The following is a 72,089-nucleotide window of genomic DNA, read 5'->3' on the forward strand; positions in this document are numbered from 1 at the left end:
AAAGATCCAATACTAATAGTCCATCATCATCATTATCATCTCCACCATCATCAGGAGAGGAGCTAAGGAGGAAAACACCAGGTGAGTCTGACATCATCAGAGGCTAGTGCTAAGTGCCCGAGATAGAAACAAGCTCCAGTTCAAAGGATTGAATAGGCATATGCGTCCTTGTCTCCTGTTTAGTTTTTTGTCCACTTGACACAAACTAGAGTCATCTTTCCTCCCCCCAGACCCCGCCATGTACCACACACCCACTTTCCTCTACTTAAAAATTTGTGCCCTCTTTTTTCAGTTTTACACAAATATACACTACACACACAGAGAGAGAGATGCAACCTGCCCAGTTCCTATAATGTTGCCTATTTAAGTGTGCATGTAGTACGTGCATCTATGAGCAGGTGTGTGTGTGTGTGTGTGTGTGTGTGTGTGTGTGTGTGTGTGTGTGTGTGTGAATACGGAGGGGGACAAAAGTCAATAATTTCTTAGGCTCCATCCACCTTATTTTGGGGGACAAGGTTTCTCATTGGCCTAGATCTCACCAAATAGGCTAGGCTTTCTGGTCATTGAACCCAAATCAAATCAAATCTCTATTTCTTTTTTCCTATCTGTCTCTCTGTCTCTCTCTCTCTCTGTCTCTCTCTCGCTGTCTTTCTCTCTGTGTGTCTGTGCTTTCTCTGTCTCTCTCTGTGTGTGCATGTCTATGTCTATGTGTATGTGTCATTGTGCGTGTTTCTCTCATTCTCAGAATCTCAAGATCCCAAGAATGTGAATCAGAGCAGTAGCATTGAGCTTTATCCTCAGCCCTACAACCAGTTAGCTGTTAGATCTAGGGCAGCACCAGGATTAAGTGAAAGTCTTCATAAGTAGCTGTTGAATGATTGAATGGATAATTATCTTCCCACTTTGTGTAACAAAATCTCTTAACCAGGCAGGAATTGTGACAATAGAAAAGTCTAATAAAATTGTATCACTAAAAATATCTCAGATAAATGTCCAGTTAACTGCTTAAATATTCAGGAAGCAATTACTAGCTCAGGGAACAGCCTATCAATAGATATTTTAGGAATTGAGAGCTAAATTCCAGTGTTAGCTAACATAAAGAAGGTGAATAAAGAGTACAGAAGTCAGGAGACCAAGTCAGTTTCATATTCTCTGTATAGCAGGATGGTATAGCGGGCGACAAGTAGGCATTGGAGGTTAAAAGAATCAATACACCTTTTTATGCTGCCACAATACAAGTTTATAAACTGTCAGAAACGGAATAGTCTTGAGACCACATATGCCTCCCTGCTGCTCAAAGCATTAGAATTAATGTAAGACGCCTGCTCATGTCTGCAGGCCGCTGTCTATAGCTTAACTAACCTCATCCTTGTGGACTCCAGTTTAAGGAATGAGGAGACAAAATGGATAGGACCCTGGCCTTGGCAGCAGGTTGCCTAGATCAGTACCTACTCTGTCCTGCCAAGAGATGCGCCCAGCAAATGTCTACTGGGGAATTCCAGGAAAGGCCAATTAGACTCATTTATCTCCTTGGAGCTCTGTTAGAAGCTGTTTACCATTTTTTCAGTTTTTACCAAGTCCTTTAAAATCCTTTTGTGACATGCTTTGTTATATTTTAACTTCACTGAGAACTGAGGTTAGGGTTTTATTTGCTTGCTTGCTCGCTTGCTTGCTTTGTAAAATCATATCTGTTTTTTACTGCATTTTTCTTGTAAACCTTTCTTTGTGTCTTTTCCATCACAGTTAAACAGCACTGTAGCTCACATGAATGGTTACGATAAGAATCTAGGAGTCAAAGTTTACCTCACCTCGTTAATTCAGTCTGAATGTCATCAGTATAAACTCTGTCTTCTTGGAGTATATATTAAAGCATGTATATGTATGTGTATGTATGTGCACAAACATATATAAATACAACTGGCTGAGTCTGGTTTTGCTGCTTATGTGTTTATGGTTTCAGGGATGACCAGTCTGCATTGCACAACCAATAAGGAGCCTCATTCTTGGGAAGGTCAATTCTCCTTTTCCCAGCAGCCATGGGTTGCTTGTAGTACTTTGTCTCCAGTTATCAAATTTAACTATTGTTTAGCTTGCAAAGTCCCTAAATTCTAGCTTTGATAGGTGCTGTGTGAACATGGGCAAGTTGCTTCAAGCCTGAGTCTCAGATCCCTTATCTGTAAAATGCAGATATGAACAACACTTATGACACAGAGTGCTTTACATATTAAAGAAAGTACTAAAGTCACTCCTCCTAACTGAGCCTTCAAATGTCTCTAAGTCTCAGATCTCTAATCTGTAAAATGCAGATACCGACAGTTCTTAAGACACAGTATTACTTATTTATATATTGAACAAAACACTACACATAAATCTATTAGATTATAAGCTTTTGAAATGTTAAACTCAGTAAACTTTATCATTATTGGTGTTGGTTTTCAGTTCACAGCAGTTATTTTCAAAAAGTAAAAATTAGATTGTATTTCTCTTTCACAAATCATGTATTTTTATTCTCATTTATTCGATGAAGATTCTGGTTACAGACCATAAAACTCCACAGGCAGCCAGGTGGTGGTGGCGTAACTCCTTTAATCCCAGTACTTGGGAGGCAGAGACAGGTGGGTCTCTGTGAGTTCAAGGCCAGCCTGGTCTACAAAGTGAGTTCCAGGACAGGTACAAAAAAAAAGGAAGAGAAAAGAAAGAAAGGAAGAAATGGAGAAAGGAAGGAATAAAGGAAGGAAGGAAGGAAAGAAGGAAAGGAGGAAGGAAGGGAGGAAGGAAAGGAGGAAGGGAGGGAGAGAGGGAGGGAGAGAGGGAGGGAGGGAGGGAGAGAGAAAGGGAGGAAAAGAAATTCCACAGGGGCACACAGTTACACAAAACCACACTTGTCTTTAAAGTGCATAAAATATCCCATGCAAATAAATTGTTCACTTACTAATCATCACATAGGGACCGTGGATAGCTATGCCCATACTCTATGGGAACTAAATGGAAAGACAATGAAGAGTGAGGGGTGTACATTCCCCACAAAGACAAATCAATGGGACAAGTACTGATCATTCAGAAGGTGAATGGTGAGGAAGGAAAGGGAAGCAGGAAGGAGATTTCAGAGTGTGATGCAGGAAATGCTTTGGTTTCATGAGAAGCAACAGTGCAATCAGTAGTAAGAAAATTGTGAAAGTTCCTGCCTACCAAGCCAAACTCTCTAGTCTTATGTCGAAAGACCTTGGGAGTGATGAAAAGAATTGAGTCAGCAGAAACATCAATAACCGCACATTTAAGAGTCTATATTTGTAAAAAAGTGAGCCTGGTATGGAAGAGATTGACTGAGAAGCAGAAATAAGAAAGACATTAGCCTGGCCATAGTGGCTCACACCTTTAATCCCAGCACTCAGGAGGCAGAGGTCGGGAGAGGTAGGCAGATCTCTGTGAGTTAGGGGCCAACCTGGTCTATAGAGAGAGTTCCAGAACAGTCAGAAAAGGGCAGTTACACAGAGAAACCATATCTTGATAAAAAGAAAAAAGAAGACATGAACTGAAGCAGTTGTTAAAGGATAAAAAGTAGGAAAGATATGAAACATGGATTCCAAAATTACTTCAGGAAGTCCAGTAACTAAGGCCAGTGAGAAAGAACCAACAAACTCAACTGCAGAAGTGAGGACATTTAGAATGAACGCAAAGCCTTGAAACTGGGGATATCAACATGTCTGATAGTCTTATGTCTATCATTTTTAATCATCCTGAATCTGAAAACATGCTCAGCTATTTATGAATCAACACTATATATCAATATGTAATATCTTAGATTGTGAGAAATGTCCTAAAACCTGCTCCTAAAACTGATTTTTTTATGTAATGTCATTTATAAAGCATCTTTTATTCCTCAGGAGGAAGTCTTTATAGAAAAGAAAATTTAAGAAACATATATAAAACTTTAAAAATATTCCTTCAAATATTTTAATAGAAAATTATCTGATGCTGTATATTAATATTAATATTAAAATGTTCCTAAATCATCTACAATGAAGTCTATTGTGAACTTGGTTCTAATTTTTGCACAAATCTACACATAAATACATATATCACTTTAATATTACCTTATGGTTAAAGTAGTATTTCCTACCCAATACATCTCACATGTCTGACATTCTCAGCACTTCAGAGCAATTTGTCAGTAATTACCCTTGTTATTCCTACTCCGTCTCTTTCCTACCCAAGGAAGAACTTTTTAAAGTATTTTTTTAATATTATACATAAAATACTTATAGAAATAGATGTCTAAAATCAATTGCATTTATAAAGGGCACATATAAATGCACTAATGAGCGCTACAGAAACTCAGTGAGAGGCAAATGGGAGAATTTTGAAGAAGGAAAAGCAAACAGAAAATTATAAAATTATAATCATAGAAAGAAGTATTTTTTATAAAGGGCAAGTGGAAACATGTATTTGCCTACAACTGAATTAAAAGAACATAGAATTTTTAGGTTGAAATGAAAGAAGAAAGAAATACAGTTTTTAAAGTAAATACCAATAGTCAACGTGATGTTACAAAGCACTTTCCCACACAGTCACAATAGGGAGAAAATGCCCTTCCATTTAGCTTAGATTCTGATTTCTCTTCACTGATTCTATAGGCATCTATTTTTTCTACACCAATATCTTTATAAATATAGAACAATATGAAAAGATGCTGTACTTGATTCATAACAAGAGATAATAATTGTTGTGAAGACTAGGTAGCATGAGAAAGAAGCGTCCCTTCTGGAAATAAAGTAACATTAAATAAAAAGCTTTATACAGAACATTTAAATTGATTAGTCAGAAATCACTAGCTAGGGGCAAGAGAAGACTGGAGAGGTTCAGCAGTTAACGACACTTGCTCATAAGGACGAGAGTTCAGGTCCAAGCTCCTTCATTACAAGCTGGGAGTCCCACATCACCTGTAATAACTCCAGCTGCCAGGTATCCGATGCACCATCTGACCTCTACTCACTCCCAGGTACCTGTGCCTTCACACCACATATGTGTGCACATTCACACAGTCACATGAGCAAATAAATTTAAAATGACAAACTACTAAATGTAAAGATAAACCAAGGGAGTGGAAGGGGATAAGAGAGATTAATAAGAAACAAACATAATCAAAATATATGTGCATTCAAAATTATCATAATGACTTTATTATGATTAATATGTGCTAATTTTTAAAATCACTAATGATTCTTGTTTATCCAATTTCCAGTCAGCCCTGGAGACCTCAGATTGTCAAGAGAATATAAATCCCTTAGGCCCCAAGTATAAACTCTCTGATGAGGAAGAAACACAGAGGCTTTGGTCGGCAATCACCTCAACCAAGTGCAGAGAGAAAATCTGCAAGCTACTCAGTGTAAGTAAATGTCATTTTTCAGCATCAGCTGTAATCACTGCAGTGTGGACAGGAAGCAGCAGAACAAAAGGGTCAGAGATAGAGTCCCAGAATGTCACCTAGAGCCAAGAGGCTGCACTCCACCATGGGTGAGATAACAGTGTGATGAGGGTGTTTTCATATGTCTGAGGCTTCCTGGGAAAGATGGTAAAGAACAAATAATTGAAAGGGTCATCTAATTATTGGTTGGCATGCGTTATCACAGCTGTTTGGATGAGCTCAACTCAATGTCGGTTGCTCTGCTGAGAAGTATGCATAAATTTGCTTGTTTGATACTTGCATTACTGCACCGCAGACTATGCTTCTCTATGAACTCTGTTTTCAGGTTTTAAAGACTTACAAATTCACAGGAAATTTTAAAGATAATGCAGCAAATCCCACCCACACCTTTGGATGATTCTCTCTTTATGGTTTCATCTTGTATAATAACCCTAGGCATTAAGACCACAGCTTTGTTATTGGTAGTGTCTGTGTGACTAGATGACATTTTCTCCCTTTTTTAGATAGATTCCTGTAGCTGCCATATTAGTTAAAATGTCAAATACCCATCAGAGATCTGATTCCGTGTAAACTTCTCTCACCTTTGCCCCGCTGAACACACCACCCCAGCCACCTACTAGTTATAATTCAAGTCAATCACTAGTCCCTTCTTTATCTTAAAAATCTTGCCATCTTGGTAAGATTATATCCCAAATCATACACAACCCTTTGCAGATTAGGTGTTGTCATGGAGAGCCACCATTTGCCCAGGATTCAATCTCACAGATTGCAAGTGCTATTTCACGGTTTGGTAACGTTATGTGTTTAACCAACAGTTTGCTAAAGAACATTTTAGCTGTTGACGCTTAAATTATTGCCAGTGAAGCTTTTTTGAAATATTTTCCCATTTTGACATGAGCATAAGTTTTGTGTAAGCAAATCTGGCTAGCAGTGCAGGGGCTGGACTGTGTGTTTGGATTCCTTAAATACAACCAAATTGTTTTTGCAGAGTGATTTTGCCACTTTCTGTGCCCACAACAATCTATAAAAGATCCAGAGTTCTGAGTCTCTGCCAGCTTTAGTATTGTCACTGATTTTATGTCAGCAGTGATGATGGCCATGCAGCAATAGCTCATCGAGCTTCATGCGACAATATCCTATCATGTTGATAATTCCCATCTTCCTCATGGCTGATAAACCTGTCAGGTTTTCATATATTTGTACATATATCCCTCTGGTAAAATAGTCTTTTTATGTATTTTACCAATTTTCTATTTTCACTTTTTTTCAATAATTTTTTATCTTCATCAAAAACTAGTGCATACATCTGTGTGCAGTTTACTCTTCAGAACCCAACTGTGCTTCCCCTGTGTGTCTGTCCCTAATATTAGAGTGTTCATTAGCATAGAGGCACAAAAGCCCTGAAAACAAGTGGAATGCTGTATGTATCTTTTTCATTTTATATTCATTCTTTGAAAATTTTATGCAATATGTTTTTAACATATTCACCCCCAACTCCTCCACAATCCACACCCTCTTTCTTTGTAAACTCAACCTTGCTCCACACCCCTTACACACGTTTGTAAGCCCATTGACTCCAATTTGCACTACCCGAATACTTTTATATGTGAGATCACCCACTGAAGCATCGTCAACTGGCCAGGAGCCACACCTTAAAGGAAACTGACTGCCTCTTGCTCCACAGTTAGCAGTTACCAAGAGCTCTTCAACTAAGAGCTGGCTTCATGCCACTTCCTCTCTCCACCCTGGGATTTCGTCTGACTTGAGCTCACACAGGTCTCGTGCTTGTTGTCATAACTGCTGTGAGATAACCTGCACAACTGTCCTGCTGCACCCTGAAAACAGTGTCCTTATTGTCACCCACTGCCTCTGCCTCTCACACGCATTGTGCCCTCTTTTCCTTGATGATCCCTAAGCCATAGGAAAAGAGGATGTGGCATGAATGTGCTATTTAAGGCTGAGAACTCTGCAGACTCATTCTCCGACCTTGACAAGTTCATAGCCATCTACTGCATAAAGAAGCTTCTTTGGTAAGAACTTAGAGATGCATTAATCTAAGGGCACAATGGTAAGTCACTGGGAATTGCTTTAACACTATTTCAATTTTATAAAATAATAGTAGTAGAGTCGACTTTAATGCCTATTACCTACATAGCCACAAATTGGCAGTCTTTGCAAAGCAGCCACTGGGATTGGGCAACCCAAATGGTGGAGGTCTTGGACATGGAGAGGGGCCTGATTTGTGCACTTAATTTTTTCATCAATTTTTTTAGATATTCTAACCTTTCTTTTCAACATCAATTTTTAAAGAATGTCTGAAAATTAATAGGCACTGTCACATTTGTTTATCAGTTTGAGAAGACTCATATTTCAATATTTTGAGTGTTACAACTCATGAAAACAGTATTCCTTTTCTAATATTTTTCATTTCTCTTGTCAATATTTTCTAATATTCTGCTTACTAATTTTATGTGTATTTTATTACATTTATACTTAAACATTTCATTTTTCAGACACCAATAAAAATATATTTATTCCTCAATTCCCACTAGTCTATTGCTATATTGAAATACCATTGATGTCCATATGGCTATCTTTTATTCTGAAAGCTTCAGCTTCTCAGCATATAGACCATTGTGTCTTTTGCAAGAAGTGATGTTCCATGGTTCCTGAAATGTGCTGCTTTTATATATCTAGGCTCCGGGTAGAACTTTCAGAAGTATGATGAATATCATAACAGGGGTGAGGATATATTCATCTTGTTCTTGATCTTAGGAGGTAATTATTTCATCTCTAATCATCAATGGTGATTTCTGTAATTTTCTCCATCAAGTTCAGAACTAATATTAAGAAGTTTTCCTTGCAATAGTGAAGAAGTGTTGAATTTTTTCCAAACATCTTTGTCCATAAATATACTTAACTATTTTTCTTCTTTCTGATATGAATATATGTGATGATACCAACTGACTTCCCTATCTGAGACCAGAATAATCATGGGCTGAATCCCACTTGATCGTATATGCAATTCTACATGTGTGTCAAAATTAAACTGCTGATATTTTGTTTTCAAAGAATCTTGCTTCTGCACTGATGTGATATGCTGGGGAGTAGTTTTCTCTTTTCATACTCTCTATATCTGGCACTGTGAGTAATAGAGAGAAGTCACCCAAAAAAGTCACATATCTTTCCACATAGTATTTAATTCCCCCTTAATTTTGGTGAATTCTCCACAACATTTTTCAATTACACTCATTTATTTTGTGTGTTTGCCCCCATGTGTGTGTACTTGGAGTATTACTTGTTCATGAGGAATTTCTTTAATTATATACTGTTTTGCAGGTGCAAAGGTGTGTTTATAAGAATTATAATTATACAAACAATAATTCACCTCTGTTGAGCATACATCAGAATGGAAACAAAACCTAGTGTTTAGTACTAGCATTTGCCCTTCAGTAATTAAATTTCCACTTATTCTCTATGAAGGGTGTGTTATGGTTAATGAGTTCTCCGAGTCCCAAAGATGACGCTTTTTCATTTCAGTTTGTGCTTCCTCCAATTGGTGTCTGTTTCTATCTCTAGGCTTCAGGTACCAGGTAACCTGTGTTGGATATTTACATTGTAAGTCATAGAAACTCTGTTGTCTGTGGTGTACTGATAATGTTATAACTAGGGAATTGCTTTCCAGAGGACTCTGACCAGTGCTCATTGTTTTAATATTCCTTTCAGTCATCTCCCAGTAGACAAGTCAATACCAATCCCTGAACCAGCCAGGGATTTTGCAGGTAAATGTAGTTAATTATATGTTTTCCTTATATGCTTTTTATAAGCATATATACAATTACATGCTTTTTCCTTAGGATTGGTTCTTCCTGACTCTAATAAATCAGTAATTAGCAAACATGAATCCACCTTTTGAGGTACAAATGTGTAGTTATTAAAAATTCATAGATTTATGCCCTTTAATTAAAAAATCTTTATAATCTTTATTATCTTTTTAAAATGTGACAATCAGGAACTGGAGAGATGGCTCCACAGTTAAGAGCACCTGCTGCTCTTCCAGAGGGTACAAGAGTGGTTCCAGCACTCACACCATGTAACTCACAAGTGACTCACAAGTGCGTTGTAACCCAAACTCCAGAGGGTCTGTGTGAAGAACTACTTTAAACTCAATGGGTCCTCAGAGTTCACCTCTGGAAACATTACACAAGGCAACCATGTTGGGTCGTCTCCTAAGAGAAGGTGGTTAGATTGTAAAGGTTCTATTCCGGTTATTGAGTTAACGACATCGCTGTAGGACAGAGTTAGCTATATCAGGTAAAATATTTTTGCCATGCCCAAGATTTAGTCCCCCCATATTATCACCATCCACTTTCTGTCATGGAACAATGCAAATGAGACTCTAACTTGATAGAGCCTCTCCTCTTGAACACATCTGCCACCAGAACTGTGATCCAAATACACCTATTTTTTTTACACATAAATTACCAAGTTTCTTTATAAATTACCAAATGCTAGAGTAACACAAAGAATAGTAAGAGAAGATCCCTGCTCTGTAAATTCATTCCATGGCAGATAATGCTGGAATGACCCTCTTCATCCATACAGATTCCAGACTTCCAACTCCTATATATCCTAAAGCTTTTGTTGATATCTGTAACATATCTGAAGTAGGCTTTAATAAGCAACAGAAGTGGGGTATCAGAATTCATAAATAAAAATAAATGATACTGAATAAAATTTAATTGCCATATAAAAAGTAAATAATAAAGTCAGGCAGCAGTGGTGGGTCATGCCTTTAATCACAGCACTCAGGAGGCAGAGGCAGGTGGATCTCTGTGAGTTTGAGGCCACCCTGACAAGAGCTAGTTCTGGGACAGGCTCCAAAGCTACAGAGAAACCTTGTCTTGAAAAACCAAAAAATAAAAAAATAAAAAATCTAAAGGTTCATTATGATGAAAATTATGTTATTTGATAAAATTGAATTTTAACCTGATTTCCTTTCTGGTATCCAGTCACCTAACATATTGCTTACAAAACTTTATTAAATATTGATCCATGTAACAGATGAGAAATAAAAACAGTAGAGATTTGTGTAATTTCAGTTTCCATAGGAACAGGATTGAGAGCCTAGATGAGCCTGAGATGCCGCATGCTTTATCCTTGTCCGTATCCCATTGGACAGAGTCTAGTAGTGTGACCATGGGCTTTGAAATCATCTCAGTGCACAAGTGGGATTGGGACTGAAACTCATCCCTGTTCCCCGAGGAAAAGGCAGGTGCATCCGTGTGTCAGGAACCGGTTCCTACCATACTGAGGGTGATGATAGACACTTCCACCTGAGCAATGCTTTACAATCTGGAAGGAAATAACGGTAAAGACACAGAGTCATGGAGCTGAAAGCTCTCCACTGTGGGAAAGTGATGTGGGAGTGTCATTTATCAATCTTTTGATTTCATTGGTTAAGTAATAAACAAACTGCTTGGGCTCATAGCTTAGAACATAGGTGGGTGGAGTAAACAGAACAGAATGCTGGGAGGAAGAGGAAGTGAGGTAAGATGCCTCAGACAGAGACGCCAGCTCCGACCCAGGATGGACGTAGGCTAGAATCTTATTGGTAAGCGCACCTTGGGGTGCAACACAGATGATTAGAAATGGGCTAAATTAATATGTGAGAATTAGCCTAGAAGAGGCTAGAAAGAAATGGGCCAACCAGTGTTTAAAAGAATACAGTTTTCCGTGTAATTATTTTGGGTAAAGCTAGCTGTGCGGGCGACGGGTGCCGGGAGGAAGCCCCGCTGCTCCTATTACTACAGGAAAGACCACAAATGGATGCACCTTGACTCTACACCCAGTCAGGCGCAGAGATTCTATAACTCAGGAAAAAAAGATACGTGCGATTTTAAAATAAACTACCAGTGTATATAGATCGAAGTGTTTGCACATGGCTTCACCTTAACTTTGGTAATAGCTAAAAAGAAAACCATTCAACTCCATGGGATGCAAATCAGCCTCTTACATATATAAAATGAGAGGATTCTTTTAGAACAAATAGGGACAAAAACATCATGAAGCCAGCAAAATTGTGTAGACCTTACAAATGTCTCCATTAATTTCATTACTAGTTTCAAGAGTTTGAAGCACAGTTAAGAGGCTAAAATGATAAATGTGTAAAAATTATATAGCCTTTTGAGAAGGACAAAATTATGCTTGTATATTGCCATATGCAAATATAGATACATGTATAATACAATGGAAAAGTATGAGATTTTTGCATTTCTTAGAATTGTATGTTCAAAGTTGATTTTTCCATAAAGTATTCATTACCTATAAATTAATACATTGCTAAAATACACATGCAAAGCAACAAACCCATTTTTGAGTTTTTATTATGGATATCAAAGTATAGAATGGAGTGAAAAATAAAGACCTTTCTTAATCTAATAAAAGATTTTCTTTATTATTCAACTCCTTTTTTATCACCTACAGACTCTTGATAGCCATGACCCAAGGAAATGACACCAAAGTCACTGACTTCTATCTTCTAGGATTTGGGGTCCAACATGATATTCAGTGTGTTCTCTTCATTGTGTTTCTTGTCATCTATGGGACATCCATGTTGGGTAACACTGGGATGATCCTCCTCATCAACACAGACTCCAGACTTCAAACCCCCATGTATTTCTTCTTACAACATCTGGCTTTTGTTGATATCTGCTACACATCTGCCATCACGCCAAAGATGCTACAGATTTTCATAGCAGAAGATAAATCAATAACTTTTGAGGGATGTTTAATACAATTATTTATTTATGCAATATTTGCAACCAGTGACTGTTACCTCCTCGCTGTTATGGCAGTGGACCGTTATGTGGCGATCTGTAAGCCCCTTCGCTACCCCATAATCATGTCTCGACAAGTGTGCATCCAGCTGGTAGCTGGTTCTTATCTCATGGGGACAATAAACTCCTCAGTGCACACAGGATTTACATTTTCGCTGTCCTTCTGTAATTTAAAAATCAATCACTTTTTCTGTGATATTCCCCCAATTGTCACTCTTTCATGCTACAGCAAGGACACTAACTTCATGCTAATTTTAATTTTTGTTGGATTTAACCTGACATACACTGTGCTGGTCGTTATCCTCTCCTACATATACATCATGGCCGCCATTCTAAAGATGTCCTCCACTGCAGGAAGGAGGAAAACCTTCTCCACGTGTGCCTCCCATCTGACAGCAGTCACCATTTTCTACGGGACCCTTGCTTACATGTACTTACAGCCTCATTCTGACAAGGCTGAGGAGAATATGAAGGTGGCCTCTGTGTTTTATGGCATTGTGATTCCCATGTTGAACCCTCTGATCTACAGCTTGAGAAACAAGGAGGTCAAAGATGCTATAAAAGCCACAGGGAAAAGGTTCTTTAGATTGAATTTAAGTTATTAAAACTTAGTATATCATATCATACAGTAGATGATTGTTGCTGTGATGTGGGAGTGTCATATATCAATCTGTTGATTTCATTGGTTAAGCAATAAAGAAACTGCTTGGCATCTATGGGACATCCATGTTGAGTAACACATAGGTTAAAACATAGGTGGGAGGAAGAGGAAGTGAGCTTAGAGAGGCCATGCTCCCCTCTCCGGGGCAGACGCATGAAGCTCAGACCCAGGATGGACGTAGGCTAGAATCTTTCCCGGTAAGACTGATGCTACACAGATTATTAGAGATGGGTTGATCAGGATACGAAAATTAGCCTGTAAGGGCTAGAGTTAATGGGCCAAGCAGTGTTTAAAAGAATACAATTTGTGTGTTGTTATTTCGGGGCATAAGCTAGCCAGGCGGCCGGGGTGCTGGGGATGCAGCCCCGCTGCTCCTATTACAACATTGCTGTAGTTGAGATTCCTCTAGATTATCTACAAACCATCACTTAGCTTGTTTCATTCATAATTCTGATCTTTGAAATCATATCCAGAGTCTCTTTCATGCCTAGAGCAGCTTCGGAAAGCATCTCAGCTCCTGACGAAACACTTGTGGATATCATTCAAATATTAAGAAGTAAATGGACATTTGAAAAAGTGTTATTTCCAGCATATTTTAACTACTTAAAAATCCCTACTTTTATGCTGTCACTATCAAAATTAAGTCATTATAACTTAATCACTTAAACAGTTGTCTAAGTTATCTATAATGGGGTCCATTGCTAATTCTGCTCAAATTATTGCAAATAACAAGGATGTTAAATAAATTTTCCTATTTAAAAACATCCTTTTTACCCAAGCTGTCATCTCTACTCAATATTTACACAATTGCTACCTTCCCTGGTACTTGAAAGTACTTATTTATGTCATCAGTAATCCTCTTAATATAATTATCTCCACCTCTAGGAAAGGAAACTACTGGGAGCATATTCTATTTCTGTCTCCAACAGAGGTAATTTTAAGTGAATTAATCTAAAAACTTTCCGATAAATATCCATTTTAAAAATGCATATGAGTCTCTTTTTTTTTTTTCAGAAACTCAGTAGGAATCGGAATTCCAGTGGAACCAAGAAACACTTTAAGTCAAAGAGCTAGTTAGCAGGAAAGCTGTAGTACCATATTGTACCTCACATCAACAATCTGAAGGAATCTAGGAAAGATTCATTGGAGAACAGTAGACTGTCACTCCGAGTAAATTGTTTCTCAGGGTACACCTTGATCAGACTGTATGATATGCCTACCGCAGATGCATATACAAAAACTAGCCACTTGATCTCTGTTAAAACAAGATATTCATTATTATACCCTCCATGCTTATTAAATTTCAGGAATTTACTAGTTGTTTATTAATATAGTTTTTAAATTTTTATGCGTATGAGTATTTTTACCTGAATGTATGTCTGTGCATTATTTGCATGTTTGGTACCAGAAGAGAGCTTCAGACGCCCTGGCACTGGGGTTGTTGATGGTTGTGAACTGTCATGCCAGTGCTCAGAATAAAGTCGAGGGCCTCTGGAAGAGCAGCCAGTGGTCCAACCTGTTGAGTCTTCTTCTATATAAGTCTTCTTATATAGCTTCTTTTAAATGAATAAAAAAAAAGCATGAGCACAAATGAATTAACTATGGCCGTTGAGAGAGAATGTATAGTACCTACACCCCTGCTACAACAAACTCTTGATGGCAAATCATGGTTTATGAGGTGCAAACTCAGTAGTTCCTGATGACTACTGTACATCTTCAAGTCTTCATTCAGCTTGAGTGGCCATGCAATAAAGCGCATGTGTTGCAAGCAAAAGAACTTGATTTTTAATCTCGGCGCTCGCGTGAGAAAACCAGGCAGAGTGGAATGCATTTCTAATCACTGAAGCAGGGAGGCCAAGAGAGTGACTCTCTGGAACTTTATGCCAGCCAACCTAAGTTCTTCAGCCATGTGCAGATCAAGGAGAGACCCTGTATCAAAAACAAGGAAGAATATCTAATGTTGTCCTTTGGCAGGCACTTGTACATGCAACCACCCAGGCCCAGATTCAGGGCTTTGAGTTCTTGGAGGTGAGTTCTGATATTTTAAGTTGGGGAATAATCTCCTTTGACCCCATACACTGCTCCTGAATATGTAGGGGTGGCACTGCCTTTCAAACTTGCATTGAGAGATTTCCTCATGAACACTATATCCATCATGTTTCTACCAATATAGTATACATGGTTTCTTAATTACACTCCAAGAATAAACAAAAATTTCTCCATCCCCCCATCAGTCCTGGTGTGAATCATTTAACTTTTTCTGCAGCACCTCGAAATTCCTCCTGCCTCTACTCACGACCTACACCCAGAACTGCTTTCCTATTTTTAAACACTTGAAACAGATGTCCTTCTCTCTGTGTAAAAATTTCGGTCTTGGGAAGTCTGGGCTGCTATAACGAGTTACTATAGCCTCATTTGTTTCTAAGCAACAGAAATATATTCCTCACAGATCTGGAGAGTGATAGCGTGGAGTTAGGGCATCAACCTGATCAGGCTCTGGGAAGAATTCACTTTTGACTTTCAGACTGACATCTTCCAATGTCAACTTCAAACAGCTGAGGGAGAGAAAAGAGGGGAATAGAGCTTTCTTATGGAACATAGAGACCCAATTCTCATTCATTAGGGCCCCAGTCTTATGACCTTGTGGATACCCAACAACTTCACTTTCTAATACTGGCACATTCCATTTTGGGGTTTTCAGAACGAGTACTAACGTAAGTAATAAGACATAAACATTTGATCCATAACACTAAAGTTCTCTGATATATTCCAGTGAACTATTATGTAAGAGTAATTTTGGAGACTCCCAAATGAACTCGATGTGGGTGCCGGACAGCTAGCCCAGATGACTTGAGAGCCAGAGAGCCTGTCCTGCTCCTCGCTAGCTACCATAGGCGGTAGAACTGGTTTCGCCCCTCACTTGGACAAAGCAGCAAGAGATGGCTCAGGTGGTGTGGGTATAGGAGAGCTGGTATGCTCACCAACCTAGCAACCACCCAGGCCCAGATTCAGTGCTTTGAGTTGGTCCACCCTAACATCTACCCCATCTAAGAACCGCTGGAACATGTGAAATGCCGAGTCCTTTAGAACCAAAGGTGCAAGATCTCCACGACACAGGGAAGTAACAGGATATCCAAGAGGGGTCCGGATGACGATTCAGTACTGAGAGCTTAGCAGAAGAAGCCAGAGGCCTGGAACCAGGTCAATGACTCGTTGCAAGTAAAGCTGTTTGGGCAAAGGGCAGACTGGGCAGCACACCATAACACACCAATCTTCCACGGCAAGATTTTTTTGTGTGTGTTTCTTTTTATCATTTTTATTTTTTGTTTTCTTTGTGGAGGCTATAAGGGCAGGTGGCGGATATGGAGGGATGGGGAGATGAGTGGGATTGGGATGCATGATTCCCAAAGAATTAATAAAAAAGTCTTTTAAAATGTGACCATGGAAGCCACTACCTTTTGGGTGATGTACAAAGGAAAATGGCTTCTGTGGAAACTGTTTCTTCATAAAGTGTAGCTTTATCAATCTTTTAAAAGTGATTTTCCTAGCTAGCCAATAGAGTAAGCAAAAAGATACAAAATGAAAAAATGCTCACTTGGGTTATGATGAAGTCTACAAGGGATTCTGGAAAGCTATCAAGTCTACATTGAGTCTCATGTGGACAAGATTTTTAATCAACTCTCCTCTTCCATTGGATGGCAGTTTGTAGATGTTAATATCTCCACACATATATCATAACTGTGATGATTTCTCCTCCATATCTTAAGAGACAGAAACTCATAATGCTAGAGGGGAGGTTCCACAAGATATTAATGCGTAGAGGGATAAACAAAACTATCCGCAGCAAGTATTCTAAAAGCAAGTGCTGATGACACAAGTCGGAGATTTTGCTGCTGTCTTATGCAGCCCTAACCAATAGCACTAAGTGCAAGACCACCAAGTGATAAGGGAAGTTTCTGTCTCTTGGGCCAGCTCACAGGTGTGGCTGTCACTCTAGTCTCTTTGTCAGTTATTATCAAACCACGATGGGTAAGGTAAAGTTCAGAGCTACAACATATGCATTGGATTGTGAGGTAACCAGCACATAAGAAATATTAGGGGAAGCATAAACATCTTGACTCTCAAACATTTGTTTTCAAAGAAAAATAAATCCTTGCATTCAAGTCAATGTTTGCTCTTCTATGAGCAATTAAATTCCAAGTTGGGATTGTAGCCATCAGTGAGGACTGCTGAACGCCGATTCAGCAGCCTTTTTCTCTTCATTCCATTACCAACGAACCAAAGAACCACAAACTCACTCAGGCAAGAATTTTCTATATCTATTAAGTCAAAGGTTTAAAAGTTTGAGGTAAATGAAACTCACAGTCTCATTCCCCAGAAAGTGAAACGAAATATTCTAATTTAATAAAGTACAAGTAGAATAAATTACTCTGCATAGAAATGCTTTTTATGTTTGATTTCATTAGAAAAGCAAGAAAAAAATCAAGTATAAAACGGACAGTGACGAATGTTGTACTATAGAATTAATGTAACACTCTGTTTGTCAAACTGAATATGAATATCATATGCCTTTAGATTTCAGGTACACTCAGATTTTCTGTTTTACAAAAGACTGTCTTTTATTTACTGATTATATTGACATTGATTTTTATACATAACTGAACATGAGCTCTTTGGCATGGGAAAATATGTGCAAAAGTGTTCATAACAAAGAAAAAAATCATCAGTGTTGAAGAACAATTTCTTGCTCTCATTCTTTCCCTTATTGTTCATATTTAAATCTATGCTAAAAGCTTTTCCTTACAAAACTTCAGCTTTGAGCTGTCCTACCTCTAGTTTCTGGCCATCCAGACAGTGTCAGGTTTGGGCTCCCTCTTCAGGCGCAGGCCTCAAGCTGGGCTGGTCACTAGCTGGTCACTCCCACAAGTTCTGCACTACCATTACCGCAGCACATCTTGCATCTTTGCAGGCAGGACAGATAATACATCGAAGGTTTTGTGACTGGGAAAAAAAGAGAAAAAAGTCAATGAAATGATTCCTAATGATATTCTGCTATACTCATAGAACAGTGGGTAGTCTAACTGTCATCAGAGAGGCTTCCTCCAGCAGATACAGAGACCCACAGCTAAACACTAGGCAAAGACAGAGGAACCTTGCAGAAGAGGGGGATTGCGGGTTGTAGAACCCAGAGCAGTCAAGGATACCACAAGAACAAAGCCCACAGAATCAACTAAGCAGGGCTCACAGAGACTGAAGCAGCAAACATGGACCCTTTATGGGCCTGAGCTAGGTCCTCTGCATACATATTATGGTTGTTAGCTTGGTGTTCTTGTGTTTACAGTGGGTGGAGGGGTGGGTGTCTCTGACTCTTTTGCCTGCACTTGGGGCCCTTTCTCCTGCTGGGTTGCTTCATTTAACCATGATATGAGGGGTGGTGTCTAGTCTTACTGTAATTGTTAAGCCATGTTCAGTTGATATCCCTGGAAGGCCTGCCCTATTTTGAAAGGGAAATGAAGGAGGAGTGGATCTGGGGGAGAAGGGAGTTGGGGGAGGTACTTGGAGAAACTGAGGGAGGGAAAACTGCAGTCAAGATGTAATGTATAAGAGCGAATAAAAAAATCCTTCAATTTTGTTTCAAAAAGCAAGGATCAAATACTATTAAAGCTATTATCATCTCTAGAAAATTTAAATTCACTTCAGAGCCCAAAATCACTAGAGGATGTTATTTATCCAATGACATCTCAGGCACTGAAAACTCAGATTCTCAAGAGAGTCAATACTGATCCCTCAGGCCCCAGCAATATACTCCCTGAGAAGGAGAAAACACACAAGAGCATTGGGGGCAATCAGCCTGCTCCAGCTGCAGGCAGTGAATCGGAGCCACTCCGGGGTAAGTAAAGCAAAGCAACCTCTTGCTCACCAGCAGTTACACATCTCTGCAGTGTGTGCAGAAACTGGCAAAGCAAAGAAGCTGCAGCAGAGTCTAGCCTGGTTTACAAGACCAGAAGGGGGCTGGCTCTCCATCACCGGTGATATAATAAAATACTGAGGGGTTGGTATCTCAGTATTGTCTGGGAAACTATATAAATGAACATGAGAACGAATCCAGCAATCGCGTTACAAACCAATGGATACTATTTGCCTTTAATGTTTTCTGAGGGTTCCTTGTGTGCCTTTGGTATGATCTCTTTTTCAGATATGTGTTATGAACATATTTTCTCCCATGCACCATGCCTTTTCATACTCTTATCCATTCTTTAAGCAAAAATAAGTTTAAATTTTCATAAGGTTTGATTTCTTTATTTCTAAAGCTATTAGCCTACACTAGTTAATTTTTCTCAATTGTTACATCTTATGTAACATGATGAAACCTTTGAATATAATGCTTAAGAGAGCTCCACTCGGCTCTATGACTTTAAATTTTGTCTTGTTATTTTATTAAAAAGTCATGACTTTTATGTTAGCCTTAAATATATGATATATTTTGAATTAATTTTGATTTAAGATGTAAAATTTATATTGAGTTCATTTTTATCCTTAAATAGTAGCATTCTAGCATCCTACTGAAAGACTTTTACACTTTTATAAAATTCAGAGGGTTAGACCTGTGCCTATTGTTTTCTGGGCTCCTTCTGCTCTTCATCTGTGTGACCCTCCTCCATCCAACAACATCACAGTGTTTAATCATACAGTGTCAGGATAAATCCTGACAACAGGGTACTGGCTTGTTTCAATTTACTCTTTGAGAAGTCTTGCTTAAATAGTCAAACAACTTTTTCCTTCCACTTAAATTATAAAATAGACTAGTCTATATCTAGAGAAAAACCTTACAGATTGTTAATTATACACTATTGTGTGTCAATTTCAGGCAAATTAACATCATGTTATGCTGAGATTTTAAACCCATGTAGTTTGTGTCTACCTGTGTAGATCTTTGATTTCATTCATCAAAGTTTTCTGAGTTTTATCACATTAATCCTGTGCAGATATGATTAGAATTACACTTAAGTATTCCACTTAGTGATGATAAATGAGACTTTGATTTTGGCTCCTGCCTTTCATTTTTAATATACACAGCTGATTTCTCGACAGTCATCTTGCATTCTACAGCTTTGATGAAGTGAACTGTGAGCTCTACAAGATGACTGTAGATTCCTTGAGACCTTCTGTATTATTCATGTCACCTGCAAATGCAGACAGGTGTATTTCTTTCTCTCTAACATGTATGATTTTTATTCCTCTTCCATCTTCATCCCACTAACGAGTATTTCTGTAAGCATAAGGAATAGCAGTGATGATGACATGTTTATCTAAGGAGGCAGGCATTCATATTTATAGATATTCTTCATCAAACTAAGAAAGTTCCTTCTATTCATAGTTTGAACCTTCTCTTTTTTTTTAGTCTTCTGTCATACAACACATCCTGACTGAAGCCTCCCCTCCCTTCCCTCCTCTCAGTTCCCCAACACCTCCTCTCTCTCCTAGATTGCTCCTCCATTTTCCTTCAGAAATAAACAGGCCTACCAGAGATATCAACCAAACACAGCAAAAAAAAAAAATGCAGTAAAATTAAACACAAACCCTCATAGCAAGGCTGGACAAGGCAACCAGTAGGAGAAAAAGAGGCCCAAGAGCAGACAAAAGAGTCTGTAACTAATATTTTTTGATGGGAATTGCATTGAGTCTGTAGATAGCTTTTGGTAATAGACTTTTCGCAAATTAATTCTAGTGATCCAGGAGCATGAATGGTCTTCCTATTTCTATTTAGCATCTTCTTCAATTTCTTCCTATACTGTCTTAGTTTTCTTTTTAGAGATATTTCATTTCCATGATTGGGCTTATTTTAGGATGCATTTTAATCTATTGTGAATCTCTCCTAAGTTATTTTTAAGTAAGTTCATTGTTTGAGTACATAAAAAACTACTAATATTTGTACATTGATTTTGTATCCCACAACTTTACTGAAAGTGTTTACTAAATCTAAGGGTTCTCTAGTAGAGTCTGTATGGTCTTTTCAGTATAGAACACATCTGCAAATCGGGATAACTGGGCTTTTTCTGAGAAGTATTCTCAACTTTAAAATGAATCATGGATCAAATGCACTGATTTATAATGTGGCTTTTAAGAATTGATATGGAAAAATTACTTAGAAACTGATAGGTATTAGGAGTGTTTTTCATAAAGAGTCAACTCAAATAAAATGAATCAAAGCAGAACAAACTGTTAATATAAGGAAATCACTGAAATTTTCTCTTTTGTCCTCTCCTCTCATTCTTCTCTAGATTTTTAGTGGCAATGATACAAGAAAACGAGACTGAAGTCAAGGGTTTCTATCTTCTGGGATTTGGGGTCCAGCGTGATACTCAGTGTGTCCTCTTTATGGTGTTTCTTTTGATCTATGTGACATCCATGGTGGGAAACATTGGGATGATCCTCCTCATCAACACTGACTCCAGACTTCAGACCCCCATGTACTTTTTCTTACAACATCTGGCTTTTGTTGATATCTGCTACACATCTGCCATCACTCCCAAGATGCTGCAAAATTTTGTAGTAGAAGACGGATCCATATCATTTGGAGGGTGTGTTGTGCAATTGCTGATCTATGCCATCTTTGCCACTTCTGACTGCTACCTCCTGGCAGCTATGGCGGTGGACCGCTATGTTGCTATCTGCAAACCACTTCACTATCCCATAATTATGTCCCGAAAAGTCTGCATCCAGATGGTAGCTGGTTCCTACCTCGTCGGGTCAATAAACTCCTCAGTACACACGGGATTTACATTTTCATTGTCATACTGCAAATCAAATCGCATCAATCACTTTTTTTGTGATGTTCCCCCAATTATCAGCCTGTCATGCTCCAACACTGATACCAACATCAGGCTTCTTGTTGTCTTTGTTGGGTTTAACCTGACATTCACTGTGCTGGTCGTTATCCTCTCCTACATATACATCATGGTCGCCATCCTAAAGATGTCCTCCACAGCAGGAAGGAAGAAAACCTTCTCCACGTGTGCCTCCCATCTGACAGCAGTCACCATTTTCTACGGGACCCTCGCTTACATGTACTTACAGCCTCATTCTGACAAGGCTGAGGAGAATATGAAGGTGGCCTCTGTGTTTTATGGCATTGTGATTCCCATGTTGAACCCTCTGATCTATAGCTTGAGAAACAAGGAGGTCAAAGATGCTATAAAACTGACAAGGAAAAAGTTCTTTAGATTTGATACACAACAATAAAAAAATCACCATATCAAATAGTGAGAATAATTATGTAACTGTATTTAATAATTATGAAATTTAAAGCAGTGGGCTCTTGAATGATGATTGCTACCATTAACACATTTGATCTTATAATATACAGTATATTCAGTAACTTCTTCTGAAACTTACGTTTGAAACTCGTAGTTTAAAATTTCTGTTTCATACTACAATAGAGAGAACTTTATGAAGATTAATATAAATATCAACAAATGTACAAAAACTTTATGAAATACTTTTAAAAATATCGTTAAATACTTAAATGCTTCCAGTGGTAGGCCAGGGTTGCATATGGTCGAGTTGTCGGTCAAGAGATCAAGATCCCCAAACAACCCAGGCTGATGCAAGAGCAGAGAGTTGCTCTCCAAAACGTGAGTGTAGATAGGGCACACTGCAGAGGGCAACACCCACACAGCTCGGTAAATGCAGAGAGGTCAAGCTGGTGCCTTCATGAAGCCTTCGCTAGTCTGTTTGGTGCGAGAAGGTACTTTGGAGGCCATAGAAAGGGAAACCTGGAACCAACCCAGTCACAAAACCCTCCACCTACAGTCTATCCTGCCTGCAAGATGTGCTGGAGGAATTGAGGTGCAGAACTTGTGGGATGGCCAACCAGTATCTCCTTAAACTTGAGGCCTACACCACGAGAGAGAGTCCTTGCCCTACATTGCCTGTATGGCCAGGAACTAGAGACCAGATAGCCTGTAGAACTAGGGTAAAACCAAATACTACTGTGAAAAAAATAATCAATGAAATGATTCAAGATGAATCTCTATACTCACAGATTGATGCCTCATTTGGTCATCATCATCAAAGAGGCTTCCTCAGACAGCAGATGGGAGTAGGTGCAAAGACCCACAGCTACACATAATGGAGACAGAGAGTCTAAATTGGAGGGCTCCATTGGGTTCCTCCTGTAGCAGATCAGGGATCCTCTGTGGAAAAGGATGAGGGAAGACTTTATGAGTCAGAGGGGATGGAGGAAACCAGGAGAACATGGCCCACTGGATTACTTAAGCAGGGTTCACGTGGTCTCACAGAGACCGAGGCAGCAAGCAGGGAGTCTGTGTGGGTCTGCAGCATATCCTCTGAATATTAGTCTATGGCTCTTAGCTTGGCATTTTTGTGGGGTTCCCAACAGCAGAAACAGGCTTGCCTCTGACTCTTTTGGTTTTTCTTTAGATTATTTTCCTCCTATTGGGTTGCCTGTCTAGCCTCAATATGAGGGCTTTTGCCTTGTCTTGTTGTGTCTTGTTTTGTATGGTTGGCTGTTATCCCTTGGATCCCTGCTCTTTTCTGAAGAGAAGCAAAAGGAAATAACTTTGGGAGGAGAAGGAGGGGAACTAAAAGAAGTATAAGAAAAGGAAACTGTGGTCAGGATGTATTACAGGAGAGAAGAATCTATTTTCAATAAAAAATACTTCAATGGCTAAGAAAACCCTTATCTGTATATAATAAATAAAATAATAAAATTGGATTTTGTTATTATATTATACTTTGAGTTTCATAAATCTCTTACAATGAAATCTTTTGTAAATTCTATCCAAATTATTTTAAAAATCTGAATATGAAATAAATGTATTAATTTTTAAACTGTTTTGCTTTTCAAGCTATTCCTTCCATTCCCATCACTATTACATTCCATGGCACTTTATCCCTTATTTTTTCACTAACAACTTCATTATTTTCAATCTACACTAATCTTCCCTATGAACTTTAAATTCACAACCTCTTTTTATTTCTATCCCAAGTGAGATAAGTGAGAAAGAGATGGCCATAAAATTTGTTCTTGATCATTCATTTACAAAGGACATACAAATCACTTTTGTTCAGATGAACAGCTTTAGAACAGACAAAACAGAGACCTCCTGTTTTGGTAGTAGGCCGGGAAAATGGCTTCAATTACTTCAGTACGGTCATTACACCATCGCTGATGAAGTGCCATCCCGGCACTCATTGTCTCTGCTGAGAGTTCTCTTCCTCACTCAAAAAAAAATGCTCTTAGCATCCTTTGGAATCCCATTGATTTCCCTATTGGATACACATTATCAAGCCCCAGTACAATTCTGACCAAGACTGAGGTAAGACTTATGGATGGCATTGCTCAGCATAAACCCTGTGGTACTCTCTGACACCTCACCAGATGGGATTCATCTTGCTATATATTTGCACGTTAACACCGAAATTGAGTCTGTGTTAAAGGAGGAAAGACATTCATTTTTACCTAGCATAGAATTGTTGACACGTTTGTTAGGTATTCATTACAGGTATTTTGAAGTTTTCAAGTGACTGTACAAAGAATGCACAGACAGAATCGCTTGCTTCTCAGTAAATGATAAGGCACACTGTCAGTAATCTGACATCGGTAAGCCAGCATCCCATGTAGAGTTCAACAGAATGACGTTTTAGAGGAGTTTGGAATACACTGTGCTAGTTCAGGCTAGAGACTAAAAGTGTTTTCTGGCCCTCTTGGTGATCTGTACCTGTTTTGAGGCTGCAGTGCAATTCTGGACACAGAGACTGAGGTGAGCTTCCTAGGTTGAGAATACTGCAAACACACTGCCCTACCACAGAGAGGAACTTTCCCTGAGAAGCATGTAATTACTACAGCTGGATTCCTCTGGTGTTTTTACTAAACACTCCACTTGTTGACCCCTTGCTGTTTTATCCTTTTACTATGATAAAATCATATTTGCATGTACAATGCTATCCTAGCCATTTAGTTAACTTTCTCTGTAAACAAAATTTTGTAAATTTTGCTTATTGTTATTTTTATGGGCATGAGTGTTTTGCTTCCACATATCTATGTACCATGTGGGTATCTGGTGCCTGCAGAGGCCAGAAGAGGGCACTGGATTCCTAAGAACAGGAATTGCAGACAATTGTGAGTTTCTGTGCTGGCTGGTCTCATATCACCTTGTCATACAAACTAGAGTTATCTCAAAGGAGGGAACCTCAATTGAGAAGATGCCTCCATAAGATCCAGCTGTAAGGCTGTAAGGTATTCTCTCTCTCTCTCTCTCTCTCTCTCTCTCTCTCTCTCTCTCTCTCTCTCTCTCTCTCTCCTCTCTCTCTCCTGTTTTTGTGCCACCTGCAAAATTATTTCTTTTCTTGGTGCCATTGTATTCTGGCACAACATAAAATGGAGAAGGGAACCAATGTGTTTTGTGAAAAATAGATATAAATCTCATTCAGGTGACTTATGATATGACCTAATCATGATCATATCAAAATGATGTTACTTCTTAATGCCATTATATTGCTGGAGTTTAGCGTCATACCAATCCAAGGCTTTCCCAGAGACCCTGATGGAAGGACAAAAAAAACCCAAGCTGTGTGTCTTTGCCCAGGGGCAGACTTGGCAAGGCCCAGTCTGAGTCTAAGGTCAGAGCCTCAAAGGAGTTAAGGTTTTCGTTCCATGAATGTCATTCTTTCCTCTGAAGAGACTAGATTTATCAGGTCAAAGGCCATAGTATGGTCAGCCTGTGTTATAATGGGATACCTTGTGTTCCCTTTATATGACATAGCCAGCCTCCTGATGGCTTTCTCCCTTTGTATGATAGGCTTCTACTAGCATTGCCCTGTTTACCCCTGAAAATAATAAATAAGATGCTGTACTACTTAAACTTGCTGGTCATGAGATGTGGCTATGTAATACTTTCTGATCTCAAACTTTGTATCTTCATATCTTCTGATCTCCTGATCCTGTCTCTCAGGAGAGGATCTGTCACTCAAAAAAAATCTTCTGATCCAGGTCAATGAAGAACAGAGATTTCCACATTAAACTCAAAAGAGTTGTCTGATATATCAAATCTATGAAGGGCCTCAAGGTTTTTAGCCAATTAGTATAAGTGATATGTGGTTATAGAGATCGCTGAAATCTTGGATGTTGTCAAAATGGCACCACAGAGGGGAGGGGTGGATTCTGTGGGTGTGAACCATTCTTTCAAATTGGGTAGTTTATAGAATTTTTTGAAAGTTTTCATCCAAAACCACAGGAAGTAGCTGGAAGAAGTCTGAGACTTAGATAGGGAGAACACAAGCATTAGTAAATTGCTTGTCTTGTTACAAATAGTGATATATGGTGATATTTATTCTACCTTCCTCCAGGGGGCTGAAGGTTTTTGGGTATTGTTACTATCCATATATATATATATTCCCTCTGATAAGTCATCCTCTGTAGCTTAAAAGATGTTTCTGAGGCAAGACGTTGAGAGATGCCATGGAAGAAGGACCAATCTTAGAACCAAGGTAAAACAATCTCTACTTCACATGCAGTGAACCAAGTTCAGTGTGAGACAGTAGGAGAGACGGATCCCTCCCTCCATGCTCAAAGGCCAGCACCTTTAAGTGTAGGATTTCTCAGGGCAGGAAGCCTTTGCTTCCACGTTAAAGCGCGCCTATTTAGGTAGCTGACATTACACTTTTGCCATTATTGTTTTACCCTTAATTTGAAAGGACATGGGAGAGTTGGAGTGTGGCAGACATTTTCTGAAGGATAAACAGCCAGCATGTTTGACAACTCCATTTTCCAGAGTTGCTAGGTAAAATAAAAGCTACTAGCTCATTAGAGTTAGTTTGTTCCTTGAAGACCAATTAACTTGGATTTCATAACAGCACTATAAACAAATGCACTTCAGTTTCTTATCCCAAAGATTTCAAGTTGAAATATTTTCTGTAACGTGTAACATTCTCTTTACGTAGGGATATCTTTGGGAAATAAATTCCTAGTGAATAAAGGAAGAACAATTGTGGGTTTTGTTTAAGCAAAATTGTGGCCATTGTGATGCTATCTATCTCTCCAAAAAAGCTGCATCTCTAATGCCCTTAAATTTTGTCAAATTTTCCATATTTTCCAGAAAACGCCAGGTTTTTATGAGTTCAATAGCAAATCTTTATATCTAGAGCTAAGCACAATTCCTTATATCCATGTTTGAAAAACAGGTTCATCCTGACTTGTAGCAAGAAATAACAAATAACTGTTAAGTAATAAGGCAGCACAATAACAGAAAAAGAAGCTAATAGTTCGTAATAAAAATAACGAAAAAAAACTGATCTCTCTAAAAATTTTGAATTTAGTCAGCAACACATAACTTCTTAACATTGCTTACCCAATTTCATCTCAGCTCCTGTAACTTCATTTTCTCAAGGGAACAAATATTGATCCCTTATTCCCAACTATGAATTCCCTATTGGGTAGGAAACATTCAGGGAGGTCTTTATGATGGGCAATCAGCCTGTGCCTGCAGCACAGAGATGATTCAGGAAGCAACCATGGAGATTCTGGAAGCAATTTAAAGAAAGCAAAACCAGTGAGGATTCCAACATCTGTGCATTGTTGCAACAGGTAGGAAAATGAAAGGATTCAGCTTAAGTTCCAGAATGTTCCACTTCCTCTCTGGTGCCATCATGGAAATGATGTAAAATTCTATAAAATATATTTTGAATGTTTCACACTGTCCGTATCAAACTATAAGACCCTTTTCTCGGTGTGCAATATGATGTGGGCACGTTTCCATAAGTCTATATATTCGTATTAATTTGACAGTCCATATATCAGTCTGAAGATGACTCTACCACCGTCTCACTATCCTTGTTTCCAAACATGTGCTTCCATTAATCACAAGGTTGTACGTGTTACCTTAAGAAATTCCGTGACCCCGTCTTACAGGAGTCAAAACTGAGCCCGAGAGAGCGAAGTCTCCTGTCACTATGAAACTCTGGGTAAGAATCAAAAGCAAGTCCATCTGTGCCGGGATACCTGAACAATGTTGGCGTTAAATGAAGCTTTGGAAGGATATGGTTAACTCGCTCAGAAGACTCGGGTAGTCTGAATTCATTTGATTAGCAAATACCTTCATTTGTGCTCAGTGTGTGTATGTGTGTGTGTGTGTGTGTGCCCGCTTGTGCACATGTACGAGCACACATGTGTGGGTTCATATGTCTTATTTCTTGAGCTCTACAAAACTGTCACCTTATATATTACTTAAAGTCAAAATGATAATAGTAGCCCTGATTATATTTTTTTCTCCGATGTACCCTGCTCTGTTTATCTCGTGGTATTTCAAAAAGCCAATGAAGCAAACATGGAGTGCTATGTGCCCACCACTACAGACTTCCTTATACAAAACTCACCTTAGCACTATGGAGCTGCCCGTAGCTCTGCCTGCCATCCCTGACAGCTGAATAAAGGAGATTTGCTGAAACTAGATTAACTCAGGGTTACGTGGGAAAATTCACAAACGTAACAATTCACTTGCTGATTTTTCTTGAATCGTCTCTTTCTCCAATAAGTGAGACTATGGGTGTGTACATAAATGTACATGGGTATGAATGACCATTGTATGTGGTCATTAATTTATTTATAATATTTACCTTTGACTAGAGATTTTGCTAGTAGAAACATAGGTTTATGTTGATTGTTTGCAAAATATCCTCAACATAACAGCTAATTTGCTTTTCTAATTAAAAAAATACATTTATTCCTCTGTATCCACAATTCTCACTAAAACTTAGCACTTTAAATTGATGAACAAAATTACATCTTAATGAAGTTTTCACATTTAACTCTCTGATTAATGCTGTATATCTTTACATAATCCTGTTGAACATTTAGATTTTCTTTCTTCACAATTGTCTTGTTCATATCTTTCATAAAACTTTCTGTTAGATGAATTTATAGAAATTATATATATATATATACTGGACTTTTAATATTTATAAGTGTTTTGAAAAAAATTTGCATAGCTGAATTCCAATCTTATTTCTTTTGGTACTGTTTAGTGTTTTAATAGAGGTTTATTTTTTCAAATGTTGTGTGTAGATGGTAGAAGTCTATGTGTGAGTGGTGTGTATGGATATGGCTGAGTGGGTATGTGTATGCACCAGAGGACGATGCTGGCCATCTTGCTCCTTATTCCTTTGAAAAGAGGCCTCTAATTTAAGCTGGATCCAGGCTAGTGACCAATAAGCCCCAGCAATCCCTATATCTCTATGTAGATTATAGGAACCTGTGCATCAATGTTCAATTTTTTACATGGATGTTGGGATCTAACCTTGGCGGTTGCACAACAAATACTCCTACCCTGTGAACCCCATCTGTGGCCTCAGAATTTCCCAGAGTCATGACTTCTGTTGTATGATTTATCTAAATCTTTTCTGTATTGCTAAGTCACAAGTAGTCAAAATTTCTTTTCTCAAAAAATAGGTGTTGAAGACTATAATACATTAGAAAACAATTTTAGTAAGGCATAAAGTTGGAATTCAACATGATTTCTTTATTCGGAAGCATTTATAGCACCACAGTATATTTTAACATATTTAACATCACTTGTGACTCTGTACTTCCTTTCCTCCCTCCAACCCTTCCACAAACCCTTCCTTGTTCTTTCAAATCCATAGCCTCTTTCTTCATTATTTGTTGTTACATATGTATATTATAGGTATATATGTCTCTCTGTCACTTGTATGCATGTTTTTCCCGACTGACCACTGGTGCTAATGTGCAGCATTTCCTCGTTTACCATTGTTCCTTGAGTAGGTTTGAGACCTCATGGACTTTACCTGTCCACTCTGACTTACATATTGGTGTCATGTTTGGAAAGTCATGCTGGTGAGACTTTATGTATGGAGTTTCTGACACATCTAGGAGACAGAATCTCACAGAAAACTCCTGATCCTCCGGCTTTTATCTCCCTTCTTCGATAATGTCCCCAGGGCCTTCGGTACAGGCGTGTTTTATAGATGTGACCTCTGCCACAGAGCTCCACAACTCGGCATTTTTGTTGATCGTGGTTCTCTGTAGTGGTCTCCATCTGCTGCAAAGAGAAGTTTCCTTGATTAGGGGTAAAAACTGCACTTACCTGTGAGCAGATGGACAAATGTTTAGATTATCATTAGGGATTACACTGGTTTAGTAAAGTGGTGGTTGGAGATTCTCCTCCAATAACCATGGCTTCTCTAGCTCTGAGTAGTTGTCTAGGTTTCCAGTGCCAGGCATGGTTTCTCTCTTGTGGAGTGGGCCTTAAGTCCAATTATAGAGCTGTGGGTGCTGTCAAAGTATGCGTGCCATGCTGCCCATTGATGTGGTTTATAGGCATCATAGCTGGGTAGGAGTGCTGGTTGCCTCCTTTCTTTGGAAGCCTGCACAGTTTTTCTCAGCTTCACTGATGGGCTCTTCTACTCACAAGCCAGTTTCATGCTGTCTTCATAATTACCATTTCATAATAACTTCTTTTGTGTGGCAAAACAAGTGGTTCCTTCAACTTTTCCTTTCAAGTTCCACATAGAATTGTCAAGTTGAACATAAAATCTCCTCAAATATGTAACTGGAACTACAGAGAATTTATAGGTTAATATGATGAAAATATAATGGTACAATTCTGCAATTTCATACAAGAAATCGGTGGTTGTATCTTCAAGCATTAGGCAAAGCTATTCCCTTAATAAAGAACATAAATATACTCTGCTATATTTACATTTAGATTTTTAAATCTGGCTGAAATGTTCGTTTTCTTTGTTGTGGTTTTGTTGTTGTTTTGCTTTGGTTTAGTTTGGTTTTGTTGAGGTTTACAGTTTCTTACGCACACACCTCATTACCCACCACCCCTCATTACCTTCTGTCATTCCCTCCCACTCCTGCTAAAATTCTTTTTTTCCCAACTAGTCCTCCTCTTGCTTTCCTGTGTTTTGTGTGCAACAGGGGCCTTTTGCAAGTGATCCTAGCTATTGTGTGTTTATGACTGCAACAGCCACATCACATCCGGAAACCAGCCTTTCGGAGCACTCCTCCGGCTCCTGTGGTCTCTCCACTCATACAGTGCTCCCTGGGGCTCAGATGGGTGATGCAGATGCCCCATTTAGAGCTGAGCACTAGGAAGCCCCTCACTTTCCACACTTTAATGAGTAATGAGCCTTGGCTTTGACCACCACCCACCAAACACTAAAAGAGGCTTCTCTAACTAGGGCTCCATGCTACAGAAGTCTGTGGGTATAAACATAAGCATTTCCAAGGCAGTTTGACTAGATGTTTATTTAGCAAACCATCAATAGTAAATTCCCCTATAAGAACCACAATTCTCCCAGTCATAGGCTTTTGACCAGCTATACGGTAACACATTTGTATTCCTGCCCATAAATCTTTCTCAGATCCAACCAGAACGTGGTTGATTTCCTCCAGAATAGTCATCAAGTAGACATATTTTGACTAACAGACTGATATTATAGCACACGGAGTTCAGAGCTAAGTTATAGTACAAATCATTTTTTTTAGTATTGCCTTCTTTTTCCATAAAATAAATATTTATGTATTAGCCTAGTATCAAATGACTTTACTAGACCTACTAACAATTTATCAGATTATTACTTCAGGAAAATTGGATTACATAAAAATAAAAATAGTCATGATTCTTCCTATATATTTATGTTTAACTTCTTTTTATATCTTTTCCGCTAGCTTGAACCTCAAAAACCATTGAGTGTGTATGTGTGCATATATATATTTGATCACCTCAGGAATCTTGAATTAATCCTTTATTTATAGGCACTACTTCTCATGACTTTTTGGTAATGGTGATGCTCACTAAAGAAATTTTATGAAACCATTTACCAGGGTAACATCATTCATCCCCATTCATGTCCCCTAATGTTTCCCAAGAAAGATTGTCAGCCTTTGCCAAATAGTGTTTGATATCTTTGGACATGATATGGCTCCTGACCTTTACTATATTAACACAGAAAATTGTATCAACTAATTTTCTAATGTTAAAAATGTTCTCATTCCTTAAACAAATATAACTTGATATTGATAACTTAGAAAAAAATGACTTTCCTTTTATTCATTTTTTTCTTACAAATACATTTTACAAAAGGTTTTATTCTCTTAATTTTATTTACTCTATCCCTAGACAAGGGAAAAGGCGCATTTGTTTGTGACTCTGAAAACACCCCTGCAAGTTCTGTTCCTTCTCATCCAAAGAACACGCAGCCTGTTGAAGCCCATGACCTACAGTACCTAAAACATGACTTCTAATCTGTTCCTGAAACTAACTGAATCTATACAATCTACTCATTTTAGGTCTTCCACCAATGACTAAAAGTGATAGTTTAGTACCCACACAATACACTTTGTTTTTAATTTATCAGTTAAGTGCAAACCTAGAAGGAAAAGGAATGGATATTTATTGATGTCAGCTTTCATCTCTCTAATCACGGCTAGATTTAGGTGTTTGCATCTATAGTCCCAAATTAGTGAAATTTTAACTTTCTTTTCTCATATTGAATTTATCCTGGCATTTATGTTATCTTAGCCTCATGAAATGAGTTGGTTAATGTTCTTTTTAGTAAATCCTTAATAAGGGAGGAATTCTTAAAAGCACCATCCCTTGATGAGAAACTGTTCTTAGTTGATACCTGCCAATTTTCAGGTGATATTAAATTTCTGTTAACCATGGAACACAGCAATGACACCAAAGTGACTGAATTTATTCTCCTGGGATTTGCTGGACAGCACGAGTCTTGGCACATCCTCTTTGTGGTGTTCCTAGTGATTTACACAGCCACCTTAGTGGGAAACGTTGGCATGATCCTGCTCATCAAACTCCATTCTTCCCTGCACACCCCCATGTACTTTTTCCTGCAGCACTTGGCTTTTGTTGACCTCTGTTATTCCTCTGCCATCACTCCCAAGACATTGCAGAATTTTGTGAGCACAAAGCCATCCATTTCCTTCACTGGATGTATAGTTCAATTACTGGTGTACGGTACCTTTGTAACTAGTGACTGCTTCATCCTGGCTGCTATGGCTGTGGACCGCTATGTGGCCATCTGCTACCCACTGCGCTATCCTGTCATCATGTCCCAGAGACTCTGCACTCTACTGCTTCTTGGTTCATACTCTATGGGCTTCTTAAATGCCTCTGTAAATACAACTTTTACTTTCTTATCAAACTTTTGCAAATCCAATGCCATTAATCACTTTTTCTGTGATGTACCACCAATTCTTGCCCTATCATGCTCCAGTATTGACCTCAACATCATGGTATTGACAATTTTTGTGGGATTTAACTTGACATTCACTGTATCTGTTGTCATTTTTTCCTACGTATTTATCTTGGCTGCTATCCTAAAGATGTCTTCTGCTGCGGGAAGGAGAAAAGCCTTCTCCACATGTGCATCCCACATGACGGCTGTCACCATATTCTATGGAACGCTCTTATACATGTATGTACTTCATGGGACCAACAGATCTCAAGAGCAGGAGAAGGTAGCTTCTGTGTTCTACGGCATTATGATTCCCATGCTAAACCCCCTCATCTACAGCCTAAGAAACCAGGATGTAATAGAAGCCCTGAGGCACACAGGAAAAAAATGTTTCTAGAGGAAAACTTGGTCTGCATGTCAACGTGACTCAGCAGACGAGGCATCAGGACGCTGTCTCTGGTCAGCTTTGGAGATGTGGCAAATGTTCATGCTACACAGAGACATTGCTTAGTTACAATGACATCTAAAAGACTATAATAGAAAACAATTAAATTATCAAATAAATCAGCTTGATTTTCTTTGTGTGTGATGAGAATCAAATCTAAGATCTCTCATATTCTAATCAAGCACTCTACTAATGGTTTTATCCAGGTATCTGACTAAAGTATTGATGCTTTGTACATTTTATGAGCCTCTTTCGAGAAAGTAGTCATAAAAAGTTAAATTATAGTATTTCTGTCCATCTTATAAAGTTTAGTGGAATTTTATACATTGTATACAACTATGATATTATCAATTTTCATAAGTAAAATTTTTAAAAACTTCTGTAAGGGTCTAGAATGATGGCACACACCCTTAATCCCAGCAATCAGGAGAACAGGTAATACTGAGTGGAACATAAAACCCCTTTTGTGATTCTTTTTCATGTGTCTTTAGTCAGTTAAATGGTAAGAAAGAGTTGGTGGGAAGATTAATAGGACAGATTTCACCACCTTTCCCAAAACCAGGAATAAAACATAAATATAAAAGATGACTAAGAAACACTTGAAGCTGTTGAAAAGGTACAAAAATCATATTTGAATATTTTACTGTGTAAATATAGACATGTTAGAAAATAATATGAATCTATGTTTCTTTGAAATGTACATTAAGCATTAATATTCTTCTATGAAGAGTTCTTCATCTTCAAATAGATCCATAGCTCAAATGAACTGCTTATATGATCATGATCATTTCCTTTCAAAAATATTTAAAAATATCTTCAAACAGCGTAAAACCTCCTAGATAATGCTTGTCAGGAAATTTTAAGTTCCAAAATATTGTGAAAGGTAAGACTATCTTTATATCAAAAGAGGCCACCAAGATTTCTCTCTTGTCCTGCAACTTGTCTAGTTCTATCTACGGTGTGTGACTTGAGGAAAGGTCACTGAATCACTGACTCTCATTGGATTTAGGGTCCGGGGTGATATCCAGTGTGTCTTTCTCATTGTCATCTGCATGCTACCCATGGTGGGTAACAATGAAACATCCTCCTAATCAACACCAATGGTAGACTTCAGAGTCCAAGGCACTTCTTACAACATCTGGCTTTTGTTGATACCTCTTACACATCTGACATCACTCTGACAATGCTGCAAACCTTTGTGGTAGAAGACAGATCCATATCATATAGAAGATGGTAAAACAATTGTTGGGATATAGTACATTTACAACCAGTGACTGGCACCTCCTGGCAACTCTGGCCGTATAACATTATGTGGTCATCTATGATTGACTTTACTAACCCACAGTCATGCCCTAAAACGTTTATATCCAGAGAGTAGCCGGTTCCTACTTCAATGGGCAAACAATTTTTGCTGTACACATAATCCTTACACTTCTCAGTCATGCTGCAAGTCCACTATCAATTGCTCTCTTTGTGAACTTCCTCCAGTTGGTGCATTTTATGCTCCAGCTTTAATACCAACATCAGGCTTCTTGCTATCTTTGAAATTTGACTTGACATTCACTGTACTGGTCATTATTTTCTCTAAATAGGCATCATGGCCACCATTCTAAAGACTCCCTGTACTGTAGAGAGAAAGAAAACCTCCTCCACATGAGACTTTTACTTGGTAGCATTCTATATTATCCCAATTTATAGTTAGTTCTGAGGATTTGAAAGTGACTTCCATATTATTTAAATTTTTAATTTAATTTATTGTTTTTATTTTACATACCAACCACAGTTCCCCCTCCTCTCCTCCCACTCCTCTGTTTCCCCACTACTTCCCAACCCCCATCCACTCCTCAGAAAGGGTAAGGCCTCCCATGGGGAGTCTACAAAGCCTGGTATATCAAGTTGAGGCAGGACCAAGTCTCTCCCCACAACATAAAGGATGAGCAAAGTAACCCTCCATAGGAAATGGGCTCCAAAAAGCCAGTTCATGCACTGGGGATAAAACATGGTCCTACTGCCAGGGGCCCATAGACTGTCCAAGCCACAGAACTGTCACCAACTTCCAGTCCTATGCAAGTTCCCCAACTATCAGCCCAGAGTCAGTGAGCTCCCACTAGCTCAGAGTATCTGTTCCTGTAGGATTCCCTATCATGATCTTGACTCCTTTTCTCATATAATCCTCCTCCCTCTCTTTGATTGGACTCAACCCAGTGTTTAGCTGTGGATCTTTGCATCTGCCCCCATCAGTTAAAGTTAGATGAAAGTTCTATTAATTAGAGTGCCTCAATTTGAAAGCCAGTTCAGGCACCCTACCCACTATTATTGAGTCTTAGCTGGGGGTCATCCTTGTGGATCCCTGAAAATTTCCCTAGCACCAGGTCTCTCCCTAACCCCACAATGACTCCCTCTATCAAGATATCTCTTTCATTTCTATCCCTCTCTGTCCCTCCCCCAACTCAACCATCCTTTTCCTTCATGTTTTCCTCCCCTCTCCCTGTGTTGAAATCTCCAATCTACAGCGTAGGAAGAAATAAGGTAAAACATGCTATAAAAAGCCATAGGGAAAAGGATCCTTTAGATTGGATACACTTCAATAAAATCTGCAACATCAAATCATGGCTAAGACTGTTCGATTACATTTAATACTTATGAAATATAAAACACTGAGTTTTTAAATTATGTCTGATATCATTAATATACCAGATCTTATAAAGTAGGAATTGACCTCTTCTTAAACTCATTTGCTTTAGAATAGGGTTTCTGACCAGTATCTTGTACTACTCTAGAGAAGGACCTTGCAAAAACAACTGAAGACAACCAACATGCATATGTAAGCTTTAGAAAATATTACTTCAAATATTTCCAAATATACCTTATAGCTATAAAAATCTGTGAATATATATATATATATATATATATATATATATATATTCAATGTTAACATTGATTCTCATTCCTTTTCTCCTTTGATAAGTCCCCTAAAATCCAGGGGAGTTTATTTATAAATTTGATTCAAATTTTCACAAAAATCTGACAGTGGAATAAATTTATTTATTTTAAGGCCATCTTCTGATTCACATTATCCCTTCTATGCTTTTGGTCTCATGTTCATTACACTTCGTGGAATTTGAAGACACATTTCTTCATTATGTAGTCCTTTATTTTATTTCTAGCCTAAAATTACCTTTGAAAAACCACAGTATAACCACTTTCTGTTTTGTTTTGTTTATTTTTTGGTAGTGAGCCTAGTCTTTAACATCTGAGCCTTCGCTCCAGCCCAACACTTTCCATTTCTATCCCAGGAGAGAGAATATAGAAATAGGTGGTCTTAAAACTTTACCCGGCCTTATTCATTTACAAACAATTTACAGAACATTTCTGTTCAGACAAACCACTTTAGAATTGATGAAAAACGTTTTGCTCCAAATGGGAGCCCACTGCTTTGTAGTTGGTCAGGGAAATGGCTTCAGATCATTCTCCCACAGTCTTCATCACACTATCACTGTGTGGGTTGTTATCCCACCATTCACTCAGGTCTCTCTGCTGACTGTTCTGCTCTCAGAAATGTTCTCAGCTATAGAACTGTCACACATTAGAGGGTCAGCCCTATGCAGGTTCCTTAGCTGTTGGTCCAGAGTCTATGAACTCCTATCAGCCCAGATTTGTTGTTTCTGTTCTTGTACAATGCTTCCTCCCTCTGTTCAGCAAGACTCCCCAAGCTAGACACAGCCCTTGGCTGTGCAACCATTGTGTGACTTGATCTTCTCTGGGACTGCTAGTGGTGGAAGCAGGACCTGTCCCTAAGGCTTTGACTGGCTTCCAGGAACATATTTCTCATGCTGGTCTGCCTTGCCCAGCCTTAATACAAGGGGAGTCCTGCCCCTTTCTGAACAGAAACAGAGGAAGAGTAGATGGGGGACATGGGAAAAGAGTAGGGAGGGGAAACTGCAGTCAGGAAACTGCAAAATAAATGAATAAGTTTAATTAATAATAAAAATTAAAATAAATGTTTTTAAAATGCTCTTAGCATCCACTGGATCTTCACTCATTTCCCGAATGATTACATGTTTATCAAACTCCAATGCAAATCTGACCACCAAGGTACCCTTAATAGATGGCAATACTGTAGATTAACTCTCTGACAGCTATGTCAAAATTCTAATCAACAATGATTCATCCTACTGTTAATTTATTTATGAAAAACACTCAAGTTCAATCTCCCTTAAGACAAGAGTCCATCTGTTTCTTCCTAGCATGTACTAATTGACATGAATTTATGGGGTATCCAATAACATAGTCTTTAGTGAACAAAGACAACAAAGATGAGACCATTAAGTGAGAAGGTATACCACTAGTTATCCAATGAAGTGGCTGTCCTCCTGGAACCCTGTGTTTTCTAAGGACTGGTTGATAAATACAACATCTGCTTCTTATATAAAAACAGGCTTAAATCACCAACCTTATTTTACATCGGTAAGGAGAAGAAAGAGCTGACCATATAAAATATAAACTTACCCCTACAGAAAGAGGTATTACAGCATTAAACAGTTTGCAGTAGAAATGGCACAGAGAAAAGAATAGCTATATACAATGGGAAGACTGGGAATGTGTCACCTTTTCACAAGTGTCTTCATTGCTATGGCAAAACACACGCAACTCATTTCTTACACCCTTCTGAGAGAACTGTGGTTACATGGAAAAGTAATGTCGGCATAAGTGAACAGGATACATCCATTTCTGTCACGGTTAGGGTAGTATTCATCTTACTGTTCATCCCTGTAAGAATTACAGCTCAGATGGAGAGGTATCCTGGCAGCCAGTAGCCAAGAAATAACACAAAGTCACACCATACAACAAAACTCATACAAAAGATTTATTGGGAAGGAAGAAAACAGGAGGGTGACTGCCTCTGATTGGAGGAGAAATCCTTTTGTACACTGTGCATATGTACTGCTCTCCTTGGTTAAATAATAAAGCTGAATTGGCCTATAGCCAGGCAGAATAAATCTAGGTGAGAAAGCCAAATAGAGATACAGGGGGAAAAAAGGGTAGAGTCAGGGAGAGATATGAGCCCAGGAAGGAAGATGCCAGAGAAACAGTAAAGTTAAAGCTACATAGCAACACATAGATTAATTTAAAAAAATGGGTTAATTTAAATATAAGAGCTAGTTAGTAATAAGCTTAAACTATAGGCCAAACATTCTATAATTAATATTAAGCCTCTGAGTCATTTAGAAGCTGCTGCTGCAGGGCAAAGCAGGACAGAGAAACCTCTGCTTACAAGGACAAAATAGGTGGCCCCAGTGTCCAGAAGGAGAAAGATAGATCTCCCTGATACTGCATTTAAAACAGGGACCCTTTCTCCTAGAGCTTGGTTTCTATTCTCGCCTTCTCTCATGTAGCCTGGCTAAGTCTGTCGCCCCTAACGACCTGGTCCTTGTTTGATCCTCCCTGAGTCCTGGGAACACCCACAACTACAGACTGCAATGACATTTTCCTTTTCTGTCATCCATGGAATGTGTCTCTTAGTAAACCTCCAGCCTCTCCATCTGACACTGACCTGAAGGGATCTAAATTTATTTGCTTTTCAAATCAAATTTGACTTCAATACCCCTTAGATAATCAATCTAAATATTATTTGGGACCTTCACAAATGCTGTAAGCTATCTGGGAAATGAAAAGAGATTCCCCATTCCCTATTTCTCTGCTCCAAACCCTATATGTTTTTGTCTGATATCCCTCCTCCACAAGCTTTTAAGTTGTGGTAGATGGATATGTAAGTTTGTTGCAAAGAAGGAGCTGGGAGTGAGTCCTAGAAGGTGAGAAGGGAAAAGGAGTAGGCCAGCTGCAACATGGAGACACTCCTCACTGCTGGTGCTTCTCTCAGCTCCCTCCTGCAACAGCCTCTGTCTTTTTGCCAGGACCCAAAAAGTTCCTATCTCTAAGCCTTTTCTGTTTGCAGTTAGTAGATTCAGCTTTACAGGAATTCAGGTGTGTTTAATTAGATTGTTGTTTTAAGCCACCCCACTTGAGTTAAAACCTGGCTCTAGAGTTAGGGTATGGCTCCCCTTCCCCTAGACCCAAGCATGCTTGTTTAAAGGTTTCTTCCAAAATATCTCTCTGTTCCATATGAGAATAGCCATGTGCTGTATGACAGAGAAAGGAAAGCAAGACAAAAAAAGGGGGACAAACTATTACCAGTAGGGACGATTGCAACTCATCTAATTTTCTTTTGATTTTAGTTTAACTCTCTAAAACTTTTGCTAGGGTAAAAATCTTATCTCAAGATTTGTAAAACTATTCTGCAAACATCCTCAAGATTTGTAAGCATATTGGGTATGATTAAAAATCTGTAAAATTTTCAACAAAAAAGGTTGATTTAAAACTCAGAGCACCAGGGTCGATAGTTAAAAATCTATACACAATTTCCATCCATTTGCATGCAAAATCCGAGAAGTCATTGTTTTTTACCGCAGCGTAGTACTCTAATGTGTATATATTCCATACTTTCTTCATCCATTCTTCCATTGAAGGGCATCTAGGTTGTTTCCAGGTTCTGGCTATTACAAATAATACTGCTATGAACATAGTTGAACAAATGCTTTTGTCATATGATAGGGCATCTCTTGGGTATGTAAGGGGAGATGGGGAGAGAAAAGGGAGAAGGAAGGAGGAGGGGAACTTGGGGAAACAGGAGGATTGGGATAAAGGAAGGTTGGACAGGGGAGCACGGAACCACAATTCTTAGTTAAGGGATCCACCTTAGGGTTGGCAAGAGACTTGATCCTAGAGTGGCTCCCAGGAGCCCATGGTGATGTCCTCAGTTAGTCCCTTGGGCAGCTGAGGATAGGGAACCTGAAATGACGAATATATTGCATATCACCATAGAACCTTCATCTGGTGATGGGTGGAGATAGAGACAGAGACCCACACTGGAGCACTGGACTGAGCTCCCAAGGTCCCAATGAGGAGCGGAAGGAGGGAGAAGATGAGCAAGGAAGTCAGGACTGCAAGGGGTGCACCCACCCACTGAGACAATGGGGCTGATCTATTGAAAGCTCACCAAGGCCAGCTGGACTGTGACTGAAAAAGCATGGGATAAAACCGGACTCTCTGAACATGGTGAACAATGAGGGCTGATGAGAAGCCAAGGACAATGGCACAGGGTTTTGACCCTACTTCATGTTCTGGCTTTGTGGGAGCCTAGCCAGTTTGGATGTTCACCTTCCTAGACATGGACAGAGGGGGGCAGACCTTGGACTTTCTACAAGGCAGGGAACCCTGACTGCTCTTTGGACTGGAGAGGGAGGGGGAGAGGAGTTTGGGGGAGGGGGAGAAGGGTGGGAGGAGGGGGAGGGAAATGGGAGGCTGGGAGGAGGCGGATACTTTTTTTTCCTTTTCTCAATAAAAAAGAAAGAAAAAAATCTATACACAAGTAATCCTTTTTATTATTTCTATTGAACTATATATTACCTAGCAGTGACTTATATCTAAATTTTCAATCCCTAATACAATTCTGGCCTCCAGAGATCAAATTAAGCTCAGGAGTTCAACAATTCTCCCCATGTATTGTCCTAATTAAAGGAAGAACACATCCTAGAAGAAGATGGAATTTTCAAATATTTCTCCCTTTTGCTCTAAGAGGCTCATGGGATGGTTCAGATTTTATCATCTTGCTATAACCAAACTGTGCTTGTGTTATGGCACTTTCCTGGTGTCTTAGTTCCTTCGTAACAACCGATAATTATGCCTCATGAATCTGGAGGACAGAGGTCTGATATGCATTGCTGGTATGGAAGAGTTCTGGTGAAGGCTTTGAAGTGGTTGCAAATTGTCAACCTTTCCTTCCACTGCTTCAGCCACTGTGGAAATTGGTGCTGTTTCTCACAGAGCTGAGTCTCTAATGTCACACCAAGTCTACATTATGTCCTTATAATTAGGTTGTGTATACACATATTGTTTTTCAGAATTCCATGGTTTTTTAAAATAAATATATTGGCAAAGTTTTATGCCTGGCTCTAAACACAACTTCTTAGTCCTGTGTTTGGAATGATGCCCAACCTGACTTATAACAGGAAAAAAACAAAAGATTGTTAAGTAAAAGCAACAGACCAAAAGGCAAGCAAAAAATAATTCAATAATGAAAATAAAAGGGGAAAATGGCCTCTCCAGTAACTTAAAATTCATTCAGCAATACAATTTGTGAAAATTGTTTATGTAATTGCATCCCAGTCCTTGGAACCTCAGTTTCTCAAGAGAATATTGATCCCCTATGCCCTACCTATGAGCTCTCTCATGAGGGAAATGCACTCAGGGAGGTCTTGATGGGCAATCAGCCTGTACCTATCACAGAGAGAAACTGTGGAAGCAAAAGTAGTGAGGATAAAACAAAGCCAGTGAGGTTTCCAGCATCTTCTGAGTATCATTGCAGCAGGTAATGTGGTATGGCAAAGAGGGTCAGCTTAAGTTCCAGAATGTTCCACCTTCAAGACCAGGAGCCATTTCCTCCCTGGTGTCCTTGTACAAATGGAGAAAGGGAAGTGAGTTGCCCTGATTTGTCCAGGAACGGCGATGATTACGAAAGAATCAAGCAACTGAATGACAGAATGTAAGTGAACTCCATCAGTGCCTTGCTCACGTCTACATGAGTGAGTGCTGAGTTCCCTGTGGTGGGAACCTCACAGGAGAGAGCTTGTTTCAGCCTAGCATTGCTAGAAAGCAAGCTTTGGTGCTGCCTTCTTCCTCCTCAAAAATGTTAAAGCTATTTTAGAGTGCAAAAGGAATCTACAATCTCACCACTTGGAAGACAGAGACAGTAGGATTGTTATAAATTGAAGGTCAGCCTGGTCTGCATAGCTAGGTCCAAGACAATCAGGGCTACATAGAAAGACTCTATCTCAAACGTAAATAAATAAAATAGATTAGGTAGCTTAGAAGTTTAATTATCTCTATATATCTCAAAATAATCATCAAAAATTTGGCTTGTGTTTTTCCTGAACTTGTTTGTAGGGAAATAAAAACTATGAAGAAAAAAGTGAAATTCTATGAAACATTTTGAAATGCTATCTTTGTTATATATTATGATGTGGGTACCTTTCCATAAGTGTGCATGTTTATCTCACTCGGAGCCACGGTGGCTTAGTTAAACTTGTCTCTAAACATTACTCATCAGTGATGCTACAGTCAATGTATTTTCTTAAGTAGTTCCGTGATGCCTTCTTACTAGCACAGAAACTGAACTAGAGAGGGTAATGCTCTCTGTCTTTCCGAAGCAGTGGGAACTCAAGCGCAGGTCAGTGAGTCTCTGTACCTCTGTACAAGTCTGAGTTCAAATGAAGTTTCAGAAGCAACTGTTGTTCAGAACATGCAGGTAATTGGCCATTCTCTTCCCATCATTTATTTGATTAGCAGATAACCCATCGTACATGGAGGAATGTGGATACTGAGGAAAACCTCCAGATTAGATAGATCCCAGACGTGGCTATAGAGGTGTTTCTTCTTATTCCTTAGCGACTGCTACTCAAAAGGTCATATCATCTTATACGAACTTAAAATTATATTATTGAGTTACACATGCTATTTGCTCAAAAAACTGTCATATACCACAGACAATTTACTGAAAAGTCAAATACTGAAAAACTAAGAACATGATCAAATAACCACATTTTTATGCAGTGAAAAATACTAACAGGTACTTATTTTCCTGGACAAATTTGTAGGATAAATACCAAGTTCATGAGGAAGTGAGGGCATGAGAACCAGCACACCTGTCAGCAGCAATGGACAAGGTATCTGCTAGAGAATGTGTCCTAGCGATGTCTGATCATATGAAATGTGTGTAATGTAACCTCCAAACATGGCGATTCCGTTCCTAGGAGCAGGTCACAGAGAGATTCTCACAGTGGGTTATTGGACACGGAGACAAGCTGTGGCCAATCTTGGCATCACTCGCAAGGACGCAGGTGAGTGGTGTGGTGAGAGGCAGTGAGGTAAAGCTACCAAAGTGTGGTGTGTGGGGGACATCAGGCTCTGGACTCCACTAACCCATCTACACGGAGATGAGAACAGGAAATTATCTTGTTACATAGAACTGGTAAAGAATTTTGACGGAGCTGAAGTCTTCTCTTGGTTTTCATGAATTTTTGAAAATCATATGAAGAAGAAAATCAGTTTTTCATAGCTATCTCAATAGACACATTGGCGGGAGACTGGATATGATAGCCAGAGCATAGCTGGCAAGCAGGACACGTGAGTTGAACAAGGTCATATAGAACTGCACATGGAAGTTGAGATTCCTATATACAATAACTTACATGAGTGAACAGAATTTTAATCAAAATGTAAACCATAAGAGGAACGATTCATTAATGAAATAAGCATATTTTCATAAACCTCAATTGATATATTAATAGAAATGACAATTAGCCAAAAATGTAATGGCAATTTCCCCAAGATGTGAATGAAATCATTCAAGTACCAAAGATCAGTATTTAAATTCTAAGTTAAGCACATCATAAAGTGTCCCTGCAGGAGCTAAGGGTATAGCTGAGTCAGCAAAGTAAGCTCATTTTTCCCGGCACACTAATAAGAAAAAAAAGTCAAATATGGTGGTACACATTGGAAAGAAAACCCAGTATGATGGCGCTAGATTTCTGACTTACAAGTCAGTCCACCAGTGAATCCAATGAGTTCCAAGTAGAGTGTGAGATTCTGTTCCAAAAATAAGATGGATGGTATATGAAGAACAATAGCTAATGTTGACCTGTGGTATGCACACACATACATGCACACATGCATACACACTTCCGCCCACAAATATAGACATTCAAAAACTATTCTTTGAAGTCATTATGAAACCAAATATTATAACATCTCTAAAATCAAAATAAAATGGGCTTCTTTTCTCTATTTTTTTCTTTGCCGATTTTAAGCTGATATTGGATTTCTACTAACCATGGAACACAGCAATGACACCAAAGTGACTGAATTTATTCTCCTGGGATTTGCTGGACAGCACGAGTCTTGGCACATCCTCTTTGTGGTGTTCCTAGTGATTTACACAGCCACCTTAGTGGGAAACGTTGGCATGATCCTGCTCATCAAACTCCATTCTTCCCTGCACACCCCCATGTACTTTTTCCTGCAGCACCTGGCTTTTGTTGACCTCTGTTATTCCTCTGCTGTCACTCCCAAAACACTGCAGAATTTTGTGAGCACAAAGCCATCCATTTCCTTCACTGGATGCATAGTTCAATTACTGGTCTACGGTACCTTTGTAACTAGTGACTGCTTCATCCTGGCTGCTATGGCTGTGGACCGCTATGTGGCCATCTGCTACCCACTGCGCTATCCTGTCATCATGTCCCAGAGACTCTGCACTCTACTGCTTCTTGGTTCATACTCTATGGGCTTCTTAAATGCCTCTGTAAATACAACTTTTACTTTCTTATCAAACTTTTGCAAGTCCAGTGCCATTAATCACTTTTTCTGCGATGCACCACCAATTCTTGCCCTATCATGCTCCAGTATTGATCTTAATATCATGGTATTGACGATCTTTGTGGGATTTAACTTAGTCTTCTCTGTATCTGCTGTCATCTTTTCCTACACATATATCTTGGCTGCCATTATAAGGATGTCTTCTGCTTCAGGAAGGAAAAAGGCCTTCTCCACATGTGCATCCCATATGACCACAGTCACAATATTCTACGGAACAGTCTGCTACATGTATGTACTTCATGGGACCAACAGATCTCAAGAGCAGGAGAAGGTAGCTTCTGTGTTCTATGCTATTATGATTCCCATGTTAAACCCCCTCATCTACAGCCTAAGAAACCAGGATGTAATAGAAGCCCTGAGGCACACAAGAAACAAATGTTTCTAGTGGAAAACTTGGTCTGCATGTCAGCATGACTCAGCAGGCAAGGCATCAGGGCACTGTCCCTGGTCAGCTTAGGGAGATATGACCAACGTTCATGTAACACAAAGGCATTCCTTATCTATCAATGGCAGCTGAAAGAGTAGGAAAAGAATTAAACTGTGAAGTAAGTAGGCTTGCTTTCTCAGTGCTGAGAATCAAACCCAAGATCTCTTATATTCTAGCCAGGTAGTCCACCAACTGCAAAAATTAAAATTCTAATTTATGCATTTCTGGAAGAGAATCCATATGTATAGCTTTTATTTCTTTTGTACAGCTTTGAGCCTCTTTGAAAATATGTGTAATAAAAATCAATTATAGAGTAAAGAAAACTGAAAGGCATTGTCAGTACCTTACACTAGGAAGTCTTCTGTGGGAAAATTACATTTCATCTTCTTTAATGTTATTCTCTGAAAATAATAGCTCTTCTTATTTCCCCCACCTATCTACATTATTGCTGTGTAGAAAAATTCAGTATAGCTTTGTTCTAGATAATATATGCAGTAGAGTAGAGTGAGCCAGAAAAGACATAGAGAAAATCCTCATAGATAGATGTTGAGACATTAGGGACCAACATGCCTCCTTCCTAGACTATTTTCATAATAATTACTAAATTTCTGTGGTGTAGATGAGAGTGGCTGTCACATACCCATTTTATTACTGTAAACTTGAATATACATCTCTACCCCTGTGATGGTTTGAATAAGAAAGTGCCCATAGGTTCATATATTTAAACACTTGGTCAGCAGTTCATGGAGTTATTGGGAAAGGGTTAGAAGGTGTGGCCTTGTTGGGAGGAGGTGTGTTACTGGGGGTGGGATTTGAAGTTTCCAAATCCTATACTAGGCTCGTGTGTGTGTGTGTGTGTGTGTGTGTCTTTCTTCCTCCAACTTGTAGATAAGATGTGAATTCTCAGCTGCTTCTCTGGCACCATTGGTATTACTGTACACAACAACGAGCCACAAGATATACAACAAAACACACTTTAACAGTTTTCATTAATAAAGAGTGGGAAAGAGGGGGTGCAAGGCCTGTCTGAAAGAAACGGGGCAAGAGAGAGTGTGATGTGGGATTCCCTTCTATATGCTGTGATTGATAATTTCTTAAAATATGGAAAACATAGGAGGATCAAGTTCTGCAATAAAAAAGGGCTCTCTAGAAAATTACTGTTTCCTTTTGTGTGTCTGACTTCACCACATCAAACATAGTAGAGGCACACCCTGCCTAATGAGGTGGATACATAACTGAAGAGATGCCTAATTATACAGCAAATGTTATTGCATCCTCTTTAGTTAATGGTCAATTTCCTCCTTTGCTGACTCTTTAATGATGGTGTGATTCATCGTGCCATTAAGAGACACAAATGTTCCCACCAACACATCCATACAAAGGTAAGGAAAACATCTTGCACAACATCCACAACATTCTAAGCACATTAACATTGCTCAATAAATACTTGTTGAATAGAGAAATGGACAAATGAAAACAGAAAAGAGATCAGGAATCTAGATGAGCCTTCTGATAAGAGTGGGAACAATAATCTTTAGTCCAGCACAGTGGTTTATGGTGCAGAGAAGTGGGTGGACCTGAAGAAGAGGAAGTCGCATGTACTCTGTGGTCAAAGAAATAGGAACTGACTAAAGAAGCTTGAAAAGCTGCATCGTGTACCATATGCAATAAAGTCTATGGCCTACATGCATGTGTTAGAAAAACCTAGAAATCATCACACATCCGTTGGCAGAGGGCATTAATAGGTCTTTATTGATGCCGTCACTACGTGGGGTCAAATGTGAGAGCATTTTATTATAAATTCTTATATGAAAGGAAATATGATGGAGGTTAAGAAAGACACAAGTCTGACTCACCCACCCCCAAAAAGAGAGAGAGATGAGAGAGAGAGAGAGAGAGAGAGAGAGAGAGAGAGAGAGAGAGAGAGAGGGAGGGAGGGAGGGAGGGAGGGAGGGAGGGAGGGAGGGAGGGAGAGGGAGAGGGAGAGGGAGAGGGAGAGAGGGAGAGGGAGAGGAGAGAGGAAGAAAGATTGGGTAGAAGCATTTTTACTTGATCATAAAGTAGGAGGAAGACTTGATCAAACCCTAGAGTCAAAATGGATTAACAGAGGAGCCCTGTATCTCTCAGGAATGAGGAATGGGATTATCTCAGAACCCCTTTCCCATACAACCACTGGCAGGAAACAGTTACACTCTTAGAAGTCTATTAACTTAGCCACAAAGCTACAACACACAGGAATGAGTAAAGCCATTTGATTTGATTCTAATCACACGGTAAAATATTATACAGTAGTGGTGTGTGTGTGTGTGTGTGTGTGTGTGTGTGTGTGTGTGTGTGTGTGACAGAGAGAGAGAGAGATGTTCCAAAGACCTATACACAAAACAAGATATGAAAAGGAGGGGGAACCATCTTGAAAGAAGTGAGTCCCAAGTAAGAAGGGGAAAAAAAAGGGGGGGGAGTAATAGGTCAAATATGGGAGTAACAAATCAAAATACATTGCATATGTTTAAGTAGTTGTCAAAAATTATCATTTTAAAATTGGTACACAAGTTTAAGTCACTTTAGAAACAATAGAAATATTTTATTAATCTTCCTTTAAAAAATCTAATGGAATATTGTTACATCCATCCACAATGTCCATTGTATTGTTATTGATAAAATACAAACATCTTTTTAAAATGGGTATATGGGGCAGGGGGAGTACATTGTACGTAATTCAAGTCCCTGGGTTGGATGGCATATTTAACATCAAATACTATTTACGGAGCAATTGTGACAAATTGTTAGAAATCAGAACTCCATCCATTCTGATTTATGGACCTTCAGTTTTATAATGCTATTAAAATAAATTCTTAATATTAGGAAACAATATTTTCTAAGGCTTGTTTTTTCACAAAATATGACAGAACTTTATAGAGATCCTCAGGACCAAAAGCGAATTTGAAAGGAAAGGGTTTGTTCAACTTGCTCTCACTCCGTATCACAGTCCATCATCCAAGATACTCAGCACAGGAACTCAAACAGGGCAAGAACCTAGAGGCAGGAGCTGATGAAGAGGCTATAGAGGAGTGCTACTTAAGGACTTGCTCATCATGGTTTTCTCAGACTGCTTTCTTATAGAACCCAGGACCAGCAGCCCCAGGATGGCAGTACCCACAGGCCTTCCCTCATCAATCACTAATTAAGAAAATTCCTTACAGCTGGATCTTATGGAAGCACGCTCAACTGAGGTTCCCTCCCTCAAATGATGCAGTGTGTGTCAAGTTGGTATAGAATTAGCCAGAATATCACCCATGAACAGTTCTGCTAGTCCAGGGATTGCACCACTGCTCCAGTTCTGCAAGCCTGGCCCACCTATGGTTTATCTGTGTTTTGGTCTTGCTCTTTGACAAGCACAGTCCCCAGACCCTAAGCATTCTGATCCCACAGTGAAAAAGGTAACCCAGCTGAATTCTGAATCGTCTGCGAGGTCTTTCTTTCCTTGCCTTGAAATGTATCCCATCTATACATGTAAATATTTTATAGTGTGGCTCTAAAGAGTTTAATAAATCTGATGCATCACCTTTTTATCTCATTTTCTCTGTCTTCTTTGGTCTTTCTGCTGAACAGTCTCATCTCTATTCCTGAAAAATCGGAAATTTCAGTTTCCCCGAGCATTTGATTCTGATTTCTATTTGTTTAACAACTCCATCTTTAAATCACTTCTCTTCTTGAATTTTGTCATAAGCCATCCTGAAAGAATAAAGTTGCTCCTTCATTGTTCTGCTTAGAAACCTCATCAGCAAAATTTCAGATCTCCTTGCTCAAAAGTCTATCTCCATGGAACCCTGTGCTTGTATAAAAATTCTGTACATGGTTACCTGAGTATCCTTTATGAGTATAGAAACCCTTATTATAGCTCTTTTCTTCTTTTCTCTCTGAGCTCTCACCAAAATTGTTTTTCTTGCATATGACTAGAAATTTTTTTAATATTTCTGCTTTGAACAGTTCCAAAGCAGATTCCACAAGGTTAGGTATAGGCAATATCAGCACCCTATTTCTTAACCATTTTCTGTCTTAGTACAGGCTGACTTAAGAAATTACCATAGACTGGCTGGCTTATAAAAAAGATGTTTTTAATTCTATTTATAGGAATCCAAGGCTTAGGTGATAGCACTGTTGCATCCCCATTAGAGCCCTCTTCTGGGTTTCAATGCAAAAAAACATGGGACTTGAGCAAAGGGTAGGGAGTTTTCTAGGTTATGTTTGTAGAACCTCATAGCTTATTCACCTCTCAAAGTCTTTGCCTCTTAACCGCCACTTTGGGGATGAAAAGTTAACAGATGAATTGCATATAGGTTCTTAGAGTTGTTCTTATAAATTAATAACTTGAGTGTAAATGCATAATAATATCTGTCCTCTGGCCAGTGCAAACCGCTCAGTATCTTGAGGAGATCTACGAGGAAGTGGAGGAAAGGGGTAAGATAGAGAAGGAGAAAGTGCAGGGGAGGGCAGGCATTACTAACTAATATGCACACCTGCAAACTAAAACACCATGCCCATGGGATTCTGATTAGCTATGTTTAATGCCATCGCAATGTATGTAATTTAGTCTCCATTGTTTAGCTTATTTCCTGACCGTTATCCATAACAACTTGTAAGCAACACACTAAACAAAGACAAAAATCCATAATCCATTCTTTGGGAGTGGGGCGTAGTTTTCTAGGCTACTCCCTGTTGACTGGCATCACTGATGATCTTATGGGAACCCAAAGAAAATTTAGGATTATGGTCAAGTCCTGACTGGAGTATTCTGTGAGCCTGGTGACAAGTATAAGGAAGAAGACACAAACACAGATTTTGGACAAGAAAATATTTACAGCCTTATTCTAGCAAGGGGGAAATTGTCTGTTATCTAACAAGGCACTGCTTTAAAAAGTCGAAGTCCCTAAAGAAATAAGCTTTCTCATCTAGAAAGTTTACGATGTTGTAAGCCCAAGAGAACTCATGAGCACTGTTTTTCCCAGTTGTATCCTAGTCCATGGAACCTGAGATCACAAGGGAGTGATTGCTGCTCCCTTAGTCCCGAACTATAAACTCCTGATGGGAAACAACAGAATAGAGACACCTTAGTGGGCAATTACCAGCTGCCAAAAGTGTACTAGGAAGCAACTCCAGTGTAAGTAAAACCAAACAAATGACATTTGCAACATCAGGTTTTTGTCATTGAGTGTTTGCAGGTGATAAGGAGCAAAGAGTGAGAGATCAAGTCCCAGACCAGGAATAATGGCTCTTTCCTTAGTGATACAATGGAAACTGAAGAAATAGATGGAGCTGGTGTTGCCGGGGAAACATGAATGGCATCAACAAATGAGCAGAAGAAGTTCTTCATGCCTTATCGTATGTCTAACAATGATAAATATTTTTATTTATTACTTTGTTTCATTTATGACTTTAGGATTTCAATTGAACAAGGATAAATTCAAGTTTATCATGTTTGAATTCTCCCCATTTGTTAGTTTTCAGTTTATTTTTGCTTTCATAGATGTGTACAATGAAATATGATCTATCTACCCCCATTCTCTCCTTCCAGTGCCTCCTAGAGCTGCCTGAACATATCCCCCTTTCTGTTATTGTTGCTGTTGTTGCTTTTAAATTGCCTGATAACTTTAATAGTTATTCTGGCACATTCTTTTTTTAATTTTTTTTTTACTGAAAATAGATATTTTATCTCACATAATATATTCTGATTGTGGTCTTCCCTCCCTCTATATCTCCCAGTTTCTCCCATCTTCCTCTCCCATCCAGATCCAGCCCCTTTCTTCTCTCATTAGAAAACAAACAGGCTTCTAAGGGCTAATAATAAAATAAAATAAAGCAAAAACTAACACATCACATAAGACAAAAACAAACATGCATGGCGATTTCTCAGAAAATTAAGAAACAACCTACCTCAAGACCCAGCAATACCACTTTTGCATATATAGCAGACCCCTGAAGTCTGCTACAACAGGTTCCCACCTTGTCTCCTTTTAAAATTATCTTAGCTATCCTTGACTCTTTTCCATATCAAATTTGGAATAGGCTTGTTGGAGTATACTTAAAATTCTTTATAGCATTTCATAAGAATTACATTGGATTAGTACATTAATGGGGGGTTGTTTACAATGCTAGTTTTTATCCACAACCCAATCTGAATTCAGTCTTCTTTATGCCCTCAAAATTTTCTCAAGAAGTATTATGAACATTTATGGATAGATTTGTACTTACATAGTTTATATTTGTTGTTATTAAAGTATTTGGGGTTTGTTTCATTTCTGCTTGTTTTTTTATTTCAGGAATAAGGATCAAACCTCAAACCAAGAGCTTCAAGGACACTAGGTAAGTGCTCTACTACTGATCCACACCCTCAGCTCTAAACATTTTAAATAAAAATAATCTGTCTTGATTAAGGGAAAGGGCAAGCTAGTATATTAGTTGTATATCTTAGTTGGTGAGTGTACACTTTCAAACCCAGCAGCCTACAGATGGGCCTACTGACCTCAGCAGGTGTCAAAACAGGAAGGCTTGAACGTGGAAAGGGGACTTGAAGGGAGGATCTGAGCAGGGGTGATGGGGTAGGAGGGAGATGACAGGTAAGGAGGGAGAGCAAACAGAATGCCTTATATACAAACATTAAATTGTGCACGTTTAATTAATATTGTCTGTTGTAAACATGAATGGAATTGGCCTTTGTATGCTAGACTGATGTCTAATGGCTTTACTAACCTCACCAAGAATTTATAGGATAATTCTGGGATTCTCCATGAAGACAAATACATCATTAAAAATAGTAACAACTGAGATCCCTCCATATACTCAAGGTTCCCATTGTTTCCTTTGCATGCCCTTCTGTCCTGGCTAAGACTTAAAACGAGTGTTGAGTAGATTCAGGAATCAAGTTATTACATCGTGTTACTTCAGTTATAAGTCAACAATGCTATTCAATATTCAGTATAATAATAAGCAAAAAAAAAACACTAAACCAAGTTAACACAGTCCCCCTTCTATTTCCACTTTTCTAGCACTCTGTCATGAAAATTTGCTAAATTTTGTCAATTACTTTTTTATATATGTTGAGAAGATCAAATGGCTGTCTTCATTTTAATATGTTAACATGGAATTCCTAGAAAATGCACTCACATCTCTGACTCCAAAGGTTTACTGTCCTGCAGTTGCAAAGGCATTGCTAATTACGGCTACCAAGACTGAAATGGTAAGTTTCTCTGCTTCCTGTGTTTGTTGCCAACAACTAACTTGCCTAATAAACTTAAAGGTTATCTCCAGGAATCCTGGGGGTTTGGGATCTAAAGTTAAGATATAAGTAAATTAGAGTATTTACATTAAAATATAAAGAACATGAGAAAAATGTAGTTAAATCAAAGCATTTTTAGGGCTGGAGATCTGACGAAAGTGCTTCCTGCATGAGCATAAGGACTTGAGTTCAGATCCCCAGTACTAACATTAAAGCCAGGCACAGTGATGCATCCAGGAACCTTGATGCTGGAGTGAAGCCTGGAAGATCCCAGGGCTTCCTAGCTAGTCAATCTAGCCCACCAAACAAGTTCTATATTCAGTGAGTGACCCTGAATCAAAAGATCAGGTGAATAGCAATAGAGGGGACACCTAACATTGGCCTCGGGCTTCCACATCTACACAGAGAAGCTAGCACACATGGATGGATGGACAGACATACACACACACACACACACACACACACACACACACACCATTAAAAATGTTTTTAATTTAAAAGAAACTTTAACCCAAGACTGCCAACATGCATCTGTAATCTCAACACCAGGGAGGTCAGAGTTAGACTGAGCCTAGGCGCTTTTTGGTACTTCAGTCTGTGTAAATGGGCAATATCCAAGTTCTATGAAAAATCATCTCAAATAATAAGGTGAACAGCAATGAAAGAAGACACCAGTTGTCAGGACTGGGCCCCCACACATGCCCACAGAAGTGAACATATTTGCACTACATGGATCTCTTCCATATTACTAAGTAAATAATTAAATAAGGTGTTTTTTATGTCTTTGTTAGTTGGTGTATGTATGGCATACTTGCTTGTCCCTGAGAATATGGATACTGCTAGAGGACAATTCTCCAAACTTTATGTGGAATTGTCTAAGCTGGGTGCCACATTTTAGCCATTTCGCTTTTTTTTTAGATTTATTTATTATGTATACAATGTTCTGTCTGTCTGTATGCTTGCTAGCCAGAAGACGGCACCGGATCTCATCACAGATGGTTGTGAGCTGGGAATTGAACTCAGGACCTCTGGAAGAGTAGTCAGTGCTCTTAACCTCTGAGCCATCTTTCCAGCCCCCGCCATTTTGCTTTGTTTGGCTCTTCTTGTTTTGTTTTGAAGACAGGGTCTCATATGCTCCAGCTGAGATTACAGGTGTAAGTCACTGTGCCTAACCCCTCATGTTAACCTTTAAAACCAACACAAGTCATATCACAGAAAGTATTCTTCGCCTTATTTTTAAACCAAACAGGGTGGAATATGTTCAAGGAAAACGCCCTCAGCCTCCTCTACTTTTCTTTCTTTGCAACCCTTCAGGTGGTTTTTAAACTTTCTTGTTAACCATGGAACAAAATAATGGCACCAAAGTGACTGAGTTTATTCTTCTGGGATTTGCTGGGCAGCATAAGTCATGGCACATCCTCTTCATAATATTTCTCATGATCTATGTTGCCACGCTCATGGGTAACATTGGTATGATACTACTCATCAAGATTGACTCTTCCCTGCACACTCCCATGTACTTTTTCCTCCAACACCTAGCCTTTGTTGATCTGTGTTACACTTCCGCTATCACTCCCAAGATGTTGAAAAACTTCACAGAGACGAAAGCATCCATCTCCTTCATGGGATGCATGCTACAATTGCTAGCCTATGGTACTTTTGCCACCATTGACTGTTACATCCTGGCTGCTATGGCTGTGGACCGCTATGTGGCCATCTGCAACCCATTACGTTATCCCATCATCATGTCCCAGAGACTCTGCATTCTGCTGCTGGTTGGTTCATATACCATGGGCTTCCTAAATGCCTCTGTAAACACAAGCTTTACATTTTCACTGAACTTTTGCAAATCCAATGCCATCAATCATTTCTTCTGTGATGAGCCTCCCATTCTTGCCCTGTCGTGCTCCAGTATTGACTTCAGTATCCTGCTACTGACAGTCTTTGTGGGGTTCAACCTGATGAGCACGGTGTTGGTTGTCACCTTCTCCTACATATACATCTTGGCTGCCATCCTACGGATGTCTTCAGCTGAGGGAAGGAAAAAGGCCTTCTCCACATGTGCCTCCCACCTGATGGCAGTCACCATTTTCTATGGGACTCTCTCCTATATGTATCTACACCCGCACACCAGTGAATCTCAGGAGCAAGAGAAGGCAGCTTCTGTATTCTATGGTATAATTATCCCCATGTTAAACCCCTTGATCTATAGCCTGAGAAACCAAGATGTGATAGAAGCCTTTAAAAAGCTAGGAAAGAAATGCTTATAATTTGAGAGCATCCATTTATAACTCAACATGGTTTGTCAAGTAAGCTACCAATGTCCTGTTATTTCTCAACTTCAAATACTGTGGTGTACCCTGAGCAGCAGCATATTTCCATTCCATATCAATGGTATTTGACAGGCAGAGCAAAACAACCCACATAGTTAAATAAAGTTTCATTCATGGTATCCAAAAAACAATGCATTCAGTGTTGTTTTTGTTCTTCATAAAAGGATTTGTTTAATTTTAATCACGGGAATGTGTGTGAGAAAGTGCATGCCACATGTATGCTGACGCTACAGACAGTCATGAGATATCCAATGTGGGTGCTAAAAACTGAACTTGGGTCCTTCACAAACTCTTGCTGAACTGCTGAGCCATCTCTCTGGCTCCACTTTTGTGCATTTTGATTAGTTTCCATTTTATAAATATCTGTCATAAAAAATAAAATGGAAGTAAATCTATGAGAAAAGAAAAAGAAAGAATAAGAACTACAGACAACTATCCACTGCTAGAAAGAGGAAATTAGCCTCTCCCAGGAATGAACACCCTTAGTGGTTGTCCAATGCAGACTGGTCAACCTTGAAACCAACCATATACACAAAAACAACAAAAACAAACCCACAATGGTCTATTTTTATATATTGGTACATACACATATATATCCATGTAACAAATTTTAATTTAAAAAAGAAACCATCAACTTGAGAAGGAATGCGGGAGGAGTTTGATAGATGGTAACTGGGAGAGGCTGGAGGGTGAAGAGAGAGAGAGGATGTGATATTCCAATTAAAAACACTTTTTAAATGAAATGAAAATAACTTTTAACATGGGCATTTGTAATTTTTAAGTGCAAGCAATCCTGAAAATCATCTCCAATAGATGTGGAAAGATAGAACTTTAAAAAAAAGAAAACACTATTTAAAGGATGTTTCACTTATTAAGCAAAATACAATATTTGTGCATAAATAACTAACATTCTGCTGAGTCATAACCATAAATACCTCAGTGACTTACAGAAGGATGTACAATGGAGTCTGTTGTGATTACTATGGATTAAAGCATCTTTGCTTCTTTCAAAAGATGATGACTAAGGCTAGCCATGTCACACAGTCTTCCCGTCCTTCAAAGCGGATATTAATTTTGTTATTTACTAAAATTTAGTGTGAGTCAACATTCCTCTATGCCTACAGGAAATGCCCTATAAACACTTTTTGGAGTCTCAGCTCGTTTGCCCAAAGCATAGAAGTAAATTCTAGATGTGGAACTCTAATTCCCAGAGCAGTCAGCACCCATGCCCTTTGAGAAATAACACCTATGACCTAAAAGAAAGCAAAGTGTTACATAGTGGTTAGTCATGAGTTTTCTTGAGGGTAAGGCCATATAAAGCACTACAAACCTGATGGTTTTAATATCAGAAATATGGGAGCTCTATCCAGTGTTCCAGTGTGGGTCTCTGTCTCTATCTCCATCCGTCGCCAGATGAAAGTTCTAGGATGATATGCATGATATTCGTCAGTATTGCTCTAGGATAGGGTTATTTCAGGTTCCCTATCCTCAGCTGCCCAAGGAACTAACTGGGGGCCTCAGCTTGGGCACCTGGGATCCCCTCTAGGGTCAAGTCTCCTGCCCATCCTAAAGTGGGTCCTTTAACTAAGAAATGGGGTTCCGTGCTCCCCTATCCAACCTTCCTTTATCCCGATCCTCCTGTTTCCCCAAGTCCCCCCTCCTTTCCTTCTACCTTTTCTCTCCCCATCTCCCCTTACCCCCATCCCACCCCACCCCCAACATCCCACTTTTCTCCCCGGCAATTTTGTATACTTCCCTTATCCAAGAGGATAACTATATGTTTTTCCTTGGGTTCACCTTCTTACTTAGCTTCTTTAGATTCGCCTATTGTAGACTCCGTGGTCCCTATTTATGGCTAGAGCAGAAGGAGGGAGAACATGAGCAAAGAAGTCGGGACCACGAGGGGTGCACCCACCCACTGAGACAGTGGAGCTGATCTACTGGGAGCTCACCAAGGCCAGCTGGACTGTTACCAAAAAAAGCATGGGATAAAACTGGACTCTCTGAACATGACGAACAATGAGGGCTGATGAGACGCCAAGGACAATGGCACGCGGTTTTGATCCAACGCAATGTGCTGGCTTGGTGGGAGCCTAGCCAGTTTGGATGTTCACCTTCCTAGATATGGACGGAGGGGGGAGGACCTAGGACTTACCACAGGGCAGGGAACCCTGACTGCTCTTTGGACTGGAGAGGGAGGGGGAGAAAAGTGGGGGGAAGGGGAGAGGGGTGGGAGGAGGGGGAGAAGAATGGGAGGAGGGGGAGGGAAATGGGAGGCTGGGAGGAGGTGGAAATTTGTTTTTTTTTCTTTCTTTTCTTTATTCTCCTTTTATCAATAAAAAAAATACATAAAAAAAATAAAAAAAAAAGACTTAAAAAAATATATCAGAAATATGTTGTTTCACAGTTACAGAAGACATACCCAGAAACCTGAAACCAAGGTGCTGGTTGGATGAGTTCTCTCTAAGCACCATGAGATCTGCCAGGTGTTTTCATGACATACATAGATGTCTCCAAATTTTCCTTTTTATAAGAGCATCCATCTTATAGAATTAGTTCCCATCCCAATACACTTACTCAGTTACATCCTGGAACACTGCAGGTTGAGGATTAAGTCTTTAGCCCTGGAATTTTTGTGAGAACAGAACTCAAATCAATGTAAATCTTACAACTGGTTAGGAATGTCCAACCTCCAGGCACATACAGTCTCAGACAACTATGAATGGCCCAACATAAAATCATAAGGTTACACTTCCCATAATGCAGGACAATTACCATGCTTGTATTGCCCTACACATTCTTACACAGGCAACACAAAGTGCAATCTGACAGGTTCAAGAAAAATTATGTGAAATGGGGAAAGAAAGGTGTTAGCATAGGTACAAAAAGAGTTTGAGAGAAAGAATGGGAGATAGACTTGACACACATTATATTAATGTATGAAATTCTCAATATTTTTCTAACCACAAGAATTTTTTATAACTTGATTGCATGGTATTTCAGTCCTGAAATCTGTAGATGGCAATATCTTGTCACACCATCAAAAGGCCGAAACTACCCGAACCCAGATAAAATCCATTGTCTTCCCCTTGTGTCAAATGAATCTGTAGGTTATGATTTGGACCTGCAGAGGCATGCCAGTTTTATTGAAATCATACTTCTTCTATGAGTGTTCTCTCAATAATGTGTCAGGACTGGAGAACTGGAAAGAACACAGAATTTCTAATAAATTCTCTGTGAACAACTTGTCAACGACAAAGCCTGTAAGTCGACAAGAGACTGTCATCATGGAAGCCTCCATTTCAAGCTCAACCACACCAATCAATGACACTGAATCTGAACTATAAAATTCTCTAATCATGATCACTCAAACAGCTAGTTTTGTAAGTGAAGACATCAAACCACAGAGATACTGGAACTGAGCTTGTAATGAGAGTCGGCATCTATCTTTAACCCTAGGTATTTTAGTCTTCAAAATTTATGATCTTCTCAACAGAACAGCACTGCAAGCCATTTTATCCTGTGCCGCAGGAGCCCAGGATTCTGTGACGCCTCAGGACTATCCATCCTCTGGCCATCTTGAGTCATTGAAGCCTTTCATGACTGCTCCTATTTAGCCTCTTTCTGAGATGAAATTAGGAATTCAAAAGTAGGCCTTGAGGCCATCCTTTTTTTCTAGGACTTCTCCCCAGATAGTTCCAGAAAGTCCATACAAGTCACCAAGAACCGTCGCACCCAACTTTCTTGAACTCTGCAAGCTTCCCTTGTCCTTCTTGCATCCCCAGAGTAAAGCGACTGGAAAAAGCAGGTCCTAAAGCACCCAAAAGCTAACCCTGTCCTTTCCCATTTCCATCAGCTGGCAGTCCAGGGAACCACAAACCCAGAGACTATTGATTCTGACGCTTTGCTTCCCATAAATGCTTTTTTTACCTGAATACGTAATCCCGTAGTAAGTGTGTTCTTTATCCTCAAAGCCAGCTTGTCAGGAGTACCTTCTGACTGATAGAGCTGCCTGGACCAGATTCCTCCAGTCAAGGAGCCCAGCCACCTTACCTCCCTACCATCACTGGCCTCTATAACTCCACCCAATCTTCCAGTAAATTAGAATCAAGCAATAGACCAAGGATCCCTACTTGGTGCTTTCCTCAGCTCCTGTATTGCAGATACATAATGCCCAAACAATGCAAAACACTTTCACTTATGTTACCTGATCCTGACAGTATTTCTCAGCCCCCTTTCCAGATGGTTAGCCCCTTTTCCAGAAGAATAAATGGTCTCAAATGTGATCAATTGGGTTTTTCTAGTTCCCCCAGGCAAGGACAAAATGAACATCCAACTTGCTTGTTTAGATTTTTTCTTCTTTCTACTATAACTCATCACACTCATGGATCCGAATATTCTTGCTCTACTCTCATGACTATGATCATAGTCTAAGAATCTTACTGGAAGCTACCTATTTAGTTTTCAATTTTTCATTTATTTAACAAATGTATTGAGGATGAATATTCTGTGCCAGGTTCTGAGCTAGCAGGGAATCCAAAACTGGAGAAGACAGAGATGACCTCTTTCTGTAGAACGCGGTCCTGCCTCGTTGCTTCAACCAGCTTAGAACTTCCGTAGAGATGCCAAAACCACTGTACCAAAGAAGACACTAAATGCAAGGGAATAAAAGTCCTTTCATAAGAAAAGTATAAAGAAAACTGTCTCATTCCTGGAAGTGCCATCAGGAAGATTTTTGGAGCTTGGAGGCCTGACTCAAGTGCTAAAGTTAGCCATTCAAAGAGAGGACACCAAGCCTTCTGTTTACAGTTGAATGCATGGTGATTAGCTCTGCTCATTAAGAGATCTTTCTCATCTTCCCTTTTAATTTGTGAAGTTCCCAGATTGAGCCAGACATAGTTGTTGCTGAGGTTATGTTTTATAGCAACTTCTGCACAGCTACAGTGAAAGCCAGAGTCTGGCTGTTGGAGTCAAACAGTCTGCACGGCATAATAGCCCTGAATCGGTATCTGGACTCCTTGTCAGTCAGTCCTATCTCTCAGTCTCAGGGCGCTACAACTCTGCTCTGTAAAATGAACTCTACAAAAACCTATCACGAACAGTTCTTAAGAGAATGCTTTGAGAACATAATTAACTATACTAGGAAACCCTACGCAGAGCCCATTCTGGAGACCTTCCTTAAGCTATCCTTATTCTAAAAGAGCTGTTGCTTTTAAAGCACAACAAAAGGGCTAGAGAGATCACTCAGCAATTAGGAACACCGGGTGCTCTTCCAGTGGACCCAGGTTCAATTCCCAGCGCCCAGATACCAGCTAACAAACACCTATAATTCCAGTTCCTTGTGGATTCAGTGCCTTCTTCTGGCCTCTGTAGCCACTGTGCACATGTGGTGCACAAATATATGCAGAGGCAAACATCTATACATGTACAATAAAAATAAAAACTCTTTAGAGTACTAAAAAGTGCCTATCTGATTTGGAATGTATGATTTTCTTTTTCAAACATCTACCGCTTAGTGGAAAATGTCTTTAATCAGCACATTAGGTTTTGGAGAAGTTAGGCAAACATCTTGTCCATTTGGTTATCTGCTTACTTCCTTGCAAGAAAAAAGACTTTCAAATCTTGCCAAGACAGGGTACTATGGTTTTGAAATTTTTTCTGCCTCTGGAAATGGTCTGTTAGTTACTCTAGGCATTAGCCAAAGTTGGTTGCTCCAATGTTGCAAATGAGACTTTGGGTGATTGCCCAGGTATCCAGTTGTCTCTGTCATTTATTACACATTTTGGAAGTTGCTTGATTGCATTTCCTGCTTACTCAAGTAATATTATTTCCCTTCTTAGGTATCCAATGGGATTGAAGACTAGATAGTTGTAGTTACTTTCCTTTCATGACTTAGCCAAGTTATTTATAATAAAGACTTAAACTCCTTAGGATAGGGTAATTATTGAAACATTTATCACATGTTTCTTGCTTGATATTGTTTGTGCTGATTGTAATTCTAATTTTTATGCCTGATATTTGTTCTTATTGTATATAATTTTGTATTAGGCTTAGAACTTTCTTATTTAAACAAAAGGGGGAGGTGCTGTAGAAAATCCTACAGCCTGTAGCCTTTAAGTTACCTGCCCACTTGGGCGTGGCCTCTTATTCTATAACTGCCCATGTAAAGCATGCATGCTCTCTCTCTTCTGGCTGCGGGATTCAGTTGCTGTTCCCTGCTTGAGCAGAGGACTGTGATCTGTGAGTCTACCCCTAAATAAATAACCCTTTATTATACTCAATTCTGAGCTAATGTGGGATTTCTTTTTAGTGTTCGTCTTCATTGTGTTTCCAAAATGATACCCTCTCCAATGTGCCTTAGAGAAAAATGTGAAGAAACAGTGGAAGAACTGTCACGGGACCCCGTACCAGAGCTCATTTTCACACCATTTCCCTCAATGTCAGGACTGATGTTCCAGTGAGTTACCTCTACACACGAGCTCTAGTCTCCCTCTGGAACTCTGTCCACATGCCCCTTCTCGTCAAAAGTCTTCCTTCCTCTCCCAGCTCTGTTGTCTCCGTTATCCCCTCTTTCTTTCAAATTCTACTTTGCATGTCTTCTCTTTTAGGGAATCGTTCCTAACCCACTCGGTTCCATGGCACTCTACGTCCACTAGGCAATAGTCAGAAGGTACCCAACTGAAATCACTGCTCAAATCATACATATTTACATAAAGGCTTAGATGCTGAGTGACTCTAAGCTTTATATTGGATCTTGCTGAAAACCAGGCTGGTCAATGCCAACCCAAATGATAAAACACTGTCATGATGTCCAAGTTCAACATGAATGTTTCAGTCCCTTTCTGTACATGTCATGGGAAACCAATGAGATGGTCTCTAGCAGATTCTGCCTCCTGGTGGTGTGCAGGCCCTCTGTACTTTTTCTCCTTGATCTTTTGAACATGAGCAGAACTTAATATCTCTCCTCATTTCTCCCTCTACGCCCACCCTTTTCTGTCTCCCACTGTCTTTCTTATGGAAGTCATGCCCTGTTATAAGTATTCCTTCATGACCAGGAACTAATGGTTACACCCAGCAGTCTTCAAAGAACAACGTGAGAGAGCCTGAAAGGGCGCCCCCTTCAGCACACCATGAAAGGCTTCACACCACTAGCTAAAACCTAAGCCTTGAGCTAGGATCGCTCAGCCAAGCTGCATCAGAATTCTTGCTTGTTCTTGCTTTAATGTCACTGTTTTATTTTTTCCATTGCTAGAGACTAAACACAGAGCCACAATCTATTAGGGAGGTATTCTATTACCGAGCCACATCCTCTGTCTCATATCCGAATCCCTAACCCACAAAGAGATACAAATTGTTCCTTATTTTACGCTCTAAGTACTGAATAATTTATTTCACAGCAGTATAGGACTAATATAGAAACAAATCAAAAATGTATTCTGAGATCCTATTTTTAGAAGATTATGTCCCTATTTCCCCAATAACTGTCCCCCAGGTCATTATAGACCACGTTGGGACATGTTATTCTTCAACAACCTAGTATTTTTAGCAAATACGTTGGTGTAGAATTAAGTTTAGAACTTGATGATTCTAAAGAAATCATGAGTTTCTTTTTTAAGAAATTGTTAGAGCCAGGGAATGAAGGAGTTTGCTGTGAGATTGTGTCTTCTGGTAATGTCAGAAGCTAAACCCATAAAATCTCACCAATACTATTACCCAAACATGAGATGAACAAGGACAACACCTACCAAAGTAGGTGCAGAAAAGCCCATAAGGTTTCAGTCCTAAAAAAAAAGAACTATAGCTGTCTTCCCCAGGGAAGAACACTCCAACTGATTGTTCAGTGCAAATGGTGAGCTTTGAAAACAAACTTACAAGTGACATTATGAGGACTGCTCTAGTTATATTTTGGAATGTATATGTACATATATTCCTAGAGTAACAATTAATGAAAAGAGAGGCCGTGAATTTGAAGGAGAGTGTGGAGGGTCTATGGGGAGAGGGTCAAAAAGGAAAGGTATAAAAAGTATAAAAGAGATTATATAGAAATTCATATTTCAAATAAGGTCTTCCTATTAAAATGTACCCCTTAAGCTGTGGTTATCACTTATATTCAGTATTCTCATGATTGTATTCCCTAAGCACAACTTCAGATAAAAGTATTTCATATTAATAAGATTATACAATGAGAAGAATAAATCTATTCAAGTCTATGCAAATACCCTGAGAGAGTTTGGGAATAAAGGCTGCTATAAAGCCGGGGAATTCCCCCGTAGAATCACTTGTAGGCATTTGAGGACATTTTTGGCATCCTTTTCACCTATGCATTGTGTTCTCCCACAAGTCCCAGCATGACCACCACCAGTGAGTGGCTCCGGTTGCTGGAAAGCAGGGGTCCAGCCCTGTAGGAATGGTCCCCATGGTGACTTTCAACTCTTAAAGGTCACAGCTGCGGCTGGAAGAAGTAATGCTTTGTTACTCACTGCGATGTTATCAATATTTCATCAAAGTCCTGCAAGGCTTCCCTCTGTGTCTGAGTCCCTGCTTAGTTTGGTTTGACATTGTGTCAGGTTACTTCGACACTCAAATTCTATAATTAACCGATGAATTGTCTCGATGCAATCAACACCAAAATTATGTACTATGTGCTGGGTGCAGTGGGTCTGGGGAGAAGGGAAGACACAAAGACAAGCAATACACAGAAACAGTCTTGTAAAATCAAAACCTCTACCGCCTTCAGAAGAGGTTCAGAAATGGTTTTCTTACACACATATCACACTCTTCCCCAAAAGGGGGATATGTTAAAGCAGTATTACTTACTTTTCCACTGGTTGAACAAAATCCTGATAATTTAAGGATACAAGGGCTCATTTGGCCCAAAGTTTAAGGGTACAGTCCATCATGATGAAGAGGCCATGATGTAAAGAAGTTGAGGCAGTTGATCTCATTGTACCCATAGCTAGAAAGCAAAAAGAAATGAATACAGTTCTCAGCTCACTCTCTCCTCTTTATCCAGCTGGAGTACCAGTACAGGAAATAGCATCACCTACATTTAGGATGAGTTTTCCCACTGCAAGTAACCTAACTTACAAAACTCCCTCCGGGGCACAGCCAGTCATTTGTCTCCTAGGTTCCACCAAGATTACAACATTAGCCATCACAGAAACCTAACTCCTACTATTCCTGGAGCTCATCAATTGGCTAGACTAGCTTTCCATCTACCACCTAGGGTCCTCTTGTCTCCAGCTCCTAAGGCTGAACATGAAAGGGGGATGATTCCTTCAGAAATCTCTGTATCTTTGTGTGTAAACCTCAAAATTGATGTTAAAAAAACAAATTCTGTTAAAAAATTAAAATAATAATAATAAGCATTCATTGCAGTGAAGGAAGGTAGAACAAGATCACACATCAGGTCTTTTTAAATTATACAGTCATATTGTAATTTTTCTATTTTATTGATTTGTAATCTAAATGAGTGTCTATCCAGTGTGAGAAACGAGACATGAAGAATCTCAAAATCAGAACATAAGATTTCTCAAGAACTTTCTTATTTACCACTTACATTATACCAAACACTGAAAACCTCCCTGATGCGATGGTCTGCATTCCATATTAGAATACTCATAGCCTTTTTGGTGGAGTGTGTATATAAACATTGGGAACCAGGCTCTGGGAAAGACATAAGCAATGAAAAGACTGTGGACAATATACTAGATCATGCGAAAACATTCCTATCATATCTAAGCCAGAAGAACTAGTTCCTTGCTGCCATCTACCCATAAGTATCCCCAAAATTTAATGACTCTGGCTACCATGATCTCAGATTCAGTTTGCTCTCTTTGGTCACCATGTGAAAAGAACATAGAAATTACTGTCATTAAGACCTGTATTCAGATATTGCTGTGCTACTAATTATGGATACATTAGATCCTTTTGCTAGGATAATGATGCCCACCAAACCTCCTCATGTGACTGAGGCAACACTATCCATGCCAACATACAAGAGGTACCAACATCCAAGAGGTACCAACATCTAAGACGTACTAACATCCAAGAGGCACCAACATCCAAGAGGTACCAACACCCAAGAGGTACCAACCTCCAAGAGGTACCAACATCCAAGAGGTACCAACACCCAAGAGGTACCAACATCCAAGAAGTACCAGCATCCAAGAGGTACCAACACCCAAGAAGTACCAACATGCAAGACTTAACAAAAGTAACTAACAGACATTGAGCCTGCCCTGTACTCCAAAAACAAATAAAGGTAAAGAATCCTAAGCACTGTCTACCAATTTTTCAAAAAGTAAAGGGGGCATCTGAGGCCCAAATACTGAAAATACTGTCTTGGTTAGAATCCCAATGCCATTGTTTACTAACTATATGAGTTATTTCATTTTTACATGTTATATACACTTTCCTATTATTTGTACATTGTCCTCTTGTACAATGACTATGGTAATTATAGGCCCCAGTCCATAGGATTGTTATGAAAATTGAGTTCAGTAGAGGGAAAACACTTGGAACAGTGCCTGACATAGTTTGCACACTATAAATATATGCTATTATTTTTTGTTTGTTCAGCACTGATTTATTGAGAATATGAACTCTAAACATATCTTAGGTTCCAGACTTGTGTAGATGTATGTAAGTCTTTTTCATAGAAAAGCTCAATGCACACAGACAAATGATTTTAATTGCTAAATGATGAGACTATAATTATAATAATGGGAGAATGAACAAATGCCAAGAAAGCCCAGAAGAGGGAGCCTAACATTGTAGAAAGACTTTACAGACAAGGAATAATTTCATGATACCTTAGATTGACAATCTATGGAAACAAGAAGAGCAAAGAAAAAACAGGCAAAGGAATATAGCATCACATCAGAGTTAAAGTAAGTATAGCCGATATCTGTGCCAACCAGAAAAAAAAATATAATGATATGACATTACGAAGTTTCTTTGCATACAGATCTGTACACAAAACAAAAGAAAACACCAAGGCCTGCACACTGGCCAACTCAGCTGCCTTCAGGCCCAGATCTGGCACTCTGAATCACTCTGTCAGGAGATCTCCATCTATGAGCTGCTGGGGTGAGGGGAGGAGCAAGTCCCTCAGGACCAGATGTCATTACTAATAGGGCTGGAGCCCACCTGCAGCCCCCAGCATGGAGCCCCTGTGACTGCAGCTTGAGCTGCTTGCCCTGCTGGGAAACAGCATGAGCAGCAGTGCTGCATGCAGCCTACAAGAACAAAGGTTGTGCCCAGTGAGCCTCAAGGAGTCGAATGTGGAGAGTGGGGAGAAGCGCAGCAGCCTGAAGCCCTGTCGAGCCACAAAATCACCCTGGTTCTGGGCAATAGCAGGATATCCAAGATGAGTCTCAGCAATGGTCCAGCACTTATAGGATGTCAGAAACCGAAAACCAAAAACCAGACCAATGACTCGTTGCCATGAATATTTGTGTGGAAATCTATTTGGATAAAAAAAATACTGTGTGACACATATGTTTGCAATGCAATTATGACAAACAAATATGAGAGATGGGGAGGTAGGAAAGATGGAGAAATGGTGCGGTGAGCGAGCGGTGGAGAGAAGTAGAACTGGAGACTCAGTGGTGGTGATAGTTGTCAGACAGGGCTGCAGCAGATGAGGGAGCTTGTGTCATTGCCACGGAGGGTCAGCAGGGTGGTGTGCAGCAGCCTGGAGCTGGCACCCCAACACAGCCCCAGAACACACTGCCTAACCACACAATCGCCCTGGTTCTGAGCCATGATAAGATGTCTAAAATGAAAAACAGTTCATTTTCTGGATTGAACCTCTACAAAAAAAAAAAAACCACTATGGTCCATGCAGCCCCTGGAGGCCACTTTGGTATCTATCGTCCTATGCCCCAGGCCATGTTGAAGCTGGAGGTTCGTGTGGATTCTGTGTCCTACAGCAGCCAGGAACTGTGTTGTCCCTGGCCTGAGTTACTATTGAAAGCCATAAGATGTCCTTGGTCTGGACCTCCTGCCTGAGGCCACCCTGATGGTCATGTTGATGTGATCAGTGAGCCTTGGTAACACCAAGGGCTATGTCTGTATTCATGATCCAAGTGCATCCCAGCGGGGACTATGTCAATGTTGGTGGCCCATGTTACCACCAAGAGTTTTAAGTTTTTATTTTTATTATCCTTTGATAGTTTTATACGTGTATATAATGTGTATTTCCACCTCCTCTTGCTACTCTCTTTCATGCTTTCCTCACCCCTACTCAATTTCTATTTTCTCTTCACAAGTCCCCCCTCCTATTCTGATAGCTCTTTGGCCTTTTTGCTTTCCTTTTCATTATGCTACATTTTTAATTCTACTGAGTTTGGTTAGCATTACTTGGATGAGCATAAACTGGGGATTATTTACTACAGCACAAGATATATATATATATATTCTCCTAGCAACCATTAACTGTATATAGATCCTCAGAGATGAGTGGGCCCTTGTGAGTTCTTCCCCCATTCATAAGTGAATATTGAGAGACTCACATCGTTTGGGGATTTTATTAATATTTATTTATTATGTATATAGTGGTCTTCCTGCAGGCCAGAAGAGGGTACCACATCTCATTACAGAGGGTTGTGAGCCACCATGTGGTTGCTGGGAACTGAACTTACAACCTCTGGAAAAGCAGCCAGTGCTCTTAACCTCTGAGCCATCTCTGCAGTCCCTGAGACCATGTCTTACAGAGATCATATCTGGATTATTGCAGCTGCTCTTAGTCAATGATTGTAATAGCCACTTCTCATTGAGGAAATGCGGTTTCACAGCACCCCTCTCCATCTTGTGGCTTTTGTGTTATTTCTTCTCCCTATTCTGCGATGCTCCCTGAGTTTTTGATGGTGGGGTACAGATGAACCATTTATGGCTGAGCACTTGACAGTCACTAATTCTTAGTACCTTAACCACTGGTGGATCTCTACATTGACCAGGGTCCACTCGGTACATAAATCTAACCTGAAATGCTTTTTCTATAACCCCAAACACTGTCTTTTCTTCCTTTCCACATGGTCTTTATGGGAAAGTAATGACATGTGTTCTCAATGTTGGGAAATTAACACATATTATCAATATACAACTGGGGGCAGACGATGATCTGTGAAGACGGGATAAAAGACAATCACAACTGAAGTAGTCTTTTGAGTTTTATATCTGACGCTTGTGCTGTAGTTCACAGATAGACTGCTCTCACATTCCTGAAATCACAGGAACTTCACACCAAACCCACAGAACTTTTATCATAAATACTGCTGGAAGAAAAGGGCAGAATGGAGCATCACCTGGCAAAGAAGAGAAAAGTTTAATAAAAGTTAACAATATTATGGACATCTACTTGCCAGGAGGAATTTTTTGTTAATATAGTTAATATATCAATTATGGTGAAATCTTCTCTGTATAAATAAAGCTTGTCTGAAGATCAGAGAGTGGAGCTAGCCACTAGATAATCTTAGAGGTCTGGAGATATGTACAGACAGACAGGAAGTGATATGGCTGGATGGAGAGAGGAAGTGATAAGGTGGGAGGAGACAGGAATTCAGCCTCTTTTCAGTTGGGAGGTTGAAAGGTAAGGTGACTGTGATTTTGCTCCTTCATCTCTCTGATCTCTCAGCATTTTCTCCAAAATCTGACTCTGGGCTTTTATTACTAAGACCTATTAAAAAACTTGTGTTGCATTTTATACCTGATGACTCTGTTGTAGGTAGACATACTGCTTTTATATTCCTGAAACCACAGGAACTTCACACCAAACCCACAGAACTCTTATTAAAGTCGTAAATAGTGCTGGAGGAGGAGGGGAAAATGGAGCATCACCTGGCAAAGAACAGAAGAGTTTAATTCAAGATAAGAATATTATGGGCATCTACTTGCCAGAAGGAATTCTTTGTTATTATAGATAATATATCAGGTATATAATTTAGCAAGAGCCACCAATTATGGCAGTCTATCCTCCGCTAACGACCCCTTACTCTTCTCTCCCTGGGACCCTTTTCCAATCCCTAAAAGCTCAAGATAAAACAGTTTCACACTGAAGAGGACAGCAGGCATTGTAATATGAGTGTCAAGGTCATAGACTTTGGAGACAGATAGAGCTAGATTCTAGCCAGCCAGAGGAAATTTGGCTAAATCCATTAGCCATTCTATTCTTGTTTCCTCATTTGTAAAATGAAATTTAATAATAGCCATGCTAAAATGTTATTATTAAGGGGAAGTATTTATACCAAATTGCCTGCCAAAAGTTAAGTGCTCAGTAATAGAAGCTATCATTCAGTCATGGGTTCAACAAATACTATTTTGAGTCAGGCACTGATCTATGAAGAAGGGTACAGTAGTCACCGAAATCAGACATGATGATGGTCCTCCTAAGCTTAGCATCCAGTGGAAGATATTGGCAATAATGAAACGTTGCCTAAAGAACTTTTAATTATGCATTACTCTCTGTGCAATGAAGTTACAAATATCGGAACCTAACATGCTGTTGTCAAGGATATTTGGCCTATGGAAACAATTGTGTATGAAAGGAAAATTTGAGTTAAAATCTGAAAAATGAATAGAAGCTAGCTATAAGACAGCATGGGAAAATGCCTTGCTATAGAGAAAATATGATGTATTGTGGGGACTGATGTAGCTGAAACACTGAATTACCATGATGAAGCTGAAACAGAGAATAAGGAGTAAGAGCAGTGCCTGCAAGGCTGTGGTGGGCATCAATAAAAAGTCACCAAGACACTTTCATTCTTTTGGAATTAGCTCATCAGGGCATGTGCACAGACAACTCAAAATAGAACTCTTGCTATTTGTATTGAGAACAAATGAGAAGGAAAACAAAAGGATTCGTGCTGATCTTGCAAATTAGAGATCCAGGATAGAGATAACAATGGCTTCGCCTGAAAAAGAAGGAAGCAGTACCTGGAGGAATCTGAGGGATGTTTAACAGAAACAATGAAACTTTAAAACACATTAGATTTGAGTGATAAAGGAAAGAAAAGAAACAAGGAAGCCTCACAGGGCAATTGAGGCTCTCTAAGTCTGAGGGCAATACTTTTGTAGCTAAATTGAAACTGAGATATCTTTGGGATGCCTAGATTGTCTTGTAATGTAAATATATGTTATTGAATCTCATAGAGAGACCAATGCTATAGAACTGTATTTAATAGTTATATACATGAAAGGAATGAGAACCTGTACATTGAGGAAAGAGAAATTAATTTGGGAGTTTCTTGTTGGTGAGTGGGACCATCTTTATTATGGTGATCACTTTGCTCTTTTGAAGGTTTTGGTTGGGTTGGGAAGGGTTGGGTTGGGTTGGCTTGGCTTGGGGTGGTGTGGCGTGGCTTTCTCAGCCACTTCTCACAGAACCCAGACTGGTGTTGAATTCACAATGTAGCAGAGGACAACCTTGAGCTCCTGAGTCACCTGTCTCTCCTTTCAAAGCTCTGGGATTTCAAACATTTTATTTTATTTTTAAGATATTTAAGGGCTTTAGGACCATAGTGATAAAGAAGTAGAGGTAAGCCATAAAGAAGAGGCAGAAAATCAATGATTTAAAATAAAAATAAAACTCAGAAAACATAAAACATGAGGTCAAGTAAAGAGCAAGTTTGAAAAAGTCAATGTTTTTAAAAAAAACTACAGAGAATTATGTAAAATGAGTGCCATACAACACTGGCCTATTTGTTATTCAACAGCTTAAAATCACACACCTTTTATCAAGACTAAAAAATTCAAAGGCTTAAATGTTTGGATAATTTGCCTAAGATTATGTAGCCTGAAGAAGGTGAATAGAATTTCAAACCCAAACCAAAGGCTTTGCTATGAAGATTTTCTTAGCCTAAGCTATCTTTCTCAGGTTAGACTTTGTACCCTAGCATGGCATCCACTCATAAAACAGATGTCACCTGATACTGAAAACTCTTCCACTCTTAAACTAGTGGACCTGGAGCTGGGGTAGATACCTCTGTTTCTGCTTTGGTCATGAAGCAAAGTATGTTCCTTCCTCTCTACATCATAAAATTACATGTCTCTTCGTGAGCAATCCTACCCCACTCAAGATGATGAGATATGGAGAACGGATGGTTCTCCAATAAAGCACAATTAACAGTATGGCAAGATATCTCGGAAGGTGCAATAATAGAATTCATATGTTGGCAGTAAGGCCTGCTCAACAGAAAAGAAGGCATGCCTGCTACAGGCAACCTAACCTAACCAGCTACTGAGGGCTAGTGAGGTCCTGTATCTCAGAGAAGAGCCTCCTACTGTCACTTCTCTCAACCAGAATAATTCCTAACCGCCTTAAAAATATTCATCCTTATACTCACAGGTAAGTGTGGCTCCTGACCCTCACCAAAGAATGTTCTCATGCACCAGACAGAGACCATTCCAGGAAAACATATGTGGTAAAATGCTGAAAACAACTGACCATGAGGTGCCCAACCCCACTGAATATATTCCCAACAGAATTCCTGCAGTTCAGACTTGGGGAACATCATAGAACATATGGTAGATAAGCTGCAAAAGCTGGGGAATGAGGAATTCTAAGGTGAGATTAATTCTCCAAGAAATGACAAAGAAGCCATGATATCTTAATAATATCACTACCTAAATAAGATGTGAACAAGGACAACACCAACAGATGTGTGAAAGTCAGAGGCCCACCCCTAGACAAAGAACTAAAGCTAACTAAATAGAGCTGAAAGTGGGAACTGGCAGCAACAGGCTTCTTCCAGGGGGGAGCGCCAGTTGGTTATCCAATATAAAGAGGTCAGGCCTGAAACTATGTGCATGCCATCATCACGGAAGAGACTCTGCAGGTTGTATGCATATATTTAAGACAAAGACGAGGAGGCCAGGGACATGGGGTGCAACTGGATTTTAATTTTTTAAGAAAGAGTTGGTAGCTTCTGGGAAAGGGAGAGTCAGTTTTC

At 39.3% G+C, this 72,089-nt stretch overlaps 5 protein-coding genes across 5 annotated transcripts; all 5 read left to right on the forward strand.

The window, feature by feature from the left end:
- Positions 1–11,924: 11,924 nt before the first annotated feature.
- Positions 11,925–12,869, forward strand: LOC142856706 (olfactory receptor 5AK2-like). Its single transcript, XM_075984374.1, has one exon. It carries the CDS (start codon positions 11,925–11,927, stop codon positions 12,867–12,869), a length of 945 nt encoding a protein of 314 aa, XP_075840489.1.
- An 8,351-nt stretch (positions 12,870–21,220) lies between these two features.
- Positions 21,221–22,168, forward strand: LOC142856707 (olfactory receptor 5AK3-like). The gene has a single exon (XM_075984375.1). The coding sequence runs from the start codon at positions 21,221–21,223 to the stop codon at positions 22,166–22,168; it is 948 nt and encodes a 315-aa protein (XP_075840490.1).
- Positions 22,169–32,633: 10,465 nt separating this feature from the next.
- LOC142856709 (olfactory receptor 5AK2-like) lies at positions 32,634–33,563 on the forward strand. The gene has a single exon (XM_075984376.1). It carries the CDS (start codon positions 32,634–32,636, stop codon positions 33,561–33,563), a length of 930 nt encoding a protein of 309 aa, XP_075840491.1.
- A 10,996-nt stretch (positions 33,564–44,559) lies between these two features.
- Positions 44,560–45,489, forward strand: LOC142856710 (olfactory receptor 5AK3-like). Its single transcript, XM_075984377.1, has one exon. The coding sequence runs from the start codon at positions 44,560–44,562 to the stop codon at positions 45,487–45,489; it is 930 nt and encodes a 309-aa protein (XP_075840492.1).
- An 8,655-nt stretch (positions 45,490–54,144) lies between these two features.
- LOC142856711 (olfactory receptor 5AK3-like) lies at positions 54,145–55,074 on the forward strand. The gene has a single exon (XM_075984378.1). The coding sequence runs from the start codon at positions 54,145–54,147 to the stop codon at positions 55,072–55,074; it is 930 nt and encodes a 309-aa protein (XP_075840493.1).
- Positions 55,075–72,089: the final 17,015 nt, after the last annotated feature.

This window comes from Microtus pennsylvanicus, chromosome 9 (assembly GCF_037038515.1).
Source record: "Microtus pennsylvanicus isolate mMicPen1 chromosome 9, mMicPen1.hap1, whole genome shotgun sequence".
Lineage (NCBI taxonomy): Eukaryota > Metazoa > Chordata > Mammalia > Rodentia > Cricetidae > Microtus > Microtus pennsylvanicus.

Bases quoted from the DNA above. Each gene is read 5' to 3' on its own strand.
- LOC142856706 (XM_075984374.1), top strand. From the start codon at position 11,925: ATGACCCAAGGAAATGACACCAAAGTCACTGACTTCTATCTTCTAGGA.
- LOC142856707 (XM_075984375.1), top strand. From the start codon at position 21,221: ATGATACAAGAAAACGAGACTGAAGTCAAGGGTTTCTATCTTCTGGGA.
- LOC142856709 (XM_075984376.1), top strand. From the start codon at position 32,634: ATGGAACACAGCAATGACACCAAAGTGACTGAATTTATTCTCCTGGGA.
- LOC142856710 (XM_075984377.1), top strand. From the start codon at position 44,560: ATGGAACACAGCAATGACACCAAAGTGACTGAATTTATTCTCCTGGGA.
- LOC142856711 (XM_075984378.1), top strand. From the start codon at position 54,145: ATGGAACAAAATAATGGCACCAAAGTGACTGAGTTTATTCTTCTGGGA.